A 70,564-nucleotide genomic window follows, 5' to 3' on the forward strand; every position below is an offset into this window, starting at 1 on the left:
TGGAGACCCTGTACATCTCTAAGGATAATTTGTTTAACTACTATATATTGTAATCTTTTAGTTATGATGACACTTAGAGACATTTACATCTCTAAATAATTTTAGATTATAGTTTTTGTATCTGTGTTTTTTTTTCAATACTATTGTTATAGCATTTTTTGCAATTCGACATTTAGAGACTTTATACATCTCTATGTAATACTTTAGTTTGTTCTGATATTTGTGGCTTAGTTGTATTTTATAATTGTTGATGTGTTTTTTTTTTTGCTGTATGTAAATTCCATGTTGACGTGTAAAAGTGCCCTTGTGGCCTATTTGCTGAATAAATGTTGTTGTTTGATGATCATGTTTTACCTTGCGACATGAAGTAGGGTATCCGGAACTTGCCGGCCAGCACCACCGCCCGTAGTTCGTGCAGCGTACCGCCGTCGAACGGTAGCGCGCCGCACACCAGCACGTATAGGACCACACCCAACGACTATAACAACAGAACATTTAAGAAGGAAGTTTTTAGGGTTCCGTTGCCAAATGGCAAAACACGGAACCCTTACGGATTCGTCATGTCTGTCTGTCTGTCCGTCTGTCTGTCCGTCCGTATGTCACAGCCACTTTTTTCTGAAACTATAAGAACTATACTGTTGAAACTTGGTAAGTAGATGTATTCTGTGAACCGCATTAAGATTTTCACACAAAAATAGAAAAAAAAAACAATAAATTTTGGGGGTTCCCCATACTTAGATCTGAAACTCAAATTTTTTTTTCATTAAACTTATACGTGTGGGGTATCTATGGATAGGTCTTCAAAAATTATATTGAGGTTTCTAATATCATTTTCTTCTAAACTGAATAGTTTGCGCGAGAGACACTTCCAAAGTGGTAAAATGTGTGTCCCCCCCTGTAACTTCTAAAATAAGAGAATGATAAAACTAAAAAAAATATATGATGTACATTACCATGCAAACTTCCACCGAAAATTGGTTTGAACATGATCTAGTAAGTATTTTTGTTTTAGTACGTCATAAATCCCCGAAATACGGAACCCTTCATGGGCGAGTCCGACTCGCACTTGGCCGCTTTTTTTTTATAGGTCATATTAAGACTTCGTATACCAAAGTGAAATCGCATACTTTTTTCACTATGGGACCCCAACTCAACTATAATATTCATTTCGATACAGTTTAGTCAACTATAATGAAATTGACCAATCGAAAGCGCGGAGCAAGTACCAGGGCCTCATGAGTTACGAGAAGGTGTCGTTGAGCAACCGGCCGGGGGCGCGGGGCGCGGGGCCGGGTCGCGTACGAGTATTATGAAGGTATCGCGGCTGCTCGCGCATCTTAGCTCTATACTTTTGGTTTTTTTACCTACATATATGATTCTTCTACTAGTTTTAAGTATTTTTTTGTTGACTCGTAGAAAAAGTATTGTATACAATAGTGATATAATCAAGCTTTTCCTTTTCCTTTTAGAAAAGCTCTCCATTATATCACGATTGCATAAAATACTATTTTAGGGTTCCGTATCTCAAAAGGAAAAAAACTTTACCTATAGATGACAGGAAAACGGAGGAGTCGGGCTTAATGTAAGGAACCCTTCACACACTAACACACACTTCACACGTACAGTCATCATCAGATATATCGAAGCAGCCAAGGTCTTCACAAATATCTGAGCAGTCCCTGTATTTTCTACACTTTAAAGTGGTATATTCCCATTTGTTCCCGCCTCACGTGACCTCCCGGCGGGGAAAATGGGAATGATTTATATGCTGCGCCTATTCCGATCTGTACCCGACGGTGACAAATGGGTATACATCGTTAAAGTGCAGGTTCTTTAGATATATCGGTGATTGTACTATACCATAGAGAAATATAGTAATTCGAGTGCTCACTCCATACGTCAGCTTTGGTACCAAAAAGACTTATTTTCGTAGTCGACATCTAGCATCGAATAGGGGAATTATCAGTACCGCTACTTGACACTAGATGTCTAGTGAGTCGCGACTAACGAAAATTGTATTGAACAACAATTGACAACTAATATTAAATCAGAAGGAATTGAAAATAGAGTTCCGGCTAATCCGGTTATATTATTCGCTGAAAATTGTTGAGCATTAGACTTTTTGGTCGGTGCAACATCTATTGTCAACTAGCCATGAATCTAGTATAACTGGATTGGCCATGAGTGGTGGGGATAACTGACAGAACGGGATAGACTTATGTATCTTTCAGTAGGAGTAGCAGAGAAAACGCTATTATTGTTTGTCCTTGTCACAGTCTCACATCTTGTTTTATTCCCCACCATAAATTGACCACCGTGATTGGTCGAATTCATTTGTTGCCCACCATAACAAATAAATTCGACCAATCATAGCGTCGCACGAATTTATATGTTTTGTCCCTCACGGAGGCACGCGTAGACCACTTCTATAGGATGCTACCTTCTATGCAACTAGCAGTACTGATAAATTCCGCCACTTGACGCTAGATGTCGACTACGAAATAAGTCGCGTTTTGATAAGAAAACTGATGTATATGGAGTTACCACTCTTTCTTTACTTATATTTCTCTATACTATGGTATAAACTGACCCATATATCTGCTTTCGGACCGTCGTATCTCCGCCCCTCGAAGAGTTCAGGCGCGGCGTACGGCGGACTATACCTTGAGCTGCCCACTGTCCCATATATGGGACATACTCACCCATATATCTGCTTTAGGCCCGTCGTATCTCCGCCCCTCGAAGAGTTCAGGCGCGGCGTACGGCGGACTATACCTTGAGCTGCCCACTGTCCCATATATGGGACATACTCACCCATATATCTGCTTTAGGCCCGTCGTATCTCCGCCCCTCGAAGAGTTCAGGCGCGGCGTACGGCGGACTATACTTGAGCTGCCCACTGTCCCATATATGGGACATACTCACCCATATATCTGCTTTAGGCCCGTCGTATCTCCGCCCCTCGAAGAGTTCAGGCGCGGCGTACGGCGGACTATACCTTGAGCTGCCCACTGTCCCATATATGGGACATACTCACCCATATATCTGCTTTAGGCCCGTCGTATCTCCGCCCCTCGAAGAGTTCAGGCGCGGCGTACGGCGGACTATACCTTGAGCTGCCCACTGTCCCATATATGGGACATACTCACCCATATATCTGCTTTAGGCCCGTCGTATCTCCGCCCCTCGAAGAGTTCAGGCGCGGCGTACGGCGGACTATACTTGAGCTGCCCACTGTCCCATATATGGGACATACTCACCCATATATCTGCTTTAGGCCCGTCGTATCTCCGCCCCTCGAAGAGTTCAGGCGCGGCGTACGGCGGACTATACCTTGAGCTGCCCACTGTCCCATACATGGGACATACTCACCCATATATCTGCTTTAGGCCCGTCGTATCTCCGCCCCTCGAAGAGTTCAGGCGCGGCGTACGGCAGACTATACCTTGAGCTGCCTACTGTCCCATATATGGGACATACTCACCCATATATCTGCTTTAGGCCCGTCGTATCTCCGCCCCTCGAAGAGTTCAGGCGCGGCGTACGGCGGACTATACCTTGAGCTGCCCACTGTCCCATATATGGGACATACTCACCCATATATCTGCTTTAGGCCCGTCGTATCTCCGCCCCTCGAAGAGTTCAGGCGCGGCGTACGGCGGACTATACCTTGAGCTGCCCACTGTCCCATATATGGGACATACTCACCCATATATCTGCTTTAGGCCCGTCGTATCTCCGCCCCTCGAAGAGTTCAGGCGCGGCGTACGGCGGACTATACCTTGAGCTGCCCACTGTCCCATATATGGGACATACTCACCCATATATCTGCTTTAGGCCCGTCGTATCTCCGCCCCTCGAAGAGTTCAGGCGCGGCGTACGGCGGACTATACCTTGAGCTGCCCACTGTCCCATACATGGGACATACTCACCCATATATCTGCTTTAGGCCCGTCGTATCTCCGCCCCTCGAAGAGTTCAGGCGCGGCGTACGGCAGACTATACCTTGAGCTGCCTACTGTCCCATATATGGGACATACTCACCCATATATCTGCTTTAGGCCCGTCGTATCTCCGCCCCTCGAAGAGTTCAGGCGCGGCGTACGGCGGACTATACCTTGAGCTGCCCACTGTCCCATATATGGGACATACTCACCCATATATCTGCTTTAGGCCCGTCGTATCTCCGCCCCTCGAAGAGTTCAGGCGCGGCGTACGGCGGACTATACCTTGAGCTGCCCACTGTCCCATATATGGGACATACTCACCCATATATCTGCTTTAGGCCCGTCGTATCTCCGCCCCTCGAAGAGTTCAGGCGCGGCGTACGGCGGACTCCCGCACCAGGTGGCCAGCGCGGCCCCGCGCACGTACTCGTTGCTGAATCCGAAGTCTGCCAACTGAAATACGACGTACACTATTAAAAGACAGTCCTAATAAAGACATAATACTTAGTTTATGTGACTGATACAGAATGAAAGGCACACACGAGACACACACGAAACACGAGTATGGGTTCACAAGAGCAGGGTTCTAAAGGATAATTATCAATTTGATAATAAACTAATAAAATTTATAAAAATAGCAAAAAACGTCCAATTATTTTTTTACTATCAAAGAAAATAAATAAAGCACCATCCATACCTGGGATAGTTATCAAAGACTATAATTATCTGGATGATTTCGAACCCTGCACAAGAGTGTTTTAATGCCTACTTATGTACAGTTATAAACACTACTTTATCTACACATATATTATAAGATATAAGATTTATAAGCGTATGATGCATTCAGGAACGGAATGTTACGACCGCCATTGCGGCATTTGATTACACACAATAAAACGTCATTTCGACGGATACTATAAATGCTGTCCCACTCTACTCTATAGCTGTCTCACGTACCTTGATGTTCATGTGTGTGTCCAGCAGGAGGTTCTCTGCCTTGAGGTCTCTGTGCACGACCCCTCGGGCATGGCAGTACCCTACCGCAGACACCATTTGTGTAAACAGCCGCGCTGCTTGCGGCTCCGGCATACGCCCTTTTGATACTAGGTGATCTGGAAGGGTAATACATTTTTGGCAAAAACTTCATTTTTGTTACACGCTTTTATCGCTGACTGTACTTTTCTTACGACAGACAACTAATACTCATCGAGACAATTCTAAAAACCCCTAACACAATTAGGTTGCGTTGTTTCATCACAGAGTTCCTATGGCCACCTCCTGTCTCCATCATCAGATCAGCTCGATGGTACCATAATATTGCATTGTCACCCGACTTACACGTGTATGCAAAATTTCAGCTCAATCGGAAACCGGGAAGTGGATCAAATTTAACTTGCAAGATTCCATTACAATTTAGTTACATACAGGTCGACCTAATAAAAGCGTGTTAAAAATCAGTAACTATTACTTATGAAAGCAAAATAATGTAAATAATCGTATATGATTTACAATTGTTACATATTTGCCGTGACTTATTTATCAAAAGTGTTTTTCAATAAAAAGGCACGTCCAGATTGTTTACCTTTTTTCTAATGCTAAAAAAACGAACTATAGAACAGCGACATCTAGTTGCAAGTTGTTAGTTGATTGGGCAACTATAAAACTAAACATTACTACATTTTGAAATGAAATGAAATGACAATTGGTTTATTGCCATAAAAAGTACAAAAATATAAACTATATCAATTTAAACTCACTATTCTAATAATATTATCAATCAAGCAATTCGTCCATTCTTGGGATTAGTTGTCAAGCGGACCCCAGGCTCCCATGAGCCGTGGCAAAATTCCGGGATAACACGAGGAATAAGAGAGAGAGAGAGAGATTCTAATAATATTAAATATACCTTGTAAGTTATAAGTACTTATAAGTTATTTGTCACTAACTTACCGAATATTTCCCCGTTCGGAGCGTATTCTGTCACTAGGTATATTGTGTGTGTGCTTTCCATCACCTACAACAACAAAATAGCGTTTAAATTACATTTTTGAATGTTTTAATACGAAATAAATGTCATATACTAAGGAAAAGTGCCTAAGGTCGAACAAGCACTCTCTGCTGCCGTTATCGCGACCCAGTACCATAGAGAAAAAAATACATAGATTGCTCACTCCATACATCAGTTATACTCGTAGTACCAAAAATACTATTAGCATCTAGCATCGAGTAGCTACTATCAGTACTGCTATTTGACAATAGATGTAGACACTGAAGTTAATAGTCTAACTGATGTATGGAGTGAGCACTCTTGTCTTACTATATTTCTCTAGTGTGGGTGTCGCAGTCTCTTCATAATTGCTATTTAAACGTCTTCTTCAGGTTATCTTACAGTCTGGCCTGTTACAAGGTCACCCCGACCCGGTACTGGGTATCTTACCTGGTATAATCGGACTGTGTGTGGGTGCCGCATTCTCTTCATAATTGCTAATTAACGTCTTCTTCGGGTTATCTTACAGTCTGGCCTGATACAGGGTCATTCCGACCCGGTACTGGGTATTTTACCTGGTATAATCGCACTATGTGTGGGTGCCGCAGTCTCTTCATAATTGCTATTTAAACGTTTTCTTCTGGTTATCTTACAGTCTGGCCTGTTACAGGGTCACCCCGACCCGGTACTGGGTATCTTACCTGGTATAATCGCATTATGTGTGGGTGTCGCAGTCTCTTCATAATTGCTATTTAAACGTCTTCTTCAGGTTATCTTACAGTCTGGCCTGATACAGGGTCATTCCGACCCGGTACTGGGTATCTTACCTGGTATAATCGCATTATGTGTGGGTGTCGCAGTCTCTTCATAATTGCTATTTAAACGTCTTCTTCGGGTTATCTTACAGTCTGGCCTGCTACAGGGTCATTCCGACCCGGTACTGGGTATTTTACCTGGTATAATCGCACTATGTGTGGGTGCCGCATTCTCTTCATAATTGCTATTTAAACGTTTTCTTCTGGTTATCTTACAGTCTGGCCTGTTACAAGGTCACCCCGACCCGGTACTGGGTATCTTACCTGGTATAATCGGACTGTGTGTGGGTGTCGCATTCTCTTCATAATTGCTAATTAACGTCTTCTTCGGGTTATCTTACAGTCTGGCCTGATACAGGGTCATTCCGACCCGGTACTGGGTATTTTACCTGGTATAATCGCACTATGTGTGGGTGTCGCAGTCTCTTCATAATTGCTATTTCTCTAAAAGTCTTCTTTAGGTTGTCTTCGTCCAGTCGGCTTTTGTCTATTATTTTTATCGCGACCTGGAATTTAAACAGAAAAAAAATTGAACTTTATTTCATTTCTGAGACCTTTATTGACCGAGCGTTAGCGAAGGTCTCCGTTTCAGCTTGGGCAAAAATGATGATTTATTACGTAATACCTACTTTAAATAAAGACTATGTTTTGTATGATTTAATTAGTAATTACAAATGCATAGGTTTCAGATTTTCCCCTATAGATATTTGTAGTAAAAAACGTTTTTACTTGCCAAATTTCATAGTTCTAAGGTCAGCGGAAAGTATCCTATAAATTTTGATTTTGAAGTATCGAAATATACGTCTTTTGCGACATAAGCAGCCGTATCTTTTCTTTACAGAATCAAGGGACCGTAGGCAAAACCATACACTGTAGACCTGAGTATATGGTCTATACTCAGGTTTACACTGTAGACCGGAGTATATGGTTTAAACTATGGTCCCATGAACCTGTAAAAAAAATCAAACTTCTAAAGCTAATCTCAAATCGATATCTCCACGCGTTCCCGAGATAAAGGGTTTTGACAGACAGACGGAGGGACGGGCGGACACACAGACGGATCAGTGATCCTATACTATATGGGTTCCGTTTTTTTCTTTTTGAGGTACGGAACCCTAAAATTCATAACTGGAATGTTTCGTTGCAACGAAACGCACCCCTTGGCACGATAAACCTTGACCCGTCCTGTTCGAGGTCAATCGAAGACCTTACAGAACCAGACATGGCATAATAAACACGTCACTACAGTTCCACCGTTTAACTGAGCCGGTTGGTAAGAATAAGAACTTTAAGAAGTTGCATGTGATCTGTGTAAGGCCTGAGTGGGCGCTCGAGTTGGGCGTGCAGCGGGGCGGGGCGTGCGGTGTGCATGTTAAACAAATGCAAGCGTATAGGAGCGGCCTTAGTGCACGCTGCTCACATCACGCGTGAGCCCGATGCCACGCTGCACGCCCCGCCGAACGCTCCGCTTCGAGCGTCCACTCAGACCTTACACTAAGACATTTCTTGCTTTACTGCAGTATGCTGCACTAGCGACCCGCCCCGGCTTCGCACGGGTTAACAAATTACAAAATACATAAACCTTCCTCCTGAATCACTCTATTTATTAAAAAAAACCGCATCAAAACCGGTTGCATAGTTTTAAAGATCTAAGCATACATACAGACAGACAGACAGCGGGAAGCGACTTTGTTTTATACTATGTAGTGATGTACATAGTACATACTTCAGGTAGTACAGCCAGCAGCAATAATTGCTAAGCGGGCGAACAACTTCTGCTGCTGACTGTATAATGTACATAAGTAGGTATACTATAAGTTGATCGAAAACATACTAAGGGCCCGTACACAAATGTTTCAATTGGTATTCGACCCTCTGTAGACACGCCCTAACACGAAAGCTCGGCAAGGCCAGGTTGGGAGCTTCCGCGGCACAGACGTACACACAGGTCAAGGCGAGCGGGCGAGGCCGACTGGAAGACATCCCTTGATGGGTTAAGGCCGACTTTAAATTATACTGTAGGTTTTGTACTTAATAAATGAGGCTAAAAAAATGGTTGCAACTATCATGAACCCAAAAGCTTTGTTTTTTTAATACCACGTCGGTGGCAAACAAGCATACGGCGCGCCTGATGGTAAGCAGTCACCGTATCCTATGGACGCCTACAACTCAAGCGCGTTGCCGACCCGTTAAAGACCTGTACACTCCTTTTTTGAACACCCCTGCTGCATACTGTAGCCCCTCGAGAAAACCCCTTCTTTAGATTGGCACAGGTACCTGGGGCCCGTTTCTCAAAGGCTTGTAACTTGTAATACAAGTGGAAGTCCCTTTCTAACAAAAGCTGTCAAAAAATGACATCAGCTTGTATTACACAACAACATAACATGACACATAACATTGTATTGTATTGTACAAGTTACAAGCTTTTGAGAAACGTGCCCGTGATGACATGTGCCTTCTGCATGTTTATTGTATATATGTATGTATATACTTTATTGTACAGTGGCCATCGGATATATCTGAGCGTCCAAGGTGCTCACAAATATCTGAAAATGCCTTTATTTGCCTAGCCTTGCTTGCATGCGTTGGAAGGTAGATGGTATTGAGAGTGTTTTTTAGGGTTCCGTACCCAAAGGGTAAAAACGGGACCCTATTACTAAGACTCCGCTGTCCGTCCGTCCGTCCGTCCGTCTGTCACCAGGCTGTATCTCACGAACTGTGATAGCTAGACAGTTGAAATTTTCACAGATGATGTATTTCTGTTGCCGCTATAACAACAAATGCTAAAAACAGAATAAAATAAAGATTAAGTGGGGCTCTCATACAACAAACGTGATTTTTGACCGAAGTTAAGCAACGTCGGGAGGGGTCAGTACTTGGATGGGTGACCGTTTTTTTGCTTGTTTTGCTCTATTTTTTGTTTATGGTGCGGAACCCTCCGTGCGCGAGTCCGACTCGCACTTGGCCGGTTTTTATTTATTTTTGACAATAGAGGCGTGTTCAGATATTTGCGAGCGCCTTAGCCGCTCCGATATATCTGATGGCGACTTGCAATCCGGAGGTCGCGGGTTTAAACCCCGGCTCGTACCAATGAGTTTTTCGGAACTAATGTACGAAATATCATTTGATATTTACCAGTCGGTTAGTCGGTTGGAAGGTCAGATGGCAGTCGCATTCGTAAAAGCTAGTGCTCATGCCAATTACTGGGATTAGTTGCCAAGCGGACCCCAGGCTCCCATGAGCCGTGGCAAAATGCCGTGAGAGTCAGAATGGCGGGTGTATGTAAATAAAAATGAACAAAAAGCATACCATATTTTAGTACCTAATTTGTACTATTTGGTACCTCATATAAAAAAATTAGTACCTCACGGTATTTAAAGTTATTACCAAAAAACGTTACACCCGCCAACCTGACAGTCAGAATGGCGGGTGTATTTTATTACGCTATGATCCCGCGATTATTGATAAATTCTATAAAAGCCAAATTTTAGTACCTTTTTAATACTTTAATATTCAATTATAAATTGAACCATTTTATTTGTGGTTTCCGAGTTTTACTAATTTTACACATTGCATTGCTATTAAAAAAAATCAGGCGCTTTAATTTTTCACCGTATCGATATCGTTTTTAAGAAAAAACGCTACGCTACAACTATTTTTATTACGCCAGGATTTAGTACCTTTCATGTTTAATCTGTTACCCTTTCACGGTTAATCTGTTAGGTTCAATTAACTATGAAAATTACGTCTTACAAATGGCCAGGAGCAGCCATGTCAAGGGATGCTTCCTAAGAAGAAATTCCGCTCTTCATTGTGCATGTAATTGTGCACCTAATACCTATTCTTAAGTACATGGTGATTAATCAAATAAAACTTGCAAATTATGTCTGTTTGTCCGTATATTAGTGTGATGAATATACTTCTTTGTGGGATTCCGTTGATGTCCTTGTTTTGCTAAGAAATGCTAAGTACCACATACTATATTCTACTGTGAATACGATTGAAATACATACCTTTTACAAACAATATTTTCATTTAACTATTCTTACATGAGGTTTTTCTATCGTCTCGGTTAGTTTCTTAACTTATACATAACTAACAAAATACCACACCCGGTAGTATTTTCATGTTTAATATCCAAAAGGTGGATACAGGGTGGATTTTCTTTTTGAGTCAGTGAGGGCAGCTACCAGATCCCGTGCTGCTACGAGAAAACGGTCTTAGAAGACCTTCCCTCGATTTCAAATTAATAAAGATTGGCTTTTACAGATTTTGAAAAAAATATACAGGGTGCGAGAAAAAGGTCATTTTTGCAAACTTGTTGAAGTGAAAACTTCTTTGGCGGCGCTGGGCACTTTTTGAGGTGGGGAAAAAATGATAAACTCGAGACAGCGTAAGGCGATCACGTGACCGTAAGGGGCGTAAGGCGATCACGTGGCATTTAAATGAATAAAGAAAAACTCAATGTTATTTGACATTTATGTTGCGGACTCCTTTTCAAGACTCTTTACCTATGTTCAAATAATTTGACGTTGTCATGGCAGTATGTAAATAAACATGTCAATGAAAAAGTGTGATCTTATTTGAGAATGATAATAATATATAATAAATAAATAGAATACCTCCGCTAAACGTATGTATCGTGTTACAGGGCGTCGGTAACATAGTGTGGTGAGTTTTCACTTCTATCGGCACTCCCGGAGTGCAACCGTTGTTGCTTGTTTTTTGATGCCAATCGATCCCATTCCTATTGAGCATCAAAAGCTTGTATGGAACCAAAAAAAACATCCGGCTAGAAAAGCCACAAATCGGGGAAAACTTTTCCCATACTCTTTGTATGAAAAGGAAACTTTTATTTTTCACATGCTATTTTTGTATGCCAATCGATTTCCTTCCTATTCAGTATCAATAGTTTCCTTGGGGTCAACTTACGGTAATGTACTAAAAAGTCAACAAATAAAAAAAAACTTTTTCCATACATTTACTATGGAGAAAACGTGAAATTTAATTCACATTCTTCTATCTGCCCAATCAGTCCTGTTCCTGTTACATTTAAAGATCATAATACTGTATGAAGACATCATACTGCTGTAAGACTGATGGGCGAGATAGAAAATTGGATAGGAATGGAATCGATTTTCATACAAAAATAGCATGTGAAAAATAAAAGTTTTCATTTTCATACAAATTGTATGGGAAAAGTTTTCCTCGATTTGTGGCTTTTTTAGTCGGATTTTCTTTTGGTTCTTTTGATCCTCAATAGGAATGAGATCGATTGGCATCAAAAAAAAGTTTGCAAAAATGACCTTTTTCTCGCACCCTGTATTTTTTTTTTCAAAATCTGTAAAAGCCAATCTTTATTAATTTGAAATCGAGGGAAGGTCTTCTAAGACCGTTTTCTCGTAGCAGCACGGGATCTGGTAGCTGCCCTCACTGACTCAAAAAGAAAATCCACCCTGTATAGAACCTTTTGGATATTAAACATGAAAATACTACCGGGTGTGGTATTTTGTTAGTTATGTATAAGTTAAGAAACTAACCAAGACGATAGAAAAACCTCATGTAAGAATAGTTAAATGAAAATATTGCTTGTAAAAGGTATGTAGTATAGAGTCGAGTTCGATTATCAATGGGGTAAAAATATAGTATGTAGTACTTAGCATATCTTAGCAAAACAAGGACATCAACGGGATCCCACAAAGAAGTATATTCATCACACTAATATAGGGACAAACAGACATAATTTGCAAGTTTTATTTGATTAATCACCATGTACTTAAGAGTAGGTATTAGGTGCACAATTACATGCACAATGAAGAGCGGAATTTCTTCTTAGGAAGCATCCTTTGACATGGCGCCTGGCCATTTGTAAGACGTAATTTTCATAGTTAATTGAACCTAACAGATTAACCGTGAAAGGGTAACAAATTAAACATGAAAGGTACTAAATCCTGGCGTAATAAAAATAGTTGTAGCGTAGCGTTTTTTCTTAAAAACGATATAGATACGGTGAAAAATTAAAGCGCCTGAAATTTTTTAATAGCAATGCAATGTGTAAAATTAGTAAAACTCGGAAACCACAAATAAAATGGCTCAATTTATAATTGAATATTAAAGTACTAAAAAGGTACTAAAATTTGGCTTTTATAGAATTTATCAATAATCGCGGGATCATAGCGTAATAAAATACACCCGCCATTCTGACTGTCAGGTTGGCGGGTGTAACGTGTTTTGGTAATAACTTTAAATTCCGTGAGGTACTAATTTTTTTATATGAGGTACCAAATAGTACAAATTAGGTACTAAAATATGGTATGCTTTTTGTTTATTTTTGTTTACATACACCCGCCATTCTGACTCTCACAAAATGCCGGGACAACGCGAGGAAGATGTTGATGTGTATGTATGTATATACTTTATTGTACATTCGCCATCAGATAAATCGGAGCGGCTAAAGGCGCTCACAAATATCTGAACACGCCCCTATTGTCAAAAATGAAAAAAAAAACTCTCAATACCATCTACCCTCCAAGGCATGCAAGCGAGGCAAGGCAATAAAGGCATGTTCAGATATTTGTGAGCGCCTTAGCCGCTCCGATATATCTGATGGCGACTGTGCCAACCAATAAAAAAGCAACAACGGTTGCACTCCGGAAGTGCCGATAGAAGTGAAAACTCACCTCACTATGTTACCGACGCCCGGTAACACGATACATACGTTTAGCGGAGGTATTCTATTTATTTATTATATATTATTATCATTCTCAAATAAGATCACACTTTTTCATTGACATGTTTATTTACATACTGCCATGACAACGTCAAATTATTTGAACATAGGTAAAGTCTTGAAAAGGAGTCCGCAACATAAATGTCAAATAACATTGAGTTTTTCTTTATAGATTTAAATGCCATTTAAATTATGAGTGGCCACCTTACGGGGCTTACGGTCACGTGATCGCCTTACGCTGTCTCGAGTTTATCATTATTTCCCCACCTCAAAAAGTGCCCAGCGCCGCTAAAGAAGTTTTCACTTCAATAAAACAACGCTCGCTCACAAAGCATGCCGTTCAAAACTTTCGTAACAAACAAATCGTTTGCAGAGTTTCACTTTAAAGTTAACTTTCAAGGGTTTCCTTTAGAATTACGCTCAGAATGTTTTAGGTGCTCTGTTGTGAAGGAACGTAAGTGCAGCCGGCTGCAAAAATATCTACACTAGTAGCTCTGTGAGCTGTAGACCTCGCGATAACTTTAAATATTGTAATGAAAAAATTTTCGTGGAATAGGGAGTATTACTGCAACGTTCTGCCGCCAGAGTGCAGCACTAGCGCCTTACGTAAACCATGTTTCGGGCCCTTCGGGGGTCCTTCCTCAGGCTCGAGTGCTCGCGGCGACTGCAACTCGCAACTGAGTGCACGAGTTGCAGTCGCCGCGAGTGTCGCCAATGCGACTAAAAATTCAAGTGAGTGAAACCGTTGTCGTCTAAACAGTTTATCAGACATTGTCGTTTTTCAATATTACATTCAAAATAGCCAGGGAGGCTCGCGGGCCGCAAGTGACAGGTTCGCGGGCCGCAGGTTGCCGACCGCTGATATAGACGAAGCTCTTACATATAGTGCTGGCAAATTACTAATTGTGGGAGACTTTGCCCAGCAGTGGGACACCAAAGTAGGCTAGAGAAAAAAAAAACTTCAACACCAAAATAGGATCCCCAAGAAATGAAGAGACAGAGACGTAATTTCGGCTGTGGCAGGCGTGTCTCACTCCGCGATTTCGTCGCTTTGCTACAGGTAGCTAAAAGTACATCCGTTCGGCCCCAATTTTGGGGAAAGCCATAAGCCGCGCGTGGCGCTGTCGCCACCTAGCGGCCATATCTGTGCTGATCATAACAGACGCGTTTTGTTAGAGTGAGTCTTCTGTACTTAGTACTATTATTTATTCGGTGGCTGTGGTAAGCGCAATGAGAGAGGCGCCAGACTTAAGGCTATGCCATGGAATAGTTATTTGTTTTACAAGGGGGCAAAGTTGTTGTTTAACCGCTCGTGCTAAATTGATACCCGAGCAAGCGAAAGATTCCAAAATTGAACCACGAGCGAAGCGAGTGGTTCGAAAAATGGAATCTTGAGCGTTGCGAGGGTTTCAAAGCACGAGGGTTAAACAAAATTTGCCCCCGTGTGAAACACAAGATTTTTCACCACACCAACCCGAAGCCAATATTAAATGTAAAATATCAAACAAAATCAAACCAAATCAAATCCAAATTAATGTTATTAAATATTTATCATCCAAAATCATCATTTAAAAGTCAATTCTACCAGCAAACATAAGAAAACAACTCAAAATTTGCATTTGATTACTTTGCCTCACATGTGAATAAAATGCAACTTTGCTATCAGTTTTTGAAGTGCAAAGTAAGCCTTTCCGAGCTGGTGTGGTGAAAAATAAATTAAACATCATTATCACCTTCTAGTCCGTTTTCTATTGGGAAACAGTATGACATTTTGGGGTAGAGCAATGCCATTTGGTACGAATGTTATATACGTCCACCTAAGCCCAAAACGCCCGAGAGCCAGTTTGAACTCCGTGTCCGAAGGGGGAGTTAAAGTACAGAGCTCCCGGCGCTCAGAAAAAAAAACCTGGCTACCGGGCGTTTTGGACTCAGTTGAACGTGTATAATACCCCTACCAAATGGCATTGCTGTACTCAAAAATGTATAGGTACCTCTCCCTCTCCATACAAGCATTCCCAATAGAAAACGGACCATTCGAAAAAATCGTAAGTGGACCGATCTCACCTAATGGTGCAGTCAGAAGCAGCAGTTGCTAAGCGGGCGAGTAGTTCAAAATTACCTCGACACACTCTTATTCTCTTAACAATAAAGTCGTGTCAAGATCATTTTGAACACCTGGCCCGCTTAGCAACTTCTGCTGCCACAGACAAGAGATCCTCCAGACTGAGCATTAGCAAGAGATCTAAGGTCCACCACCTTGCATTTTGGAGACAAAGCAAACCGCTTGGAACAGGTGTTCCTGGGGGTGATCTGAGCTGATTTACCCCGGTTGCCGAGAGGTCCCCCCCAGCAGGTGGGCAGGGGAGGGGGGGCAAAAGTGCCTCCGGCGCGCATCACTCTAAATTTTATATCTGCATACATCTAGCAACTATATCAAGTTTGGTGTCTTTTTCGTATAATTCGAGGATGGAGAATTCATTTCTGTGACTAAACTTTCACTCACCCATACAAAAAAATCGAGAAATTCAAAATTCAAAAAAAATCTTTACGCTTTTTTTTTTAAATCCTCTACAAAATTAAAACTACGAGGATTTGCTTTACAAAAAAAATACCTGTCAATAGCCTAGTTATCCTTATATATAGAATAGTAAACTTCTCAATCATTTTTCTTTTATAACTCTGTAAAAAAAAAATATTTATGTCGCGCGGCGTACCTGCATTGTAAGAGCAGTATGCAGCTTTTAGGATTTTTAAGTATGTTTTGATGGTTTCTTATAAGTTATTATGCTTCTTTTTGTAGATTACATTAATATATTACTTCTGGACGTGATATATATGCAAATATAAATGAAATATATAAATAATAATAATAATAAGTGGCAGCACAATTCCAACAAGCCCTCGAGCTTGGTTCTCTCCCACCTTCCTTAACAACTGGTGTCACCTTCCTGCTCTTCAAGTCCGGTAGTACCACGGAAGCAAAAAACTACAGACCCATCACATGCTTGCCTACACTCTACAAGCTCCTTACATCCATTTTGAGAGCAAAAATCAATGCGCACATTGTCGCAAACAATATTTTGGCTTCCGCTCAAAATGGATGTAGGGTTGGGTCCCGTGGTACTAAAGAGCTACTCCTCATAGACATGACCATATGCCAACAAATCCGGCGGAACAAGGGGGCCCTCTCAGCCGCTTGGATTGACTATAAGAAGGCCTATGATTCGGTGCCTCATTCATGGCTGGGGAGGGACTTAGAGCTGTATAAAGTTGATGCAACTTTGAGAGCCTTCCTAAGCGCGTGTATGAGGCAGTGGACCACAGTCCTTCGTCAACCAGGAGGCGGGGATGACCGCTCTGGCCCGCAGGATTTTATAAGGATTGAGCGAGGAATCTTTCAGGGTGATAGTCTGAGTCCCCTGTGGTTCTGCCTAGCTCTGAATCTCCTCATGAACCTCACCCTGCTGAAAGATTTGGGACTAGGTTGCCGGCTTCGGTGAGGGAATGAATGAAGGGTGAAGTCATTTCTCACCTTTTGTACATGGATGACCTCAAATTATTTGCACAAAATAGCCAAGACTTGTTGGACCTACTGAAAACTACCGAAGTCTTCAGTAGTGCCATCAACATGGAGTTAAGTGTCGATAAATGTGCGGTTATACGAGGGGCGTTCAAAATATTCTCGGTATTGATATCTTACGACCTCTTCTAAAATTTCTTTCGTTACTGGCCGCTAAGGTTTATTCATTGACATTAAAAAAAAGTATAATTCGAACCGAGATAGTCTTTTGTTTTTCTGCAATTGCTGAACAAACATGAACATCATGTGCGAATTGACAATGTTAACTAAATTAGAACATCGATGCGTGATAAAATTCTTGACAAAACAGGGTAAAAATCAAAAAACCATAAAAGAGGAAATGGATTGTGTTTACCGTGAGTCTGCTCCTTCTTTATCTACCATTCAAAAGTGGTCAAGCGAGTTTAAACGCGGAAGGGAGAGTATTGAAGATGACCCTAGACCTGGCCGGCCTGTAGTAGCTACTTCACAAGAAAATATTGATAAAGTGGAAAAACTTATATTGGAAGATGGTCGAGTGAAGGTAAAATCTATAGCACAAGTAACCAATCTCTCTATTGGTACCGTACATGATATTATACATGACCATCTTAATATGTCAAAAGTAAGTGCAAGATGGGTTCCGCGAATGCTGACTCGGCTTCAAAAAGACATGCGTGTAGCTTGTTGTTCCGATTTTATTGACCTGTGCGGTGAAAATCCTGATGAGGTGCTGCAAAGAATAGTTACTGGAGATGAAACCTGGGTGCATCATTATGACCCAGAGAGTAAACAAGAGTCCATGCAGTGGCACATTAAGGGTTCAGCTCATCCCAAGAAGTTCAAGGTCATCCCTTCAGCTGGCAAGGTCATGGCCACGATATTTTGGGATTGTGAAGGAGTATTACTAATCGATTATAAAGAAAAAGGTGTAAATATCACAGGACAGTACTACGCTAACATTCTACGTCAATGAAAGGATGTAATTAAAGAAAAGAGGCGAGGAAAGTTAACCAAAGGTATTCTGCTTCTGCATGACAACGCCCCCGTCCATACTGATCATATTGCCAAGGCAGCTATTGTTGAATGTGGGTTTAAAACTGTTACTCACCCACCGTATAGTCCGGACTTAGCCCCCAGCGACTTCTTTTTGCTCCCCAATCTTAAAAAGGATCTGCGTGGAAATAAATTTTCTGACGATGAAGCATTGAAGGCGGCAGTGGAGGAGCATTTTTACACGAAAGATAAAAAATATTTTTACGAGGGATTAAAAAAAATAATTGATCGATCTTTTAAGTGTATGAACATAGGGGGGGAGTATATTGAAAAATAAAAATATCAAACTTTTCGTACTTGTTTGTTTTCATTCTCATACCGAGAATATTTTGAACACCCCTCGTACATGTAGAGCGGGGGAGGGTTGTAGATTCAACAAATTTACAACTCTCTGAGACAATGGCTTTCAGATCTATCTCTGAATCAGAAACCTATAAATACCTTGGTATGTCACAGTTTCTGGGTATTGAGGACGAGGGTATTAGACGGTCGGTGAAGGAACGCTTTTTCAGTCGGCTCACAAAAGTCCTTAACAGTCTTTTGTCAGGAGGCAACAAAGTGCGTGCCTTCAACGCCTGGGTAATGCCCCTACTCACATACTCCTTTAGCATACTAAGGTGGACTCAGACCGAACTGGACGCCCTAGATCGGAGGGTCCGATCACTGTTCACCATGCATCGCATGCTACACCCACGCTCGTCAGTTATGAGATTGTACATCCCACGGAAGTGTGGAGGCCGAGGCTTCCTAAACGCTAAGGATCTCCACAACCGCCAGGTGTACAATCTCAGGAATTATTTCCTTAACAACGAGTGTGGGATGCATCGTGTTGTGGTGGCAGTAGACAGGAACCTCACGCCGCTCTCCTTGGCAAACGAGAACTGGCGCAAACCTGTGGTACTAAGTACTGCGGATCGCAAGGCGGCATGGGAGAGTAAGGTGCTACACGGGCGGTTCTACAAGGCCCTCACGGGACCCGATGTGGACCTGCTCGGGTCGGTGAACTGGTTACGATTCGGGGATCTCTTCGGAGAAACCGAGGGTTTTGCCTGTGCAATTGCGGACGAAGTAATGATGACGAACAACTATCGGAAATATATCCTGAAGGACGGTACGGTCGACATTTGTGGGGCATGCCGCCGTCCCGGAGAGTCACTCAGGCATATAATTTCCGGTTGTTCTCATCTTGCTAACGGGGATACTTGCACAGACATAATCTGTGCAAGCTCGTAGCCAGGATTATTCACCAGCAACTTGCTCTTCTATATGGTCTTGTGGACCGCGAAGTACCGTACTACAAGTATTTACCTGCGCCTGTTGTCGAGAATGGTCGTGCCACGCTCTATTGGGATCGATCTATCATCACTGACAGGACTATTGTAGCCAATAAGCCTGACATTGTGATAATAGATCGATCGCAATGTCGGGCCGTGCTCGTTGACATCACCATCCCCCATGATGAGAATCTCGTGAAGGCCGAGAAGGACAAGTCCAGTAAGTACTTGGCTCACGAGATAACCGTCATGTGGGATGTTGATTCGACGATCATTGTCCCGATAGTCGTTTCAGTGAACGGTCTAATAGCGAAGAGTCTCGACCAACATCTTGAGAGACTCTCGCTAGGTGGTTGGATCAAGGGCCAGAAGGCGCCAGATGCAGAAGGCGGTGATCTTGGAAACGGCGCGGATAGTCCGCCAGTTCCTCTCTCTGCGGCCCTGACCACCGGCAGCTTGGGCCTTGCCCCGCTGCTGGCGGCACCCTAGGTTAGGTTTTTTATAATGTGTTTATATGTATTTTTTATTGTTTTGTAAGTGTTTTTATATTTTACTTTTATATTCATATTATAAAAAACCTAACTTAAGATGAAAGATAAATAAAGTGAATAATAATAAAATGCTTTATTGCACACTACAAAAGAAATGTTACAAAAGTATGAACAGGTACAAAAATGTAGGTAACAGGCGGACTTATCGCTAAATAGCGATCTCTTCCAGACAACCTTCAGATAGTGAGACGGCGGAAAAGATTCAAGTTAACGGAAGTTAAATAAAGATGTTGGGAACTAATACCAACGGTCCCTGAGCGCGAGCGCCGCTGCACTGCACCGCATTCACCTCCGTTTAGATACCTACACTACACGCAAATTTAGTATAATTTTTATGTATACATAGATAAGTATCTCAAAAGACGTAGAAGATAAAAGGTCACAATAACTAAATAAAAAATTGATCTGTCGTGAAACTATCCAGTAGGTAGACAACTCATTCTGCATAGGATAATCCAATATTCAGTTATATCGTACTTATTGTAAATTCCTTTATTGTTTTAAATATTTACTTTCTGTACCTACTTGCGTTATGCTGAATAATGTTTTGAAGTAAATGCGTGTCTAAACTAAATACGTGTAGGTATACCTACTTCAGCACGGTCCGCCGTGCGACACAAAACATTTTTTTAAATACAATTATTAGTTAAAAATGGTTGATAAGTTTATTATTCTATATAGTAGAATAACTGGGCTATTCACATGTATTTTTTTTAGAGCAGATCCTCATAGTTTTAATTATGTAGAGGATTTTCAAAAAAAAAAGTGTAAAGATTTTTTTTGAATTTTGAATTTCTCGATTTTTTTGTATGGGTGAGTGAAAGTTTAGTCACAGAAATGAATTCTCCATCCTCAAATTATACGAAAAAGACACCAAACTTGATATAGTTGCTAGATGTATGCAGATATAAAATTTAGAGTGAGGCGCGCCGGAGGCACTTTTCCCCCCCTCCCCTGCCCACCTGCTGGGGGGGACCTCTCGGCAACCGGGCGAAATTAGCTCAGATCACCCCCAGGAACACCTGTTCCAAGCGGTTTGCTTTGTCTCCAAAATGCAAGGTCCCCTTAGAAAACGGGATCTTAGATCTAGTACTACATGTAGCGCTACGCCCTCTGCCACAAATATACGGTAGTTTTACTCCATTTTCGTGTCAAAGTGTCTTTGTGTGACGTCCGTGTCTTTGAACGGACCAATCACGGCACGGGACTCGCTCACCTCGTCCCCCGCACCCCAGTATTTTTGGCAGCATCGGTTTCATGAAATAATTGCTCTAAACTCCTTCTAGAGGATTCCTAGTCTATGTCTGTTGCCGACTGTACTATCGAAAACGAAATACGAGGGCTGTTTGATAAATACCCGTTTTCCAAATGTATTAATATCACGGAACCGAAAATATCTATACAATCGTTTTAAGCCATTTTTCAGAGGTGGGATTTTTTTTTTTAAAACAGCATTCTTTTGTTTTTTTCTCATTTGACAGCGATTCAGTGAAAGCGTGAACTTAAAATTGTGAAAATGGAGAAAGAGCAGTATCGGTCTGTAATTAGATTCTTGTTTTTGGAAGGAAAAACATGTGATGAAATAAAAGTAAGAATGCAAGTTGTTTACCATGAATGTGCTCCTTCTATGACAACCGTCAGATACTGGTTTAACGAGTAAAAGCGGGGGAGAACAACCGTCTTTGATGAGGATCGCCCAGGCCGCCCAATTGAGGTGACTACAGACGATATGGTTAAGAAAATTGAAAATATCGTTTTAGCCGACCGCCGAACTTCGAGAAATCGTTGATGCTGTAAATGTTCCAATCGAGCGGGTACAAAACATATTAGAAGAAAAATTGGGTATGAAGACAGTATCGGCGAGGTGGGTGCCGCGTTTACTCACGGAGGAGCAAAAACGGAACCGACTGACTACTTCGGAGCAGTGTTTGGCCGTGTTCAAACGTAACCCGAAGGAGTTTCTGCGTCGTTTCGTGACCGTAGACGAAACGTGGGTCACCACTACACCCCGGAAATGAAAGGGCAGTCGAAGCAGTGGATTTTACCGGGTGAACCTGCTCGAAAGATAGCAAAAATCGTCCCAACGGCTGGAAAGGTCATGGCGACCGTTTTTTGGGATTCGCAGGGTATTATACATATTGAGTTCTTAGAAAAGGGGAAAACGATAACAGGGCAGTACTATGCCAATTTATTGGATGAATTTTACGCTGTGTTGAAGGACAAACGACCCCATTTAAAAAATAAAAAAGTACTGTTTCATCACGACAACGCACCAGCTCATTCGTCTAGAGTTGTGATGGCTAAATTAACACAATTACGCTATGCCCTATTGCCTCACCCCCCGTATTCTCCAGATTTGACCCCATGCGATTTATTTTTGTTTCCCAACCTGAAAAAATGGCTCGGTGGTAAGTGATTTGGATCAAATGATGAAATGACGAAGTCATTGCCGTCACAGAGGCCTATTTTAATGACTTTCCGAAATCATACTTTTTGGATGGTTTATTGAAGCTTGAATATAGGTGGAACAAGTGTATAGAGCTAAAAGGAGACTATGAAGAAAAATAAATGCATATAAACCAAAACAACTGATAATTTTTTTCATAAACGGGTACTTATCAAACAGCCCTCGTAAGACTGATTTTTTTTGCCGCGTTTTTGCGTAATGGTACGGAACACTTCGTGCGCGAGTCCGACTCGCACGTGGCCGGTTTTTATATTAATATTAATCAAATGCAGCTTTGAAGTATGAGATAATATAAATAATAATAAACAAATATTGGTTTTGAAACCATTTATATTGACATTGGCCGAGCCAGCTGTTTTATTTTCTTTGGGCCATGGAGGCCGAGCCATTTTATCATTACTAATATTATAAATGCTATGTATCTGTCTGTCTGTCACCTCATGCTTAAACCGCTGAACCAATTTAGATGAAATTTGGTATGGCAATCAATTATGAAAGTAACGGAAGCGAAAGAGGTATGTCAGGATCGTAGCAAGTGGAAATCCGTGGTCTCTGCCTATCCCTCCGGGAAATAGGCCTGATTATATGTATGAATGTAATAAATTGAGGCCCGTGGAAGGAAATATGATAGTTTTTATCAATCATTATCATTCCATATCATGTCTGCTTGATCCATGTCACCATAATAATGTCATATAGAGTCTGTGCGGAAAGAGTTGTGGAATGTATGGGGCCCAATACATTCTACGACTTATGTTCCCCGCCAAGCGCATGGCCTCGCGCAGTTTTAATCGCATAGGTGCCGTAATTTGAGAACACCATCTAGTAGGAGGAGAGGCCTGAGGTCTCGAGCCTTCAACTTTGCCCGTCATTATCACTCTTTCCAGGCTATCAGGAGAGCGACGTGAGAGGTGTCCGAAGTATGCAAGCATTTGGTCCTGGCATATCTTGACAACCGGCGTTTAATGCGTAGCTCCTCCAGTATGGAGTGATTGGTACGTATTGTTAAAAAACATCACCGGTTTGCCAATACCTGAAGCTATCAAGACCGCCGAGGACAGGAACACTTGGAGCACCATGGCATCGCACAGGAAACGCTTCAAACTAGACTTCAGCAATGAAGAAACCGACAAAGAAGATGGAAACAAAAAGCCATCAGCGGAATTCGATACCAACAAGTGGTTGAAATACCCTGCCTGCAAAGTTAGAAGTCCCAGGCAGGGATCGGATACCGGTATTTTTTGTATGGGAACGGAAACTGTATTTTTTCGTTCTTTGCTAATTACTTCATTTCTAATTGGGCACCCTAATAATACGAAGTCGTAACCTAAAAACACAACTGAGTCCTACATTTCGAGTAGAAAATAATTAAAAAATATGGTTATTTCTAAGTTTTTGCAAAAAACTGGTTCCGATCCCTGGTTTATTTCGTGCTCTACCTGTTTTAAAAGTTTTCTGTTCTTTATATCCTGCTACCCCAAGGTTGTCTGGAAGAGATCGCTTACAGCGATAAGACAGCCAGTTGCTACCTTTATTTACATTGTAAATCTGTTATTGTGTATCTGTTGTGGTGCAAAGTAAGTAAAGTGTATTTACTTTACTTACTTACATATACAACTAAACTATAAAACTTAAAACCTAAATCAAAAAATAAATAATACTAATCTTAAAATAAAATACTAAAAAATATCACCCTTCAGCCTGGTGCCGTAGATGCTGGCAGCATTTCCTTGCTGTATTGCAAGACTAATTGTTTGAGCGAGGAAGCTGCCACCTCTGTGGTCACCTGTGACCTCTGTTAACCTTTTGGAATGTTCCTTAATAAGCTTAAGGGCGCTTGTACCCCACAGGCCAAGGGTCTCAACGCCAAAAGGTATGAAATTGTATTTGGCACTGAGACCCCTATATCTGGTCTTTTAAGTATTAACTTAATTTTCCAGTCACAAAACTATCCATTTTATAATATACACATTATATAAATAGTAGTATTACTAAGGAAAACATTAAAGTAAATTAAATCTCAGACAAACAATGATGATTTGCAGGTTATATTCTTTGACATCCCAATAACAATCTTATTAGAAAAAAAAACAAGGAGTTTGTTATTCTGATTTTTTCTTTATCAACCATAGATAAATGTAAAAGTGGTACACAATGCTGGCATACTCAGTAGAATAATTGGCTAAGGACATTGAAGTAGTCAATTGACAATAATTGAGATCGTTTGCGAGGTCAAATAAGAAAAAAACTGAGTGTATTTCCCACACTTTTTTTGAAGACAACACTTTTACAGATTAGAAATTGCACTGTTTCAGTGTTAAACAACCATGTCGGAAAGGTGCTGCGAAGCAAAATTAAAAAGTAAACAAGGGTCTAGCAAAACGAGTTGCGTAGTTTTTTTTAGCAACAAAAACTACGGTTCGATGTATAAAAGACAGTGTTTTGGATGGAAACCTGTTCCGTTGTCAAACCTGACGAAGTTTTCTTGATGGAAAAAAACCAAGCGCACGACACTTTACACTAAACTTCACATCGCACAAATGTATAGCAACAGCAGCTGAAACAGCGTAATAACACTAATTTAAACACTAAAAGATCACTATGAGACGATACGCACCTTACATTTCGTTATTACATGTGTAGCTAGTTTAACCACCGCAAAATTCCCCGTTCCTATTGTCTTTTCTAGATTGTAATTGCCGACTCGGACTAGTTGATCTATCGGGAAATGCTTTGATTTGGCCATCGGTTCGAAACTGTTGGCCATTTTCGTGGAAAATTAAGAAAATCGCTCGGTGTCGCGACGTACCGAGCGATTCTGTAGCTACTGTCGTTTAGTTCAGAGCTTCTGCCACCGCGGCAGCACTGCCGCTCACGTCACCCGCCGAGGGAAGCTCAAGTGCGTAACAACACATTTCATTAATAAAAACATTAATTTATTGTACAAACTTTGCTTTAAGCCACATTATCACAACTGGATGACATTTTCACACCATAAACACTTCTCGACAGCATCAACGACGTTAACTTTATTCAACACTTAGCCCTTATCAGCTTGTTTGTTATCATTTCAATGGGTTGTACTTGAACGTCACTCAGTTACGAAAAAAATAACTCGATTCACAACATTTACGCGCTACAGTGATCTCTTTCGCGCCCATTCATTTTTCATGCGCTAGAAGGAGCAGGGCGATTGCTGCCCAGTCTGTGACGTCACGCGTCTCTGCTTACGTCATACGCGCCAATTTTCAAATGGTCGTACGTCAAAGAAAATATCGATTTTTAGTACGAAACGAACTGCACATTTTAAAGTTCAAAGCTCATGAGTGTTTTTCTTTCTATCTGTTAATTATCAGTGTTATCTATAGTGCTGTAAGAAAAAATAATAGAAATACACAAGTGTTTTCAAACTTTTATAATATGAACTATAACTAAACTTTTATAAAAGGTGTTCATTTAGTACAGGTACTAGTATGTATATCTTTAAATTTGATATTTATAAAATTATTAACTAAACTACCTTAGGTACTTACTCTCTCTCTCTCTCTCTCTCTTTAGCCCTTTTCTACCCTTCGGGTGTAGGCCTCCTTCATTCTTCTCCATTCGTCACGGTTCTGTGCAACCTGGAGCCATCTCATCCCCGCAGCCCTTTTGATGTCGTCTTCCCAACGCATATTGGGTCTACTTGGAGGACGTTCTTCTCCCCATGGTCGCCACTCGAGTATTCTTTTACTCCACGAGTCGGTCTTTCGTGCCATATGACCAGCCCATTCCCACTTCAAACTGGCTACGCGTTTTACAACATCCGTGACCTTGCTCTGCTGTCTCAGCCACTCATTCGTTTTACGGTCTCTCAATGTGATCCCCACCAGTTTTCTCTCTAGCGCCCGCTGGACAACGCTTAGTTTACGTAATATGCCTTTGGTGAAAACCCAGGTTTCAGCTCCATAAGGTACTTACTATAAATTCCTAAGCCATCGGTTTTAAAATCATAATTATACTAAAAGGGGTTTATAAATACTATAACGTGCATTCGTTACATTTGTTTTAATTCGGATTCGAGAGCTATATTTTTTAGAAATTATTGTATTACCGACCGTTTTTATTTTTACAGTACTCTACAGCAAAAATAGTGCATTGAAAATTAAAATTAAATAATGAATTTTGTAAACAGTGCCATCTTTGAATATTTCCTAAAAATACTAAGTCAAATCACATAACTTTGCAGTTTCATAAACTTAAACTACACAGTTTCAATATGGTAAATGGTAATTCTACTCCGAGTCCGTGGTAATCGTAATCATGGTCATGTGTACTCCGTAGTTAAACTACTCGCCGTCAGATGGCATTATACTCAATTATTGCATGCGTTTAAAATCAAAATCTTAAGGCCAGTCCAGACGGGATGATCAAATCGATCGATTTGATCAGAAAAGACATTAGCGTCAATCTCATCCACTGTCCACACCACACGTACACAATGTAATCACCTTTTTTATGTTTTAAATGTCTTTAAAAAAATAATGTCCTCAAACATGCCTCAAACGATTTGCGTTTGCGGTCATAGTCCACACTTTGGTTCACACCACTTGATTTGATTTTAAAGTCATAACACACTACGGCACCGCACCAAGGTCACGGTGCGCCGCGCCTATAAGTGAGAGCGACAAACATCTTTTTCTCGCTCTCACTTATAGATGCGGCGCACCGTGACCTTGGTGCGGTGCGGTAGTGAGCTATGGCTTTTATCAATTTTATCATCCCGTCTGGACGGACTTTTACGTTGCGCATGCACAGATCAAGAAAGGCAGTACCTTAGTCTAGTCTTATAAAAAAACTAAATATACATTTGACATATAATAACCAATAATGATATCATTTTTAGGGTTCCGTAGTTCTTTGGTGTTGTTTTGAGGCTAACGACAATTTTAAATAATTTTTATTTGATTTTGTTTTGCTTGCTTCAGTTCATCTTTCGTTGACAAGCGGTTTCGATGGCTACCGCTAATCGTGGTAGAGGTCGAAGAGCCCCTAGAAAAAGGAATCACGAAGATAGCTTCGAAAATGGAGTGGTCCAGGAAAACCCAGCACTTGCAGATCTCGCTAAGGCAATGTTGCCGCAGCTGATTAAATTGCCCATCACGACAAGAGGAATAGGAATGAGTGTTTGCAGTCTCGTAATGGGTTCATCAATATATTTTCCGACGGATGATTCAACTGATTCATCTGACGAAGATGTTATTACAATTCCAGTGCCTGATATCTATGCATTGTATAGATTGTTCCTCGGCTTACTTGAATACAAACTGGATAGCACTTGTAGTAGCTCGGCTGACACTTACCAGTATGTAATACAAGCAGGCTGGTGTAAGGTTGCCGAGTCCATCCGAGTCCCCAAACAAATACAACGTATAATAAATGCAGTCGGTATTTTCAAACACAATGATATAACCTACGTTCCTGTAGTTGCCAAGGATGTAGACACAGTCCCTCGACCAGAAAACTTGCTGCTCAGCAATTTACGAAGAGCGGTTGAACTATTATCAATTCCGGAGACATTAGTAGAACACAGGAAGTATTTCTACGACCATAACCCCATTCCTGGTGCTAAGTGGAATAAAGAAGAATATCTGCTATTAAATGCAGATGAAATTATAAAAGCAGATTACAATGATGACTATGCAAGTGATTTCTATAATGATTGGTGTGCAGTTCGAATTTACCTCGATTGCCTTCATGAAAATTCTAAAAAAAAGCCAGAGTTTGCATGTGAACGTATAAACTTAACATCAGATGGAGATAAATCTCTGCTTGTATCCAGTAAAATGGGAACACTTAGAATGCCTGATAGAGGGAGTGAAGAATTAAGCACTTACTACAAGAGATGCTCTCCGGAAGGCTACATACAGTTAGAGGATTATTACACTTTATTAAGGCTGACGGTTACATCTCACGACATATTAAGGCTGCTTGGAGAGTGTTCAGAACTGACTTGTAATGATCCACTGTACAAATTAAGAAGGGAAACTGTAAATGGATTTGCTGTGAATGGTGGCGGTCTATACATGTCATGTATGACATACTCTACAACTCCTTCAACCATGTCGCTTCATTCACCAATAGCACTTACGCTTTCTGTCACCACTAAAGGAATAGGTATGAATATTTGCCATCTTGCTTTCACATCATCAAAGTACGATGCTATTCCAACGCCTGACATCTATGCATTGTATAGAATGTCTCTTGGCTTGCTTGAAGTCAAACTGTCACAGTATATGTACACTCCAGCTTCTGTAACTGACACATACCGGTATCAACGAAATGCAGATTTAAAAGATATAGCCCAAGATATCTGGATCCCTAAACAAATACTAAATCTGATAAATGCTGTGGGCAAATTTCAACATGCAGGCGTTACCTATGTCCCTGCAGTTGCCAAGGATGTAACCGATCATGCAGGCGCAGTTCCTCGGCCAGAAAACTTGCTGCTCAGCAATTTACGAAGAGCTGTTGAACTATTATCAAATCCGGCAACACTAGAACAACACAGAAAGTATTTTTACGAACATAACCCAATCCCTGGTGTTAAGTGGGATAATGAAAAATATCTGCTATTAAATGCAGATCAGATAATACCAGCAGATTACAATACCAACCTTGTAAGTAACTTTCAAAGAGATTGCGACGTAATTCAGCCGTACCTTAAGAGCCTTCATATTCATAGGTACTCCATACCAGCGCCTGGATTTGCTTGCGAGCGTGTAGACCTAAAATCGAATGGAAAGAAGTTTCTGCTTATGTCCAATCAAATTGGAAAAGGACGGTGGTCCCGCCAAGATGGAAAACTAAAAGTGCCAGACAGAGGGGCCGATGAAGACTTAGGCACTTACTGCAAAAAGTGCCTCCCAGAAGATGACATAGACAACTATTATGCTGTATCCAAGCTGTCGGGATATGAAGTGCTTCTGGGGATAACCAGCCTGCTCGGAGAACGTCCAGAGCGCCCCTTCAATACTGATCCAGTATACGATTTGCGAAGTGAAGCTATAGCCAGTTTCAGATCCTTCTCTCTTTCCTATAAACAAGTCAGTAACCTGATAGGCAGGTATATCTAAGGGGGTTACATCTATCCTTTTCAGGATGCTTTCTGCAGAAAGGGATAACATGTTGTTTCCCTGTCCCCATCACAGATCTAATAAGCAAGAAATAAGATCTTTAGTTATTAAGGAATATTAACATAAGAATAATAGTTGGAGTCTACCTTCAGCGGGCATTAGAATAAAATGATTATGATATTGATACTGTATATCCTTCTTTTGTTGTATTTTTGGAATTAAGTAGGTAAAGGTATGTTTAATTTGTAGTTTTTGTGAATTTTTTGGGTAAGAAATAAATGATTGAAATTTAAGTTTTTCATACAAAAGTTGTTTATAAGTTGGAGCTATACAATATACATGGATCTATTCATTACAGGCAAAGATATACCTCGTATCATTGTATGTGCAAAGTTTCATTATAATCTAACACGTAATCTATCTATCTAATCTAATCCCTTTAAACGAGCAATTCTTGTTTATTTATTTATCTTCTTCTTCTTCCTTGCCACTTCCCATCATTTGGGGTCGGCTCTCCTCGTTCTAAGGCGCCAGGACGGTCTGTCCTGGGTTGTCGCACCTGTAAGTTGGGCTCGCTCCAAGTCGCGGGTTATAGTAGCCAGCCACGTGGTTTTGGGTCTTCCTTTGCCTTTTCTGGTGCCTGGCATTGCCAGCGCCTTCCTGACCACGTGATCTTCGGGACGCCTCATTATGTGGCCATACCATCTGAGTCGGCTTTCGGTGATCTTTTCTGTGATGGGCGCAACTTTGTAACTCCCTCTGATATACTCGTTCCGTATTTTATCGAGTCTTGTTACGCCTGCTGCCCATCTCAACATCTTCATCTCTGCAACATGGACTTTGTTTTCGTGCACTTTTTTTATAGCCCAGCATTCGGCCCCGTACATTAATGCAGGTCTTACAGCAGATTTATAAACCTTCCCTTTTACCCGGATCGGCATTCTAGCGTCACAAAGAACTCCCGTAAGGGACCTCCACCTTTGCCAGGCAGCATTCACTCTATGGGTTACGTCAGCTTCGATATTAGCATCAGCTGTCAGCATCGCTCCTAAGTACTTAAACTGAGATACTTTGGGTAGTGGCTCTCCTTCGATGTAGATCGTACTGGGAGTTGTGGTGTCACCGCTGAAATTGCATTCAAGGTGTTCAGTTTTAGTTCTGCTAATACGAAGGCCGCTGGTTTCGAGGACGTGCCGCCAGCGTTCGAGAGTGATTTGTAGCTGTTGTGCACTATTATTAATTAGGACAATATCATCTGCATATAGCATGCAGCTGGGCGAGGGGGACTGGATATCTCTGGTAAGAAAGTCCATAACCATGTTAAAAAGTAGAGGGCTCAGGGCGGAACCTTGATGTACGCCGACTTTGACCTCGAAGGTTTTGCTTTCTCCTGCCAAGCTTCTTACTTTCGTACTACTCCGAATGTACATGTCCTGGACAAGAGCTACGTAATGTTCCGGTATTCCTTGTGCCCTCATTGCTTTCCAGACTAGGTCTCTTGGAACCCGGTCAAAAGCCTTTTCAAGGTCAATAAAAACCATGTGTACGTTTTCGTGGTTTGACCGGTATTTTTCCATAACGATACGGATGGCTTGAATGGCATCGATAGTAGACTTCGAAGGAGTAAAGCCGTACTGGTTTTCGGATATTGACACATATTTAAGGAAGCGGTGGTTCAATATTCTCTCCCATATTTTGAGGGTATGAGAGGTAAGTTTTATTCCTCTGTAATTTCCACAGGCGCTGACGTCACCCTTGTTTTTAAAGAAAGGCACTATGTAACTTTGACGCCATGCGCCCGGGATCTTATTTGAGATAAGGATAGCATTGAATAACCTTGCAAGCCACATAGATCCTACTGGTCCCATCTGTTTCCACATGTCGGACGGAATTTCATCAGGACCAACAGCTTTATGGTTTTTCATTCTTGAAAGCGCGGCTTTCACCTCGGCGACGTCGATTTCTTGAATTGGACCCGCCGTTGGATGTGGTGGTGGTATTTCTTGCCTTGGAAATTCTTCATTTAGGAGGTCTTTATAATATTGGTACCATCTAATATTTATTTCTTCATTACTGGTCATCAGCCGACCACTTTCGTCTTTTATGTATTTGTTTACCTTTATGTCTAGGGTCGATTTATGTCGTTGTTTTGCAATTTTAAACACTTCTGCTTCATTCTTTGCATCTTCCAGCCTGTTGTAGAAAAGTTCATTTGATTGTGCTTTGCTTTGTGCCACTTTGCGCTTGACTAGTTTCTTTGCATGTTTGTATGCCATGAGATCTTCCTCGAGCTGCGTAGTTTGCCATCGTTTGAAGAGATCCCTTTTGGCATTGACCTCGTCCTTAATTTCGTCATTCCACCATCTAGGGTCTTTGTCAATTTTCAATTTTCCCTTTGAGATACCCAGGATTTTTGACGATTGAGATCTACAGGTCTTTTCGAAATTAGACCACATGTGTTCCGCATTATTATCGTAGTCAGTGCGCAGATCCTCTTCCAAGTACTTCCTTAAACAGTCTGTCAGTTCCTCTCCTTTGGGCGTGTATAGCTGCCCCCATTTAATTTTTGGCGTTTTATCTGCTAAGGTTTTTCTAATCGAATTTGGTAATTTTAAGCAAGCTACTAGGATTCTATGTTGTGTTGCAAGTGCCTCTCCAGGTATTACTTTACAATCATTAAAATTCCTTAACAATTTTCTGTCTGCTAGAATGTAATCTATTTGGGTTTCATGGCCTGCACTTTTATAGGTTACTAAATGTTCTGGTTTCTTTTGGAAGAAGGTATTGACTATGACAAGGTCATGTCTCGCTCCGAAATCTAGAATTTCTTGCCCTTGTTTATTAATTGTTCCATAGCCCTGGCCCCCATGTACTCGTCGATGAAAGGGGTTAAAGGTCCCTACATGTCCATTTAGATCCCCCCCAATGTATTTTGTTTCTGTCAGTGGTATCTGATTGACGAGATCATCGAAGTCTTCCCAAAACTGTGATTTTTCTATTTCTGAACAGCCACATTGAGGAGCATATGCCGAAATAAGGTTTAGGGGTGCTTGGCTGTCCATGGCCAATTTCACAGCTATAAGACGGTCACTTTTCCTTACAACCTGGATAATTCTTTGCTTGAGGTGTATGTCTAATGCAATAGCGACTCCATTGCGCTTGTTACATAAGCCATGGTAGATCAGTTGGTAACCGAAACCTATATCCCTCGACTTGGAACCCTTCCATCTGGTCTCTTGAATGAAGCATGCATTTATATTCCTTTTGTCCAGGATCTTACTAAGTTCTTGGGTTCTACTGGTTAGCGTGCCCAAATTCCACGTAGCTATTCTTATGGCTCTACTATTTATTTGCGAACGCGAATGCGTGTTTCTGTCATTTTCTTCGTCGCTTCGGGGGTACGCCCTAGTATTTATATCGCTCTTTTTCACATTCACGTCGCTTGCGGGGGACGCCCTAGTATTAGCCTTAATTCCTTTTTTTATTACTTTTCATTTGAACGAGGAGAAATTGTTTTGGCAATGGATTTTACGGCCGGTTGCCACCTGACGCCAAGACTGTCGTCCTCCTTAGGACGTGAGCGCTGCCGTTGGCCCCTTTGGGCTCATCCGCCACCATCTCTTCTGGGTGCTCCAGTCCAAACATCCAGCACTGTTGCCGACCTCGCCTCTGAGGATGTCAAAGAAGCCCGACACAGGGGTTTGTTAACGGAGTAACCTTCTCCGGCCTGTTGGTCCGCGGGAGCTATTTTATTTCACTCCTACCCTCCTGGAGCTCCAGGCGGGCGTTCCACTATCCGCCGCCTGTGGACGCGTTCTCTAGGGGTGAGGCTCCCCTTGTTTATTTATTTATATATATATATATTTCGGGGATCTCGGAAACGGCTCTAACGATTTTGATGAAATTTACTAAGTATATGTGGGTTTTCGGGGCCGAAAAATCGAACTATGTTATGTTATCTCTGGGAAAACGCGCATTTTTGAGTTTTTATGTTTTCCGAGCAAAGCTCGGTCTCCCAGATATTGATTATTCTTTAATTCTCTTTGATATGACACCGTGAGATTGTGAACCCGTTGTACAATCTAACGTAGGTTAGGTTAATAGTTTATAATCTCCCTACCGTATGTTTATAATTTAACTAGCGAGATTATAAACTGACGAGTGTTTATAATTTTACGGTGACATAATTATAAGCAGTTCATCACACTCAGAAACGGAAATAAGTACCGTCAGCAGCAATAGTTGCTAAGCGGGCGAGGTGTTTAAAATGATCTTGACGCGACTTTATTGTTGAGAGAATAAGAGCGCGTCAAGGTAATTTTGAACAGGGATGTTGCGGATGCAGATTTTTTGACATCCACGGATGCGGATATTTAAAGGCTCACATCCGCGGATGCGGATGTCAAGATTAGATAGGTACTTAGAGAACCTCAAATATTAAATTTTTTGGATTTTTTTTATTAAATAAGGAAACTTTTAGTATTTGAGCAAGAATATAGGTGCGTTATATTTAATAAACAGTAACTTCGCCGACTTTTCTAGATCTACTACACGATTTCGTTATGTAATGACGAAATTACCTAGCACTTACGCCGCCGCTAAGACGTTCCTGTACCGACTTGTTCCACATCCGCATCCGCATAAGCTCCGCATCGATTTTATGCGGATGCAGATGGGGATGTTGAAAATAATGCGGAAGTTCCGCGGTTGCGGATGCGGATGTTCGCACATCCCTGATTTTGAACACCTCGCTCGCTTAGCAACTATTGCTGCTGACTGTACTTTTTTCTACACTAGTAAATTAAGTACCCAAAAGAAAAGGATCAGTATAGTTTTTTTTATTCTTATTTACTCACAAATTGGTTTGACCGACTATACTATATCAATACTTAAGTGGAGTCCAGATGAGATAATTTTTCGCCAATCTGATGAAATTGTACGATCGAATCGCAATCGCCAATTTGATTCCCCGATCAAATCAGCAGGTGCGGACACAAAAATGCCAATATTCGAAGTTAGTATCTATGGAATGCAAATTGGTGATTAAATTGTGTACGTGTGGACGCTAGATGTGATTGGCGCCAATTATTTTCCTGATCAAACGGGTGGATTTGCCCAGCTCGTCTGGATACAACTTTACTCTCCCTACTGTCTACTGTCAGTCATGAAAAAAAAAATGGCTTCAGGTAAAAAAATCTTCAACTGCCAACCTTTTTAAAATTGGACAAATGTCACGTCACGAAACGGAAGTGTCAACCTCTTTTGTGTTTAAACTTTAAACGTTGCGTCGGCGGGTCTCGTTCCATAATATCGGTCGTATAGAGACGGCAGACGTCAAATTAGGAACTTCCGCGAGCATGCAAAAAATGCAGGCGCGCGCAACCGTCGGTTGGCGTGATGTTTGGCATTATAGTATGAGGTATGAGTATGGATGGGTAATACCATAAAGAAGTATAAGTAAAGAGTGGTATAGCTGGTTAAGCAGATCTTGCCAGTAATAAAAGGCGCGAAATTCAAATTTTCTATGGGACGATATCGCTTCGTGCCTACATTTTTCAAATTTGCCGCCTTTTTCTACTGACAAGATCTGCTTGACCAATAGTATAACTCCATACATCAGTTTTCTTACAAAAATGCGAGTTATTTCGTAGTCGATACCTCTTAAGCTATTCCTATTAATAATTGTATTTTATTAGAAAGTTGTAGAGGTAAAAGTAACTTAATATACACTTTCTTGTAATAGTTATTTTATTTGTTCTACAAGGGGACAAAGTGGTTGTTTAATCGCTCGTGCTAATATTAATACCTGAGCAAGCGAAAGATTCCAAAATTGAAAGACGTTCACCACTCCAACCCGAAGAAAATTTTAACTGTAAGATATCAAACAAAAACAAATCAAATACAAATGAATGTTATTAAATATTTAACATTCAAAATCATCATTTAAAAGTCAATTCAACCAGCAAACATAAGAAAACAACTCAAAATTAGCATTTGATTACTTTGCCTTACATGTGAATAAAATGCAACTATGCTATCAGTTTTTGAAGTGCAACTGCAAAGTAAGCCTTTCCGAGCTGGTGTGGTGTAAAAGGTTTTGTAGCCCTGACTTTTTTAAAGTGCACGCGGCGTGTAAGCTGCGTTTAGCTTTTTTATCCCATCTCGTGCTAATAGTACCTTGCTAAGCTAGTATAGACTTTAGTGCCAAACAGTAGGGTGTAAATTTAAATAGAAGCCCTACCACAAAAAATAAAAATCGAAATTTCATTATCTGCCTCTCCATCGCTCTTCCATATTCGTGCGATAGAGAAATTTCGGTTTTTGTTTTCAGCAGAAATTGAGATTACATATTACATACATCTCGTTTGTAAAATTAACCGTAATACATTCTGTAACGTTCAAATGAAATTCAGTCGTATGACAACGTTTTAAAGTGCAATTTGCAATAAAATTGTAAAGAATTTGTCATACTACGTACGTTTTTTTCGCAACTTTTGTGATCTTTCCTTGACATGCTATTTTATATTCTAACCACGTCATAATAGAGTTGAAATTGGTTTAGTATTTTAGCGCTTAGAAGTTTTTTTTCCGTCATCCCTTAAATACATCGTTAGGGCGTTTTTTGGGTGTTATTTGCTAATTATGTTGGTATTTCCTGCGGATGGCATCCTGTTGGAGAGTCGACCGGAAATGTGTCGGTAGTTTGACACTTTTGACGTGTAAGCGGTAACGGCGCGAACGCGAGGCTAACTGAATGATTTATCAGGTTTGTGCTAATTTGAAACATGTGACAGTTAACACTGATTTAAACTTTCACGATTTTTACACATTATTAAATTATACAACGGGACTTAATAAGCGATTAAGTCCCGTTGTATAATTTAATAATGTGACAGTTAATCAAACAGGCTTTTACCTTTGAGTATATAGGCTATATACTCAAAGGGCTTTTACATACATTTTATTTTTGATACAAGCTTTTATCACAGTCTGTACTTATCTTTAATCATGCAACTAATACTAATCGAGCCATTTCTACCCAAACACTTTGCATGTCTATCATGTACTTCTTGAGATATTTCTAAATGTTAAGTTTCGTTCAGCCGGTAAGCATGCTTGTTTGCCACCGTCGTGGAAAAAGCTTCGCCGGAAATCTATCTGTCTTTCTGTCTGTTTGTTACCTCTTCACGCTTAAACCGCTGAACGGATTGAGATTAAATTTGGCATATAGATAGTTTGAGTCCCGGGGAAGGACATAGGATAGTTTTTATGTCGGAAGTCATCCCTAAAGAGGGCGAAAAGCGGGTTGAAATAAGAAAATTAATTAAACGCCTGTTAATTCGTGTAAGCAATTAAGCATACATTTCCAAAGTAGTTTTATTTAGGCGCTATACTTACTCTAACTGCTGGAACTAATTCCACGCAGACGAAGTCGCGGGCAAAAGCTAGTATCAATATAAATTCGGGCGAAAAGAAAATTAATAATTACTTTAGGTATGCATTGAAGGGATATGTGCGTGTCCGGGAAACGGCGCATGAACGTATTATACAATAAGGAGGACGTCCGTGTCTGTCGGAGAAAGGGAGGACGATTCAAACTTCATCATCGTGTTATGAAACGGTTATGGACAACTAGAGACTCGCCCCGGCTTCGCAAGTGTTAACAAATTATACATAAACCCTCCTCTTGAATCACTCTATCTATTAAAAAAAAGCGTCCAAGTGCGAGTCGGACTCGCCCATGAAGGGTTCCGTAGGTATTTAGGGGATTTATGACGTATTAAAAAAAACTATTTGCTAGATCTCGTTCAAACCAATTTTCGGTAGAAGTTTGCACGGTAATGTACATCATATATTTTTTTAGTTTTATCATTCTCTTATTTTAAAAATTACAGGGGGGACACACATTTTACCACTTTGGAAGAGTCTCTCGCGCAAACTCATAGAATTAGAATAGACAAGAACAACTGTCAATCTTCAAAAGTGCGACCAAAAATGAAATGCAACTGTGTGCGTAAATTGTCTATGTGAGATCAAAAATAGTGATGTCATGTTACAACATATTAATAATCTGTCGGTGTTTGATTACTTTATCGACTACTTTTTCAAATGTGTTATTTTAAATGTTAAAATTCTACGACATTATGATGTATAAAATAACACCTGCACTGCGTGTGCTATCAAAATCGTTACAGCCTTATCTTAGTCTAACTCTTACTGTGTTGGAAAGTGAAGTTTAAATTTACTGCTAAACATCTGCACCTTCAAAAAGGGTATAACAATCGTTATTATTTGAAGTTGGTTATAAAGGTTAATATCTTAATTGTGTCTTGTGAAGAAATTATTACATAGCTATTAATATACCGACAAGTTATCGATACTGTCATCTGAACATTTTGTCAAGCCCTAGCGTAAAGTAACAGTTTATGTTTTTACACAAAATATTCTAAATTATTGAGTAATGTGATAAAATATTAGCACACAAAGGAAGAAAAACTTATAATCAACTGTATAAACCGGCTTCTTACACTTTTTAGGGTTCCGTAGCCAAATGGCAAAAAACGGAACCCTTATAGATTCGTCATGTCTGTCTGTCCGTCTGTCCGTCTGTCCGTCCGTATGTCACAGCCACTTTTCTCCGAAACTATAAGAACTATACTGTTGAAACTTGGTAAGTAGATGTATTCTGTGAACCGCATTAAGATTTTCACACAAAAATAGAAAAAAAACAATAAATTTTTGGGGTTCCCCATACTTCGAACTGAAACTCAAAAATTTTTTTTTCATCAAACCCATACGTGTGGGGTATCTATGGATAGGTCTTCAAAAATGATATTGAGGTTTCTAATATCATTTTTTTCTAAACTGAATAGTTTGCGCGAGAGACACTTCCAAAGTGGTAAAATGTGTGTCCCCCCCCCTGTAACTTCTAAAATAAGAGAATGATAAAACTAAAAAAAATATATGATGTACATTACCATGTAAACTTCCACCGAAAATTGGTTTGAACGAGATCTAGTAAGTAGTTTTTTTTTTTATACGTCATAAATCGCCTAAATACGGAACCCTTCATGGGCGAGTCCGACTCGCACTTGGCCGCTTTTATGCTCTTAATTTGACAAAATATCGTTAAGAAAATTTCGCTCGGAATATCATTATTCCTCTGAAATGAGTATTTGCTAGGTTTATTTGGCCCCGTGACACTGAAATCCGGTACACTACAAGACACTATCTTCATTGTATTACTTTATCAAATAGTTTTCTTCCGAATTTGTGTATATTTTTCAAATTGAAAATTAAGGTGATACGCTCTTGGCCGTCCGCGGCCGTCGTCAAACTCAAAAATGGTCACGTTTTCTCATTTGTAGTCTGACTCTTTCGCACTCATGCGATGTTCATATACGTGATGGCTTCCCTTTCGCACACTTCAGCTGTCTGTCAAGCGCGAGCGCGAAAATGACAAGTCTGTGCGCAAACTATTCAGTTTAGAATAAAATAATGAAACCTCAATATCATTTTTGACGACCTATTCATAGGTTTGATGAAAAAAAAATTTTTGAGTTTCAGTTATAACTTATAACAGTAAATTTTGGGGGTTCCCGATACTTATAACTTATAAGTATGGGGAACCCCCAAAATTTATTGTTTTTTTTTTCTATTTTCGTGTGAAAATCTTAATGCGGTTCACAGAATACATCTACTTACTAAGTTTCAATATGATAGTTCTTATAGTTTCGGAAAAAAGTGGCTGTGACATACGGACGGACAGACAGACAGACAGACAGACATGACGAATCCGTAAGGGTTCCGGTTTTTTCCATTTGGCTACGGAACCCTAAAAAGCGCATCAAAGTCCGTAACGTAGTTTTAAAGATCTAAGCGACTTTGTTTTAAACTAGTATAAAACAAAGTCGCTTAGATGTAGTGTCACCTAGGTGTAGTGATAATTTATATACATATACATAATATATATTATGTTTGCGTAAACCTAATTCAGCCACCAAGCTATAAAATCGCGGTAACATTTTATTGCGTACGTTGAATAAGTATAAACTTTTGTTATTTCCTTTCTATTGTCAAAAAGCAAATAATGTTTACAAGTTTTAAGTTTACTTTTTATGTATTTATTATGTTAAACTTCTTCACTGGTTCAATGATGGAGGATGCTGATGGTGATGAAGACATTGCAACCAAGAAGTATGTTTTGACGAACATATTGTGACGTTATCTATGAAAAGGGACCTTATTGTCGATGGCGCTTACGCCATTATTAACGATGCTCCGATATAAATATAATGCCGCGCGACGCTGTGCGGCGTAAGCGCCATCGACAATAAGGTCCCTTTTCATAGATAATGCCCCATATTTTTTTATAGCTGTTGCATTAAAGTGCTCACTCCATACATCAGTTTTGGTATCAAAAAGACTATTATTTTCGTAGTCGACATCTAGCATCGAATAGCGGAATTATCACTATTATCAGTACCGCTACTTGATACTAGATGTCTAGTGAGTCGCGACTCACGAAAATTGTATTGAACAACGATTTACAATTAATATTAAAAAGCATAGCCTCGTTTTTGGGACTGCCTCGTTTTTGCAGCGCGTCCGGTATGTTCGCGGAGGCGCACACTGACAGCTTCGGTGCGATAATACGCAAAAGAACTGCCTCATTGATGCGTCGCGTGCGTGACAGTTCTAACAGCCTCTTGCGCCTAGTGTTAGAGTCACCTGCTTGCGTCTTCTGGAAGCACTGGGACGTGCATATGGATTCCAGAGGCGTAGTATATAAGTTGTTATAATTTAGTATTTGTTAATTTTGTTATAATTTAGTATAGTTTTAAGTAATTAACATAATATTAAGGGAATGTATACTAACACTATGGACATGGTCTGAATTAAATAAAATTGAATTGAATTGAATAGCCATAAAAAAGTAGGAGACCTAAAGCGTCTCTGCTTTAGGTCTCCCGCTTTTTAGGGTTCCGTAGGTACCCAAAGTGTAAAAACGGGACCCTATTACTAAGACTCCACTCAGTGATGGGTCAAACCGCTAAATTTTCAAACCGGACAAGTCGACTCCGATTTAGACCCAAACCGGTTTGCAAACCGGTTTGGCCAAATCGAATTTACTTCTATAGTTTTTAAGTATCATTAGTTCAAACCGCACCGTGTATGGCGTGTAGTCACTAAAGTCGCTTGGTTTTGAGTCGACCAAATCGATTTGTCAATTTTACGGTTTGTTCGTGTTCGATCCTTAGTTAGGGTGGACAATCAGAACTTAAAATTTTTTGGTTAATGCTATTCCATTATCGTTATGAAAAGGAGATTTAAAAGCGAATGGTACCTACAAGTTTTTTTTAATGGTCCGTATAGTCTGGAAAACCAGTTTGTTTGTCAGTAAAAAATGGCGAGAAACCTAAGTCGCGCCTAGAATTTCTAAATTGCCAAGTGCCCTTCTATACAGACAATTATACGAAAAAGCACATCTTTTACAGGACAACAAAAACTTTGACTCAAAATAATTCTTAGAAACATTGGTACCTAATAATTTAGTTGCGTTGCGCGGTAGATCACAACTTCATTCATTGCTAAAGCTAAAACGGGAAAGCAGTATAAGAGCAAGCAAGAAAGAGCGTGAGGTCTCGTGCGGTTCTGTCAGTTATCGGCGCGAATTCGTACATTTCCGTAAGCCGCGCGCAAAGCGACGCGGCGCGAAACCGCCAAACCGAACCGAAGTTTACCGCCAAGTCGATCTCTTTAATTAAGCCCATGCGAAAGTGAACCTTAAAACTCATGTAATAAGTCTCATTTTACTTTACCTGTTCATACCAAGTTTTGACTTAACTCTATGAGAGTTTAGACTCGACTCAATAATGGCGGCAATGTGCATGGCAACATTTTTCTTAGGGGTTTGGAATTGATTCGCGTTAGTACAATACAAACATCTCTTTCCTCAATATGTCAAACGAAAGTGACGCAGCAACAAATCGAAAAGTCGACTTACGCTACACTCACGTCGGTTTAGTCGACTTCAGGCCTAACTCGGTTTGAACCGGTTTGTGAAGTCGAACCGTACATCGCTAACTCCACTGTCCGTATGCCAACAGGTTGTATCTCATGAACTGTGATAGCTAGACAGTTGACATTTTCATAGATGATGTATTTCTGTTGTCGCTATAACATGCTATAACAACAAATACTAAAAACAGAATAAAATTAATATATAAGTGGGGCTTTCATACACAACAAACGTGTATTTTTATTTTTTGCCGTCTTTTTCGTAATGGTACGGAACCCTTCGTGCGCGAGACCGACTCACACTTGCACAAAATGCAAAAAAGGTAAGATGTAGGTATTTATTATTGTTTCAGATTTAATGAAGCGTATGGTATTGCAGTTTACGTACTAAATGATTTCTTCGCTTCATTTGGGGACTGTGTAAGGTCGACAATGAATGATCAAAAGTAAGTAACTTTCTAGTTTTTGGGTATCTATAGGTATCCATTCTACAGGGTGTAACTAAAATAGTAAGGATCCCAAAAATTTCCCCAAAAGGTTGTTTCCCAAAAAGTTTTAAGTCATAATGTAATTGTTTGCCCGCATTTTCGTTAGTCATAATTTATTTGGTTCAGAAATGCGTTACTTTTCAGGATTGCCATAATAGTATTTTATGCAACCGTTGATTAAGAGAGGTCAAAAAAGGCGAGTGGCGTGAGTACGCCACGAGTATTTTTTGACTCAGTTAAACAACGTTGCATACAATACTTTTTCTACGACCAAGCACTTACTTTGAAATAAAATTGTAAATTTAACAAATATTTTTAATTCAAGAAGTAGCAAAAATGGAGGGCACGGGCGGGAAAAGAATGAATGAATGAATGAAATAAAAAAAAAGCATGTCTATGGATCACATATTTGTCAGAGATGACATTTAAAATAAGGTTGGCAACACTGTATTTCATTCAATATTTTTAAGTGGTCATTACACGAAGTATCGTAAAATCGCCATAAAGATACTGCGTGTATGGACAAATTCTTTTTTGGGGCATAGACTAAAGACTTGTCTTGACAACTATAAGGTAGGGGCATAGAGAAATAAGTAAGATAAAAGTACGAGAGTAGAAAAAAATACATAAAATTGTGTTAAAGTATTTTCAATAATATATGTTAATATCCAGAGTGGAGAGAAAAATGGGGAAGGCGCGGTTTCGGGGCGGTTTCCCGTCTAAAAAAGTTTCAACTATAACTAAGTCGACCTTATTTATATTTCGTTTTTTTAGCATTAGAAATTTGGTAAACAATCTTGATGTGTCTTTTACTTGAAAAACACATTTTAAAAATAAGTTACGGTAAATATGTAACAATTATGAATCTAATATGATCTTTTATAGTCTTCTGCTTTCATAAGTAATAGTTATTGATTTTAAAAAGTGTTTTTCATTTAAAAGACATGTCAAAATCGCTTATCTTCTTTCAAGTTCTTTCTAATGCTAAAAAAATGAACTAAACCAATTTTAATTTCCACATTATATTTCTTACAGTTTAATAATAGATGACATACAAAGTTACGTATTTCACCCAGCGAAAACGACCGTGGGCTACGCTCCAAAATTCACCAACAACCGCCGGTTTTTTGCCAATCTGATAGGCAGGCCTGAGTTCCATCATATGTTGAACAACGACCTGGCGAAATTGAGGGAAAACTTTGCGGAAAAACTTAGGTTATGTGATTCTATCGTGATGGACGACCACATGCTGAATGATATGCTGGACCGAGCGCACGAGACTGCAATGCTTCTGTGAAATATGTTTAAGTAAATAAAGTTATAATGCTGTGTGCTGTATTTTTATACCTTACCAGTCCACAACTCCACACTCTTCAGTAACCACTTTCCTTATTTCCAGTCATATATATGAGGGCTTTTTCTAAAATAAATATTGACTAGTAGTTCGCCCCGAACTGAGAACTCGCGGTTCGTCAAAAAGATCAATTGAATGCAGTGCTACTTAATTCCACGATTACTTGAAATTACTTTTTAATCTGATTACCGATTCCCAGATTAGGTACTTTGTAATGTAACAATACCGAATTACTAAGTACAATTCCATTTGAGGAATCAGGAATCAATTTCTCGAATATTACAATTACTAGTAATTGGAATCAATGTCGATTCCTCATTACAGGAATGCATTACTTGATTCCTTTCAGATTACATTTCGTACTACTACTATCAAAAGTACATTTCGATAGTAGATATAGATGTTGTTGACTTACTAAGATGCATCTATATCTTATTTGAAACAGGTGCGCAGATTTTGAAAATGATGACCATGACCTATAAAACGATACCCATGACGACTTTTATGACATACTGCATGGCCGCCATCTTGCAATCTAAAATAGTCATCATTTTCGAAATTTGCGCGCCCTAAAACCTATAAAACGACATCCATGACGACTTTTATGACATAGTGCATGGCCGCCATCTTGGATTCCAAAATAGTCATCATTTTCGAAAACTGCGCCCCCTAAAACCTATAAAACGACATCCATGACGACTTTTATGACATAGTGCATGGCCGCCATCTTGGAATCCAAAATGGTCATCTATTTCGAAATCTGCGCCCCCTAAAACCTATAAAACGACATCCATGACGACTTTTATAAAATACTGCATGGCCGCCATCTTGGAATCCAAAATGGTCATCATTTTCGAAATCTGCGCCCCCTAAAACCTATAAAACGACATCCATGACGACTTTTATGACATACTGCATGGCCGCCATCTTGGAATCCAAAATGGTCATCATTTTCGAAATCTGCGCCCCCTAAAACCTATAAAACGACATCCATGACGACTTTTATGACATACTGCATGGCCGTCATTTTGGATTCCAAAATGGTCATCATTTTCGAAATCGGGGCCCCCTAAAACCTATAAAACGACATCCATAACGACTTTTATGTCATAGTGCAAGTACGCCATTTTGGAATCCAAAATGGTCATCATTTTCGAAATCTGCGCCCCCTAAAACCTATAAAACGACATCCATGACGACTTTTATGACATACTGCATGGCCGCCATCTTGGAATCCAAAATGGTCATCATTTTCGAAATCTGCGCCCCCTAAAACCTATAAAACGACATCCATGACGACTTTTATGACATACTGCATAGCCGTCATTTTGGATTCCAAAATGGTCATCATTTTCGAAATCGGGGCCCCCTAAAACCTATAAAACGACATCCATGACGACTTTTATGTCATAGTGCAAGTCCGCCATTTTGGAATCCAAAATGGTCATCATTTTCAAAATCTGCGCCCCCTAAAACCTATAAAACGACATCCATGACGACTTTTATGTCATAGTGCAAGTCCGCCATTTTGGAATCCAAAATGGTCACCATTTTCGAAATCTGCGCCCCCTAAAACCTATAAAACGACATCCATGACGACTTTTATGACATAGTGCATGGCCGCCATCTTGGAATCTAAAATGGTCATCATTTTCGAAATCTGTGCCCCCTAAAACATATAAAACGACATCCATGACGACTGTTTATGACATAGTGCATGACCGCCATTTTGGAATCCAAAATGGTCATCATTTTCGAAATCTGCGCCCCTCAAAACCTATAAAACGACATCCATGACGACTTTAATGACATATTGCATGGCCGCCATTTTGGAATCCAAAATGGTCATCATTTTCGGAATCTGCGCCCCCTAATACCTATAAAACGACATCCATGACGACTTTTATGACATACTGGATGGCCGCCATCTTGGAATCCAAAATGGTCATCATTTTCGAAATCTGCGCCTCCTAAAACCTATAAAACGATATCCATGACGACTTTTATGACATACTGCATGGAGTGCATGGCCGCCATTTTGGAATCCAAAATGATCATCATTTTCGAAATCTGCGCCCCCTAAAACCTATAAAATGATATCCATTACGATTTAATGACAGTGCATGGCCGCCATCTTGTATTCCAAAATTGTCATAATTAAAAAAAAAATCTTTAAAAAACAATATTATAAATGTGTAAACCGAGCACTTTCATTTGATACCAAACTCGACCATACTTGCAATTGAAATGACCAGAATAGCAAGACCCCTCACAAATGGCTTTTTAGCATTTTAAGCTCTTCTAGCTCAATAACCTCTTGTTCAAGCCAGCTCAAAATTTAATGACTAAAATATAATGCCCTCGACTATACGTTTACCCAATTTCATTTAAATTAGAACAAATTTACTTAAGTTATTGAGTATCAAACTATCCTCTGAAAGTTTATCTTAAAAACATTGAAATGCCGGGACGTGCCCCTAGCCAGCCGTGTGTTCAAAGTCGAATGTAAGAACTTCGCTTCGCTTCGCTCGCTCGTTCGATAAATCATTTTACATATTTACTAGTAGTTCGCCCTGAACTGAGAACTCGCGGTTCGCCAAAAATATCAATTGAATGCAGTCGTCAAAGGATCGAAAACCGCGTACGATTTATTGCAAGGTCTGTGGAGCCCTTAACTGATACTGTATCTGTGGTAAGCCGAAATATTTCCTGTCAAATGTCAAATGTCCGATATATTAGGTTTATTTTATTTTATTTTTATCTTGCTAATTATTTTAAAATGGTAAATTTAAAAACGATATCATAAAAGTGTAAGCCGAGCACTTTCATTTGATACCAAATTCGACCATACTTTCTTGCAAATAATATGACCAGAATAGCAAGACACCTCACAAACAGCTTTTTGGCCTTCTAAGCTCTTCTAGCTCAATAACCCCTTGATCGAGCCTGCTCATAATTTAATGACTAAAATATAATGCCCTCGACTACACGTTTACCCAATTTCATTTAAATTAGAACAAATTTACTTAAGTTATTGTGTATCAAACTATCTTTTGACAGTTCAGCTTAAAAACATCGAAATGCCGGGACGTGCCGCTAGCCAGCCACGTGTTCAAAGTCGAATGTAAGAACTTCGCTTCGCTTCGCTCGCTCGTTCGAAAACCCGATTCTCACAGATCCTGGTGTTTTTGGGTTCTTTCAACTCAGAATCACTAGCATATTCAATCCTGATGATAAAAGAACTTGTCCCAAAAATTTGTATGAAAATTGTACATTCTACTACGTCGCGTCCATACAAGTGAAAAATTTTCTCATAATAAAACGTGACGTAATGGAATGGACATTTTGGGACAACTTTTTTTAATGGACGGATGGAGAGTGCTGTCGATTCTGAGTAGAATGAGCCCAAGAATGTCCAGATTTGAAAGAATCAGGTTTTCGATATTTATTTTAGAAAAAGCCCATGAGGCATTATCTATGAAAAGGGACCTTATTGTCGATGGCGCTTACGCCGCACAGCGTCGCGCGGCATTGTATTTATATCGGAGCATCGACAATAAGGTCCCTTTTCATAGATAACGTCACATATTTCTCGATTTGTAATGCAAGTCTCAAAACTGATTTTTTCAAACCACAAAATTACTGTTTTTGGGTACTTACAACTCTTTTTTGGCTACCTTGCGCAAACGGAGATCGGTGGATTCAAAATTATGTTCTTAAAACTGAGTTAAAAGCCCGTAGGTATACAAAACGGGGGTAGGCTGTATCAGGGGTACAATACAGCCTACTGGGCATCTTCCATAGAGACATCCCATACCCTCGCTGAGTAACAGACTAGTAATGGGCGGGCGCGCGGCCATATTTTTGTATCGCTCGTACCTAGGTCCATCTATTCATCATTATCATCATCATATTAGCCTCCTGTCTCCCCCCCCATAGGCCCCTCTCCGTGTACGCCATCTATCCCGGTCCTGGGGTATTAGTCTCATCCAGAAATGCCCGACGATCGATCTTCCAAATTTCGTCAGCAACGAGTTAACAGACGCCATCAGGCGCTTCTTTCATCGGATAGCGTATATGTATGTCTCGCCTATTGTATAAATATTATTACTCGCAAACTATAAAACTTTATAAAAAATTAACTTGAAAAGTACCTCCAACGTTTCGCCAGCGTTTGCGGCCTTCGATGTGTAACATATTATTGCAGGTGACTATATATACTTGGTCAACGATCTTGACTGTAGAAAAAGGCGGCAAATTTGAAAAATGTAGGCGCGAAGGGATATCGTCCCATAGAAAATTTGAATTTCGCGCCTTTTTTTACTGACAAGATTTGGTTGACCAGCTATACCACACATTTTTTAGGACGGCAGGTATCTAATTTTAGATAGGTACATGAAAATTACGGATGGCTGGCCACTGATCGCTAATATTGGCTCACAGATAACACCAAGCACCAAAACTAAGCCGGATCCGAAAAAACCCAATACCCATACGTGACATCGCAACTAACAAAATCACGTTTTATTTTTTACAAAAAGGCGACCTCAGATGAGCGGAAGCTGGACAATATGCCGGACATCGTGTGTACACATCTTACATCTTAATATCGTGGATTTATAACATTTATAACACAAATACCACCTTGTGTGCTCTGTACCTGCCTTTGGCGTATTCGTATTTCGAAAATATATGATAATGATTTGATTGGACCAATCAATTCAATATCATATTTTTCTCGACCAAAATGCTTATTCAAACTTACATTGTGTGACAGACATCAAAACCAAATCAATTCAATAATCATTTATTTTGAACAAAGTCCATTAGTACCTACTAGGTACTTATTTTTAAGTACCTACAGTCGCCATCAGATATATCGGAGCGGCCAAGGTGCTCATAAATATCTGAACACGCACTCTAACGCCTTGACATTGACAATTGTGATAGAGGTGTGTTCAGATATTTGGAGCGCCTCGGGCGTTCCAATATATCTGCTGGCGACTGTACAAACATAACAACAAAATTTTCACCACACCAGCTCGGAAAGGCTTACTTTGCACTTCAAAAACTGATAGCAAAGTTGCATTTTATTCACATGTGAGGCAAAGTAATCAAATGCCAATTTTTAAGTTGTTTTCTTATGTTTGCTGGTAGAATTGACTTTTAAAGGATGATTTTGGATGATAAATATTTAATAACATTCATTTGGATTTGATTTTGTTTGATATTTTACATTTAATATTTGCTTCGGGTTGGTGTGGTGAAAAATTTTGTGTTTCACTCGGGGGCAAATTTTGTTTAACCCTCGTGCTCTGAAACCCTCGCAACGCTCAAGATTCCATTTTTCGAACCACTCGCTACGCTCGTGGTGCAATTTTGGAATCTTTCGCTTGCTCGGGTATCAATATTAGCACGACCGGTTAAACCAGGGCTCTCCAAACCCCGGCCCGCGGGCCAAATCCGGCCCGCGAAGCGTTTCAATCCGGCCCGCCGACAGCGTTCCAATCCGGCCCGCGGGAGCCAGGCTCTAGATGTTCAGCCCTAGATACACCCCCCACAGCAGCAACCAGATCCCCCCCCCCCCACCCCCCTCGACGCGGACGGTGGCCCGCGCGAAAATTCTGAGGCGCAATATGGCCCTCAGGTAAAAAAGTTTGGAGACCCCTGGGTTAAACAACAACTTTGCCCCCTTGTAAAACAAATAACTATTTACATAGTGGGGCATGTCAACCACCGGTCGACTAAATTAATAACCGTCATCACTCATCACAATATTGATGCTGTATTCAATAGAGGAAGCAATAAAAAACAATATTCCTAAAAACAAAACAGTGATTCATTGATCGGTTAAACTCGCACATGTAAAGAAACAAAACGCAGGAAGAGGCAAAGGATGTTACTTTTAACAGCCAGGATCTTTATACAATCTTTCTTTACAAACCTCTTCCGTTTGTACAATAAAGCGGACCATAGACATCTATTCTATTATGCCATTATTTTTTTAAACGGCGTCCGCCCGTCTGGGGAAGTCAAATTTGGTGTTTTTGTCCTACTTCCGGTCTGCGGTATTGTAGGGTGCTTCCGGTTGGACTTGGCTTCGTCAATAGAGGATTGTTACGTGGATTTAGGTATTTTGACCGACTTTTGAAGAGAATAATGAGCTGTTCGGGACAGGATGAAGGTTTTAGCTTTTATTTTGTAGGTAGGCACATAATTTTTTTTTTTATAAATACATACTAAATATATTTAATTTTATTTAGTTTGTTGTTTTTTACTTCCTACATGCACCTGGGTGTCTTATTAAGGTAATTCAGTAACTGCACGGTAGAGATATCTGCATCTCCCTTCTACGTGTTGCTGCGTCCCTGTCGTGCGTCAGTTACTGAATTAATTACGTTGGTTGTGTGAAGAGCTTTAAGGCCTGTCCAGACGAGGCCAATTTTTCGCCAATCTGATTAAATTGTCAATCAAATCAGGTGGTGCGGATGCAAACGCAATTTGGCCACTTTCATTTAAAAATAATCTAATTTTCTAAATGACTGCGAAAAAGAAAGAGTCAATTTCGTAATTTCCGTGTCACCCGCCATTTTAAAAATACATTTGCGCGGGAAACCGAAATAGCGCAGGAAACAACGTCCTTAATTATTTTCAACGGGGACTAACAACGTAAATTGCAAATTAAATACGATTAAAATTAACCCCTATAAATAAAACGCTAAGACTCAAATTCTAAACGATTTCTAACGCAAATACGTCGTTTTTGAAAAACGAAATCATCCGGAAACGATTAGTTTTAGAGCCACACGCTGACAGACAGGATGTAAGAATTCATTATCCGCTTCTTAAAAACAATTCTACATCTCCCTCACACTCCAAAAAATTCTCTATAGAGTGACAGAGCCAGAGCATCCCGCATCCGGCAGACGCTCGCAAATCCTTTTCTTTTGCAATAACGTCCTATTATACTACAACGGTCAACATTATTATGAACCTTCTTATCTTGTATTAGGGTTTATTTTTGAATGTATAGAGTACAAACTTATAGCGTTATAGAATTATAAAATCGCTACTTTCATTGAATTTTGTGTTTGAATGATCGTAACGTAGAATGAAATATCATTCCAGTCTTGAATGGGCGTGAGTGAGGACGTGACGCCATTTTGAGAAAATAGTTCGTAAATAATTATTTCATTCTGTTAGAGTTATTTAAGATTTATTATAAAACTGTGTTGAAACTGAAATTAAAGTGAAGTGTGTGTTGAAAGGATTTTCCGGTGTCATTTTATTTGAATGGTGAGTAGAACTGAATTAATTTAATTTATACCTATTCCGTTACAGCCGAGTTAAATAACGATACAAGTATGAAAAGTAGGTTTAATTTACCTATTACGTTATACCTATTTATTTAATTTAAGAGTTAAAAACGATACAAGTGTGAAAAGTAGGAAATTTGCAACGAGTGCCGATAAATTGAAACACAACCGAAGGGAGTGTTTTAAATGGAATCGATACATAAATAATACGGATTTTCCGGAAAATTACCAATTTGGATTTTTTCAACTATTTTTTTTTCTATTATTTCAAGACAACCTATATTTTATGCATAATTTTAATTTTGATTTTCACATGTTTTGTCAAATTTAGAATGCTTTCATTTAATACCCAACACGTGTCTGTGCAATGCATAGTTTGGGTCCAATGTGCAGTAGGTATTCGCAAAAAGGCGGGAGCCATTTTCATGATGACATTACGCTGTATGCTGAAGTAGATGGCCTGCCACACTGTCTCCCGGTAGTCCCGGTCCCAATACTGAAAATTGGCAGCGGTGACCTGACAACCTCTGAACTGAACAATCTATTCGACCGTTTTTATATGTAAAGTAAAATATGTACAAGCTAGCAGAAGTAGCAGATATATAGGTAGTTTTCGTCTACTTGACGAAACTTGAATATAAAATATAAACCTACATTAGTGCACAAATTTGTACGTATTGCAATCCTTAATGTCAAAATTAACAATATATCTGTCTACATAAAACTGATATTTCGCAAGTAGAATTAAAAATCAAATATATTATTTGCGAATCTGTCAAGTGGACGAAAACTAGATCATGGACGGAAACTAGCGCAGTGACCCTATAATGTGTAGGTACAACATACTTAATATACTTAGGCTTAGGCAAAAAAAACGGGTCAAAATCAGCAATGGGAATAACCATTATTTTAAGTGGAGTCCAGGCGAGACAATTTTTCCCCAATCTGATGAAATTGTCCGATCAAATCAGCAGGTGCGGACACAAATATTGGTGAATAAATTTGTGTACGTGTGGACACTAGATGAGATTGGCGCCTATTATTTTCCTGATCAAATCGGTCGATTTGCCCAGCTCGTCTGGACTCTACTTAAACCCACTGAATTTTCACACACGTTACTAAGAACGAGGAACAGAAGTTTCCCACTCATCGACACACTTGTATTGTCTCTGGCCGGACGTAGGTAGAAAGCGCGGGAAAGATGGCGGGAAAATAGCAACACAATGGCCGAGCTCACGATTGCACGTCGAGAAAATCACGCGATGCTAATAGAAGCTAACTTAGTAAAAGTTTAGAGTTAGCCACAGGATAGGACCTTTCCTATCCTTGCCCTGTAGCCTTGAGCGCCTCTAAAAAAACAATTCTGTGTTCAGTTATTGACTAATTTTCAGGGTTCCGTACCTCAAGAGGAAAAAATGGAGCCCTTATAGGATCACTCGTGCGTCTGGCTGTCCGTCTGTCACAGCCTATTTCCTCCGAAACTACTGGCTTAATTTTTTTAGGGTTCCGTAGCCAAATGGCAAAAAACGGAACCCTTATAGATTCGTCATGTCCGTCTGTCTGTCTGTCTGTCTGTCTGTCCGTCCGTATGTCACAGCCACTTTTCTCCGAAACTATAAGAACTATACTGTTGAAACTTGGTAAGTAGATGTATTCTGTGAACCGTATTAAGATTTTCACACAAAAATAGAAAAAAAAATTTTTGGGGGTTCCCCATACTTAGAACTGAAACACGAAATTTTTTTTTTATCAAACCCATACGTGTGGTGTATCTATGGATAGGTCTTCAAAAATGATATTGAGGTTTCTAATATCATTTTTTTCTAAACTGAATAGTTTGCGCGAGAGACACTTCCAAAGTGGTAAAATGTGTGTCCCCCCCCCCTGTAACTTCTAAAATAAGAGAATGATAAAACTAAAAAAAATATATGATGTACATTGCCATGTAAACTTCCACCGATAATTGGTTTGAACGAGATCTAGTAAGTAGTTTTTTTTTAATATTACGATTCATAAATCGTCTAAATACGGAACCCTTCATGGGCGAGTCCGACTCGCACTTGGCCGCTTTTTGAAATTTGGGACACGTTTGTACATTTTATTTGTATTTTGTGCAATAAAGTTTATTTAATTTATTTTTTTATAATTTTAGGATAAACAGAAGTAATTCAATATATACTGGGTCAACCAAATCTTGTCAGTAAATAGGACCCACATAGGACCAAAAAAACTATAAGTACTCATCCTTTTCTTTTGGGTGCTAATAGTACTAGTGTAAGACCAAGATAGTATGATTCTCTCTGTCTATGTTTGAAATCAAACAGGCCTTTGACACACTATTATTTGCAAAAAATTACCATTCCCCCCTCTTTAAGTGGTATCCAGACAAGACAATTTTTCGCCAATCTGATGAAATTCTCCGATCGAATCAGCAGGTGCGGACACATTAATGCCAATTTTCATAGTAATTATCTATGGACTGCAAATTTCCTGATCAAATCGACTGATTTGACCAGTCCCGTCTGGATACCACTTTATCTCCGAAACTACTGGGTTTAAAATTATGAAAAAAATAAACAAAATAGTTCTTTACCTATTAGATGACAGGAAAACCTATTAGAACTGTGTAGTCAAGCGTGAGTCGGACTTAATTAGTTTGTGATATTGTTAAAAATTGTGTAATGTACGGAACCCTTGGAACGCGAGTTCGACTCGCACTTGGCCGGTTTTTTTTTATATTGATTCGTGATTCGTGAATAATTTAGCCGACGAAGGACCTGCCCTTAAACAGTTCCATCCGCAACTTAATGACGTAAATAATTAATGCAGCCATATTTAATAAACAATGCTCAGGACTCAGGACGCTCGTAAAACGCTCCTTTCCCGAACGGAAGTCGGCCGGACAACATGGCGCTCACGGAAATCCGGAGTCTGCGTTTTTGACGTTTGAAATTGAATGAAAGGGCGCAACTATGGCAATACCAACCCCCCGATTTTTGTGGTGATTATTAAAACGCAGTGATTATATTCTCTTTGCATCAGTAGCCTAATAGAGTATAGAGTTAGACCAAGATAACTTGGTCCGTGGAACGATCTAGACAGCACCATATAGCCGATTTATTAAGCGTTGAATTTTAAATCTTGACAAATAAAATAAAAAAACGATATTAAATTTTGTGAAACACACCCAACTTGTCAGTAGAAAAGGCGCGAAATTCGTATACCTACATATATGGGAAGTCAACTCTTCGCGCCTACTTTTTTTTAATTTTCCGCCGTTTTCTAAGGTCGCTATTCTAGAGTCTGTGCGGAAAGAGAAGAGTCGTGGAATGTACGGGGCCCAATACATTCCACGACTCTTCTCTTTCCGAACAGACTCTATCAATTATTTTTGAACAACAGAAAGTAGTTAGCAACTCGCGCCAACAGTTCCATATTCAAATAGTTGAATTGGAAAGGAAACGGCAACAAAAATCGGGAAGCGACACAACGGACCGGATCCGGAAGCTGGCGGCGCTGTATTATGACTATTATGTAATTATACTGATGGTATTTATGGCATTACTGGTACTGGCCACTGGCCTTGCCCAGCGCCACAGAATAAATAAAATAGTACTAAGTACAGAAGACTCACTCTCTAACAAAACGCGTCTGTTACTATCAGCACAGATATGGCCGCCAGGTGGCGACAGCGCCACGCGCGGCTTATGGCTTTCCCCAAAATTGGGGTCGAACGGATGTACTTTTAGCTACCTGTAGCAAAGCGACGAAATCGCGGAGTGAGCCACGCCTGCCAGCGCGTGCTAACACTCAGTAGGTATTTATTAAATACACGGATACCTATATAATGGCTACTTTCCTACTAGTCGAATCTTCTTTTTTATAACTGTCAAAACGATTTGCTAACGTAATATGGAATTTATATGAAATCGTGTCGTGTGTAGTGACGTCACAGTCAACTCACCTACTTTTTATATTTCAATCCAATTTATTAAATAGAAATAGTATTTAAAAATATCTAGCCTAGCCAAGGTGACAATTGCTTCGAAATTTCGATTCGACAAGGGCACTAGCCTAGCCACATATTCTCTATATCTGTCATAGAAAAGTAAGCGCGGGAATCTCCGTCCCGGTCTAACGTGAGTCATCCTTAACTCCTAATTGCAGAATATTTTTTAAATGTTGAATGTATCTGTGTTCCAGAGCTGTGCACCGACCGCCATCATGCCGTCGCAAGCGCGCTGCGACCGCGTCCCCCCCGCCGACGGCTCCCCCTGGGGCGCCCTCGACCTCAGCCTCCAGGATGACGACTTGCCTATCGGTTCGTGCCTCACAGTTCTCTACCTCTGCTCCTTATATCCTCTAAGGTCTATAACATATATGCTGTAGTCTACAAGCACGCCTTGGCGACACAAGCGCCCTGCGACCGCGTCCCCCCCGCCGACGGCTCCCCAAGGGGCGCCATCGACCTCAGCCTCCAGGATGACGACTTGCCTATCGGTTCGTACCTCACAGTTCTCCGCCTCTACTCCTTATATCCTCTAAGGTCTATAGCATGCTGTAGTCTACAAGCACGCCTTGGCGTCGCAAGCGCGCTGCGACCGCGTCCCCCCCGCCGACGGCTCCTCCTGGGGCGCCATCGACCTCAGCCTCCAGGATGACGACTTGCCTACCTCACAGTTCTCCGCCTTTACTCCTTATATCCTCTAAGGTCTATAGCATGCTGTAGTCTACAAGCACGCCTTGGCGACACAAGCGCGCTGCGACCGCGTCCCCCCCGCCGACGGTTCCCCCTGGGGCGCCCTCGACCTCAGCCTCCAGGACACAGACTTGTCATTTTCGCGCTCGCGCTTGACAGACAGCTGAAGTGTGCGAAAGGGAAGCCATCACGTATATGAACATCGCATGAGTGCGAAAGAGTCAGACTACAAATGAGAAAACGTGACCATTTTTGAGTTTGACGACGGCCGCGGACGGCCAAGAGCGTATCACCGTAATTTTCAATTTGAAAAATATACACAAATTCGGTAGAAAACTATTTGATAAAGTAATACAATGAAGATAGTGTCTTGTAGTGTACCGGATTTCAGTGTCACGGGGCCAAATAAACCTAGCAAATACTTATTTCAGAGGAATAATGATATTCCGAGCGAAATTTTCTTAACAATATTTTGTCAAATTAACAGCATAAAAAGTGTAAGAAGCCGGTTTATACAGTTGATTATAAGTTTTTTTTCCTTTGTGTGCTAATATTTTATCATATTACTCAATAATTTAAAATATTTTGTGTAAAAACATAAACTGTTACTTTACACTAGGGCTTGACAAAATGTTCAGATGACAGTATCGATAACTTGTCGGTATATTAATCAGGGATCGGATACCGGTATTTTTTGTATGGGAACGGAAACGGTATTTTTTCGTTCTTTGCTAATTACTTCATTTCTAATTGGGCAATCAAATAATACGAAGTCGTAACCTAAAAACACAACTGAGTCCTACATTTCGAGTATAAAATAATTCGAAAAATATGGTTATTTCTAAGTTTTTGAAAAAAACCGGTTCCGATCCCTGATATTAATAGCTATGTAATCATTTCTTCACAAGACATAATTAAGATATTAACCTTTATAACCGACTTCAAATAATAACGATTGTTATACCTTTTTGAAGGTGCAGATGTTTAGCAGTAAATTTAAACTTCACTTTCCAACACAGTAAGAGTTAGACTAAGATAAGGCTGTAACGATTTTGATAGCACACGCAGTGCAGGTGTTATTTTATACATCATAATGTCGTAGAATTTTAACGTTTAAAATAACACATTTGAAAAAGTAGTCGATAAAGCAATCAAACACCGACAGATTATTAATATGTTGTAACATGACATCACTATTTTTGATCTCACATAGACAATTTACGCACACATTTGCATTTCATTTTTGGTCGCACTTTTGAAGATTGACAGTTGTTCTTGTCTATTCTAATTCTATGCTCCAGGATGACGACTTGCCTATCGGTTCGTACCTCACAGTTCTCCGCCTCTACTCCTTATATCCTCTAAGGTCTATAGCATGCTGTAGTCTACAAGTACACCTTGGCGTCGCAAGCGCGCTGCGACCGCGTCCCCCCCGCCGACGGCTCCCCCTGGGGCGCCCTCGACCTCAGCCTCCAGGATGACTACTTGCCTATCGGTTCGTGCCTCACAGTTCTTCACCTCTGCTCCTTATATCCTCTAAGGTCTATAACATGCTGTAGTCTTTGTAGTCTTGGCGACGCAAGCGCATTGCGACCTCACAGTAGTGATGGGTAGGACATCAATTTAAAATGAGTTTGTATGAGTACCTCATTTTCTAAAATGAGGTGTTACAATGTCTTACTTCAAATGAGGTGAGGTACTAGCATATTTTCAGCATCGGCTATTCCATTAATTCCAACAGCGACAATTTTTCAGCGATATTCAAGTACGTCGCGTGTCTGTCTCACTCCCTCTTTGGGTATTTCTAATTCATTGTTTCATTTGGAAAGGATTTTTGAGGGGTTCATGTCACAGAGAGGCGGTGAGTGGTACAAACTCAACGCATTTCTCGGTGGACCTTATGTCGTTGCAATAAGGTTTGTAGTTCGGTAGTTGACAGTGTGAACCATTACTCGTTTCTTCATTTGAGACATTTGAGTTTTGAGTGTCGGCGAGCAGGCGAGCACCTAGCGCCTCGCGCGATCCAGTGACTCTCTTGCGAGTTGTACGAGTTTTGAGGATCGCGAGACTCGCGAGTGAATTTGAACGGATAAGAGTTTTTTGAAATTTGAAGTGTGTGAATGATTTGTGTGATGGTGGCAAGAGGTGTTTGTGATGCGCGCGAGTAAATGAGTGAAATGAATAGAGGAGTGAAGTAAGACATTTTTGCGGTACGAAGTACTGCGACAAATTAACAAAATGAGTGGTACAAATGAGGTGCCTCACGAGTGAGCGACTCAACACTACCTCACAGTTCTCCGCCTCAACTCTTTAGGCCTACGACGATGCCACGACAGATAAGATAACACATACCTATTAAAGATACCTACAAATCAAAACATTACAAAAATACACAAAAGGAATAATTAAGAAAAGACAAAACAAAAAAATATACTAGCTAATAGTGTCCGACCGAAGATTCGGTTTCGGTTTCGGCCGAAACTAGAGCCAGAGCCGAAACTTCGGTTTCGGCAAAAAAACATGTTTCGGTCGGTCACTAATACCATACATGTGTTTTCTATGGGCATAAATACCTATTATACTAATATCCATAATATTGAACCCACAGATCCCCGTTGCTGGAACCGTCAGCAGGTTGGCACGTGGGTGTCGCGCCGCGGCGGCCGCGCCGAGCGCTTCCCCATGAACGGCAAGGCGCTGTGCCTCATGACCCGGGACATGTTCCTGGCCAGGGTACCCGGGAAGGGACACGAACTATACCAGGTAACTTCTTGTCGCTTCACTCTTGACAATGAGGCCGCGCCGAGCGCTTCCCCATGAACGGCAAGGCGCTGTGCCTCATGACCCGGGACATGTTCCTGGCCAGGGTACCCGGGAAGGGACACGAACTATACCAGGTAACTTCTTGTCGCTTCACTCTTGACAGTGAGGCCGCGCCGAGCGCTTCCCCATGAACGGCAAGGCGCTGTGCCTCATGACCCGGGACATGTTCCTGGCCAGGGTACCCGGGAAGGGACACGAGCTATACCAGGTAACTTCTTGTCGCTTCACTCTTGACAGTGAGGCCGCGCCGAGCGCTTCCCCATGAACGGCAAGGCGCTGTGCCTCATGACCCGGGACATGTTCCTGGCCAGGGTACCCGGGAAGGGACACGAGCTATACCAGGTAACTTCTTGTCGCTTCACTCTTGACAGTGAGGCCGCGCCGAGCGCTTCCCCATGAACGGCAAGGCGCTGTGCCTCATGACCCGGGACATGTTCCTCGCCAGGGTACCCGGGAAGGGACACGAACTATACCAGGTAACTTCTTGTCGCTTCACTCTTGACAATGAGGCCGCGCCGAGCGCTTCCCCATGAACGGCAAGGCGCTGTGCCTCATGACCCGGGACATGTTCCTGGCCAGGGTACCCGGGAAGGGACACGAACTATACCAGGTAACTTCTTGTCGCTTCACTCTTGACAGTGAGGCCGCGCCGAGCGCTTCCCCATGAACGGCAAGGCGCTGTGCCTCATGACCCGGGACATGTTCCTGGCCAGGGTACCCGGGAAGGGACACGAGCTATACCAGGTAACTTCTTGTCGCTTCACTCTTGACAATGAGGCCGCGCCGAGCGCTTCCCCATGAACGGCAAGGCGCTGTGCCTCATGACCCGGGACATGTTCCTCGCCAGGGTACCCGGGAAGGGACACGAACTATACCAGGTAACTTCTTGTCGCTTCACTCTTGACAGTGAGGCCGCGCCGAGCGCTTCCCCATGAACGGCAAGGCGCTGTGCCTCATGACCCGGGACATGTTCCTCGCCAGGGTACCCGGGAAGGGACACGAGCTATACCAGGTAACTTCTTGTCGCTTCACTCTTGACAGTGAGGCCGCGCCGAGCGCTTCCCCATGAACGGCAAGGCGCTGTGCCTCATGACCCGGGACATGTTCCTCGCCAGGGTACCCGGGAAGGGACACGAACTATACCAGGTAACTTCTTGTCGCTTCACTCTTGACAATGAGGCCGCGCCGAGCGCTTCCCCATGAACGGCAAGGCGCTGTGCCTCATGACCCGGGACATGTTCCTGGCCAGGGTACCCGGGAAGGGACACGAACTATACCAGGTAACTTCTTGTCGCTTCACTCTTGACAGTGAGGCCGCGCCGAGCGCTTCCCCATGAACGGCAAGGCGCTGTGCCTCATGACCCGGGACATGTTCCTGGCCAGGGTACCCGGGAAGGGACACGAGCTATACCAGGTAACTTCTTGTCGCTTCACTCTTGACAATGAGGCCGCGCCGAGCGCTTCCCCATGAACGGCAAGGCGCTGTGCCTCATGACCCGGGACATGTTCCTCGCCAGGGTACCCGGGAAGGGACACGAACTATACCAGGTAACTTCTTGTCGCTTCACTCTTGACAGTGAGGCCGCGCCGAGCGCTTCCCCATGAACGGCAAGGCGCTGTGCCTCATGACCCGGGACATGTTCCTCGCCAGGGTACCCGGGAAGGGACACGAGCTATACCAGGTAACTTCTTGTCGCTTCACTCTTGACAGTGAGGCCGCGCCGAGCGCTTCCCCATGAACGGCAAGGCGCTGTGCCTCATGACCCGGGACATGTTCCTGGCCAGGGTACCCGGGAAGGGACACGAGCTATACCAGGTAACTTCTTGTCGCTTCACTCTTGACAATGAGGCCGCGCCGAGCGCTTCCCCATGAACGGCAAAGCGCTGTGCCTCATGACCCGGGACATGTTCCTCGCCAGGGTACCCGGGAAGGGACACGAGCTATACCAGGTAACTTATTTGTTCTTTGACTTTAACCCTAGAACCTATGCACTACGAGTGTTCTCAAAATAGCACTAAGGCCCACTTAATTGCACCATTTCACTAACGCGGGGTTAACCGGTTAAACCTGGACTTTACCATTGTTACCAGTACAAATTGACACTAGGTTAACGATTTAACCGCTTAACCCCGGGTTAGTGGGATGGTGCAAGTGGGCCTTAGATGTTCATTAAGATTATACCCACTCCCAAATATTAATTTTCTTTATTTCTTTGTTTCAGGACTTCAGAAGAAGGCTCGCTAAGGCTCTGGCGCTACAGGAATTGCTCGAAAAAATGTTGCCGAAATGAACAACTTCCGATGCGTTTGAGGATAGCATTTTTGGGTAAAAAAAACTTGCTTACCAAGCTAGCGGTAAAAACGTTTCGTCGAAATACGTTAGACCACTGGTTAGACCTCCTAGATAGATGTTTTGCCGCCAGAGTGCAGTACTAGCGACGTATGTATACCATAGACATAGAGAAAAAAATACATAGAGTGCTCACTCCATACATCAGTTTTAGTACCAAAAAGACTATTAGCATCTAGCATCGAGTAGCGGAACTATCAGTACTGCTACTTGACAATAGATGTAGCACCCACAGGAAAGTCTTATGCTGTTGAGATAAGACTTTCCGGTCGGTGCTACATCTATTGTCAAGTAGCAGTACTGATAGTTCCGCTACTCGATGCTAGATGTAGACACTGAAATTAATAGTCTGAACTGATGTATGGAGTGAGCACTCTTGTCTTTATTTCTCTATGACCATAGAGTAACTTATACAATATACTGTACCTTAAACTGTTTTTTGACAAGTTTTCACAGACAATCAAATATGACATTGATACATCAAGGTTTGTTTACAAAGGGCCTACCGGGAAACGCGAAATCGAAACTCAGCTATCTACCTCTTTATCGCTCGAATATGCAAGAGTGATAGATAGGTTAGATAACAAAATTTCGACTCTCTCGTTTGCGGTAGACCCTTAGATTGTGACATATTGTGGGAGTGGCGCCCCCTACGTAGACTTTCGCGTAATATTCCCTATTCTAATGTTTTTCATCAAAGAATCAAAGGGTAGTAGAAAAGTTGTAAAACCAAACAAAATAGTCCTTTAAATTTGACTGCTGAAGAAGATGGCCCTGTAGGGGCTGTAGGTATTTCAAAACTATCAAGTTCGGGTTATGAACCCTTACTTTATGCGCCATCTACTTCTGTCATTTCTGGCATGGGTTGTTCTTAGAGTTTACACTTTTCACTCTTTATTTTCACTACATAAGTATAGTTTTATATTTTTAAATGTGTTGTTGTGTTGTGATCACAGATAGGTGCATTTTGTGTGTCATTTTACGTTGTCGAAATTACATATATACTTAGGTTTCTGGCCATAACTTCTTACCGAATCCTCTCTTTTTTTTTAATAATTGGAACCCCACATCCGTTGGGAATAATTAAGTATTTGTTTTAGTTCCTATTAACAATATAGTTAAATGTTACTTAGTTTTAATTGTAAATAATTAATCACGCACTTTTGGAAGTTAAATAGTAAAGTTAAAATTGATACCATTATTTTTTGTAACTGTAGGTATATTATAACTTGTATTTTTTCCCTAGATACTGTAATGACAGTTTGATTCTTTAAATTTTAGTAATTACCTTCAATTTTAGTATTTTTATTACCTACCTTACAAAATAGCTACTTTTGACATAAACTGTCAAAAACCAACAAACAAAAACAATTGGCCGGTCGAAGTATTTTACAGATGGCGCCAGCAGCAGCATAGGTTTAGTCATACCTGTCAATCCCTAGAATTGTGTCAAATAGTTTTTTTGTTCTACGACCTGGATCCTTGGCCCTGGCCTTGGATCTGAGCCGCTTAAGCCGAATCTCATAAAAGACAACTAGAGACAGGTGAACCTATGCTGGCGCCATCTATATAAACCTTTACAGTTGCTAACCCTATAAGTCCAGTTTGAATGTAAGGTCCTTGGGTTTTACACAGTATTAATAATTGTAGTGATATGTATGAATATTTTGTATGGCATCTAGTCAAGGCTGTAATATATTACTTTCAGTACATTTGTGTTTCATTTTATCATGGTTCCAACACTTCCAAGTCTTCCAATCTGTAAATAAATAAGATTTTAATTAAAGGTATTTAATATTTAAATTAACACATTCACATCTACACAAAAAAGTACTCCAATAACCGCCCGATAGGCGGGTTGGCCACACAACGATTAACACGGTTGTGTGCGCCGAGCGCCCACTAGGCGGGCGCCAGGGCTGAGCCAAGTTTCAAATTCAAACATAAGTTCAAGAATCCAGCGAATCGGGAACTAACCTGAACCACAGAATAAATAATAGCACTAAGTACAGAAGACTCACTCTCTAACAAAACGCGTCTGTTACGATCAGCACAGATATGGCCGCTAGGTGGCGACAGCGCCACGCGCGGCTTATGGCTTTCCCCAAAATTGGGGCCGAACGGATGTACTTTTAGCTACCTGTAGCAAAGTGACGAAATCGCGGAGACGTCTGCCTGAATCCACTCAAGGGGTAATCTCACAGATGTATGCAAATTTTCTAAAACAATTAACATTGTTTAGCAGTCCGTTCCGATAGATGGAGCCACAGCGTTCGATCCCCGTGAGCATGTGGTCCGGCTGGCCGCTCGCCCAGCCCTCGAATCCGGCCTCCGCGAGCGACACACCTGCACAAGAGCATAGAAAAATATAAATAATAAGACAAGAGTGCTCACTCCATACATGTTAGACTATTAATTTCAGTGTCTACATCTAGCATCGAGTAGCGGAACTATCAGTACTGCTACTTGACAATAGATGTAGCACCGACCGGAAAGTCTTATCTCAACAGCATAAGACTTTCCGGTCGGTGCTACATCTATTATTTGCAAGTAGCAGTACTGATAGTTCCGCTACTCGATGCTAGATGCTAATAGTCTTTTTGGTACTAAAACTGATGTATGGAGTGAGCAATCTATGTATTTTTTTCTCTATGACCAGGGTTAATATTAAAATAAACCTATAAGGCTTAATCCTCACCATGTATAGTGGTCCAAGTGCCGTGTCCATAGCTATCAGCAAAGCCTACCAAGGCGTAATCTCTCGCGTCAAAAAACGTGTCAGTCCCCGTGATCGTGTAAGACGGGTTCTTCTTGAAAATGGCCGCCAGCACCTCGGACTCAGTGTCGCTGTTGAGGACGGCGAGCTGGGCGCCCTCGGCGCGGCAGGTGGCCAGCGCGGCGTCCCAGGGCTGCGCGGCGCGGTGGAACTTGTAGCAGCTGCCCGTGCGCGGCTCCCATGCGTACCCTGGATATGTAACATTGTCAGAAGACAAACTTAGAGGACGCCGTGTAGCCAACATGCCAAACGCTTGCATGTACCGATCTTGCATAGAGCGAGAAATACAAGTAAAGAAAGAGTGGTAACTCCATACGACAGTTTTCTTACAAAAACGCGAGTTATTTCGTAGTCGACATCTAACGTCAAGTAGTGGAACTATCAGTACCGCTACTTGACACCAGATGTCACAAGTGTCGCTACTGACGAAAAATGTACTACTAAAACAGTTTACAACTAATATTTTAAGCAGAAGAAGTTGAAAATATAGTTCCGTTGTATCCGGTTATAATATTAGCTGAAAATTGTTGAACATTAGATTTTTGTTTGCTGCTACATCTATTGTCAACTAGAAGAACTGGTAATGTCCGCTACTTGATACCACTTGACACTAGATGTCGACTACGAAATAACTCGCATTTTGGTAAGAAAACTGATGTATGGAGTTACCACTCTCTCTTTATAAGTAAAGAGAGAGTGGTAACTCCATACATCATCCCTTGATGACCCTCCAGACCATAGAGAAATATAAGTATTTCTCTATGGTCTGGAGGGTCATCAACAACTCCGAATAGAAAGTGCTTGTTCCTATAGACCTACTTAAAAAATGATACATTGAACCAATAATCATCGAATGGGAGAGGATACACCTGCTACGCGTGTGGCCGAGGGATCCTCTCTCGTATAGGGCTTTACATTACAGCCACGAAAACAAGTGTCGTAACCGGGATGCTGCTTTTTAAACATCTGACACAGATGCCAAAGGCCTATTATATATATAATCATCGAATAAATACCGTTGTCTAAGGGGCACAGCACGCGACAGAAGGACGGCAGACGGACGTCGCAGCTGACGTCTGCGAGCTCGCCCGCGGCGCTCATCGCCACGCAGTACTCGTCGCCGGTCGCGTTGTTCGGTTGCCCGGCGGCCCAGTCCAGCGGGACCGACGATGGCGGCACTCCTGACAAATAGAGAATGTGGAGGGGGCAATAAAGAATACTCTCTCCTGCCGGACTAGCACAGGAGAACATTAAACATCAACATTTGTGACGTAGTCCCACGGCAAAAGGTACCTGATGGCGGTTGGCGCTTACGCTATTATTAACGCCGCTCCAATATTATTGCGGCGCTATGCGACGTAAGCGCCAGCCGCCATAAGGTACCTTTTGCCGTGGGACGTGACATTTATTCAGCAAATAGGCCATAAGGGCACTTTTACACGTCAACATGGAATTTACATACAAGCAAAAAAATCACATCAGCAATTATAAAATACATCTAAGTCGCAAATATCAAATCAAACTAAAGTATTATATAGATATGTATAAAGTCTCTAAATGTCGAATTACAAAAAATAACTATCCCATCAAAAACATTACATGTAAAAAGGTGCAAGTCTACTACTACAAAAAAGTTTTGAGATGTTAATGTGAAACCAAGTCGGTTATTTTAATCAGTGCAATCAGTGTTAAAACCGTATCAATAAGATATCTTTAATTTGTAATACGTATAGTGATCGAAATGTACAAATTATTTGAGAAATGCTCATATCACACCCACAATCACACCAAAGACAGAGCTCTATAAATTGCACACCTTCAATTGATTTTACAACCCCTTTGTTGTCCAACCACTGTCACACCCACCGCTGAACAGCTGCCAGGCGCCCGGATTAATTAATAATGATAGTATGGCACACTAACTAGAGGGATTTCGTTGCTCTATAAATTGCATACCTATTTCCGTAGCTAGCTCTCCGGCTAATCTGTCTTTTTCTAGCTGTACCGTCTGTATCAATTAGGTGGGCAAGCGTATAGTCTATGTTGCGGGTGAGAGACTGTCGCGCCACTCCTGTGCTAGGCCTGTAGGCGAGTGTTATCCTGCCTGGGGACCGAAGTCCAATGAGAGTTGGTTAGGAGTTGAATATTTGCAACGGCGCTTCATAGAAGGTAGCACTTTCAGTATCTGTGAGAATCTTGTGGCGCGACGTTGATAGTAACAGATGTGACGCCACAATTCGGCAAGCTAACTTTTGCAAATTTAAAATACCTGCGAATGATAAATGTACCAAATAAATGTTGTTTTCACGACTTTTTTCTACTGATAAAGTAGGCTTGCCAGAGTATAGCATCATGGACGAGACAAGCATACAAAATCGCAATTCGCTACCATGTACCGCCATCTATTGAATAAATACTTGTACTAAAACTTTTTGAGTAAAGTGTCATTCTATAGAAATTCCTAACTATGTAAATAAACCGCCATATTGAAACTGTCAACAAATATGAATTTACTAGTGACTTTTGTTTACATAGTTCGCTAGTTCCATAGATTGACACTTTAGTAAACGTTTCTGTTTGATGGCCAGGGACATAGGGCTCTCAGATTTCCATTTTTCGCGGTCCAGCGCGGCCTCCTCCAGCTCCGCCCAGCCGAGGCCGACTGGTGCAGCCTTTTTTTCCACTATGTACCTTCAGGTGGTAAGTGGGCAACCTTACCCCCTTTTTCCGGGAATTTTCCAAGTCAGCACTTGCTTGGATAGGCGTCTCTGCTTAGTACAAAATTAAATTGAAAACTAACCTTCAATGGACGTGAATTTGCCTCTGTCCAGGATGCAGTTGATCCCGGTGAAGACGGCGCTGGCCTGGTGGTCGGCCATCTTGCCCAGCATCAGCTGCGCCTCGGCGCTGGTGGTCGGCGAGGCCAACACGCCATCTGCAACACAAAAATTATGTACAATTTCCTCTTATAAAAGATGTGTGTGGTTTGATTTGCATGGGCGTACCTAGAATTACCCAGAATTTGTTAAGGGGTGGGGCAGAAATACTTATATAAACTTATAAATCTTGGTCCAATTTTAATAGTACATTATTGTCGAGGTTCGGAAGTAGCTACTTGCTGGCTGAGGATTCGTTTTAAACGGACGACCTTGGGAGTCCGTTTAATTGAATCCGAAGCCAGCAAGTAGCCTTCCAGCCGAGTCGTATATAGTGCTTTTCTCAAAAATGGTGCAAGAAATAGAAATATTTTACAGAACTTACAGAAGCAACGTTCTAATTTTCACAGAAAAATACAACCATTAAAAAAATTTGCTTGCCGCCTTTAAAAAAAAAAAGAAGTGTATTTTTCTGCTGAAAATACGCCAACCTATTTGAGACACCTAAATAGTCGCGGTACCAACATTTAGCCTGTAACAGACGATCGCACCGCACCGCGACCTTGGAGCGTCGCACCCATAAGTGAGAGCGAGAAACAGATATCTTTCTCCCTCTCACTTATGGGTGAAACAGATATCTCTTTCTCGCTCTCACTTATGGGTGAAACAGATATCTCTTTCTCGCTCTCACTTATGGGTGCGACGCTCCAAGGTCGCGGTGCGGTGCGATAGTCTGTTATAGGCTTTATAATAAGTGCTGATCATCTGTTTGGCTGTTTAAGGGACCTATGCCTTCATTTGATATGGCCATTTAAAGTTTTAAAAAGTTTGGAACTCGTTAAATAATGGAATTTGTATGCGACATTGCAGTCCCGAAATCGAGACTGCAATGTTTTTAACTTTTTAATTTTTTGAATGACCATAAACTACGCACTTCGCGACCTATTTTTTAACCGGCAACGTCGACTTTGCCGTCCATTTTTGAGAAAAAATTCTTAACTCCGGGTCAGAGAGCAGGGTGGGGTAACTGCCCCACCTTGCCCCACCGTGCGTACGCCCATGTTGATTTGTGATGTTTATCTGTAGCTTTTTCATAATGTGGTCCCCCTTTATTTCGTGTGGGTACCTACAGTAAGTACATATTATTTAGTTTTTATTTTACCAGTTCGTCAGCATGATTGATTTATATAATTACACGGAGCAAAGCCGGACGGCAGGTGAAACTATTAAGGGTTCCTAATTGACAACGGATCCTTAAAAGTAACCGTAACCGTATTATATACCTTTGTCTGTACAGAGATCGTTGGCGTGGGCCCAGGTGGCGGGCGCCGCGTGCAGTACGAGCGCGCCTGCTGCATACTGCGCACCTGAAGAAGATCCTCGAAATGGAGCGAAATATTTTTTTGACTGAGTGACAGCGAGGCGCAATTTTCAAGCGATTCTCGTGAAACATGATGATTAGGTTAGTGTTTGACCAAACTAAGATGGCAGCGATTTAGATAGCCTAGACTCATCATCTTCCTCGCGTTGTCCCGGCATTTTGCCACGGCTCATGGGAGCCTGGGGTCCGCTTGGCAACTAATCCCAGTAATTGGCGTGGGCATTAGTTTTTACGAAAGCGACTGCCATCTGACTTTTCAACACAGAGGGTAAACTAGGCCCGTATTGGGATTAGTCCGGTTTCCTCACGATGTTTTCCTTCACCGAAAAGCGACTGGTAAATATCAAATGATATTTCGTACATAAGTTCCGAAAAACTCATTAGTACGAGCCGGGGTTCGAATCCGCGACCTCCGGATTGCAAGTCGCACGTTCTTACCGCTAGGCCACCAGCGCTTCTCGCCTAGACTAATGCAAACAAAATATATAGGTACCTAAACTAAATACTCTACTGGCAACTGTACCTTCTTGTAAAATTTCTAACGCTTTGCGTGTATTGTCGAATGTTCTGTACGACGTTTTTAATGAAAGATGATAATTATTGCAATTTATTTTAACATTATATTTATGGTAAAATTTTCTCAGTGTTTAAAAGAATAATACAATGTTTGCACTAGTTTTACATTATTTTAAGGAACAATGAGAAAAATACACTTACCCATGAATAAAAAAGGACACGCCAAGATAAACTGTATCATTTTTACACTTTTTGTTGTATTTTGAAAATATTTTAATAATATGTCCTCTAATCTAACGCGTCAACCGCCACGACACTACCAAAAGCAGATGTATACTTAACGACCGAATATAATTTGCTTAATAGGTACTAATTAACTAGTAAATATAAACACATAAACACAATCTTATCAACAGCAGATATTATGAATAAGTAAACACTTTCACGTACCTAAAGGACAATCACAAAGATGCTGGCAGCTGTTTAGCGGTGGGTGCGGGAGTGGATGGGCAACAAAGGGGTTGTAAAATCAATTGAAGGTGTGCAATTTATAGAGCTCTGATATTGGTGTGATATATTCAATTCATTTCAATTTATTTTGTCATGTAGGTATACAAGATACACTTATGTCCGTCAATAGCTAATTATGTATTTAATTCAAATATAAAAATGCCAGGCGTTTTAATTGGGGGAAAAGTAGTGCCAGGTGACGTACAATTAAGATTTCGCGATAAAGTACCAAAATAGGTTTGCAATTTATGGAGCAACGAAATCTTTCTAGTTAGAGTAGTTAGTGTGCCATACTATCATTATTACCTGGCAGCCTGGGCGCCTGGCAGCTGTTCAGCGGTGGGTGTGACAGTGGTTGGGCAACAAAGGGGTTGTAAAATCAATTGAAGGTGTGCAAGTTATAGAGCTCTGTGTTTGGTGTGATATTATAGCTAATTATGTATTTAATTCAAATATAACAATGCCAGGCGTTTTATTTGGGGGAAAAGTAGTGCCATGTCCAAGATGCGCGAAAAAGTGCCAAGTCATCTCATTTACTGAGTCAAATTGTATCGTGTTTCGTTACTTGGGTGGAGTTGGGCTGATTTGAAAACGGGACTCTATTACTAATCGCACTTGGCCGGTTTTAAGAAACTTCACAACCCGGCATCGAACCCGTACTAATTACATGACATACGTGTGATCAGACGCGTATTATTTTACAAATAAGTTTCCTGACATATTTTCTCTGCATTTGAAAATCAATTGTACGTGATATTCGAATTAAATACATAATTAGCTATTATACCACATCAAACTTAGAGCTCTATAAATTGCACACCTTCAATTGATTTTACAACCCCTTTGTTGCCCATTCACTCCCGCACCCACCGCTGAACAGCTGCCAGGCGCCCGGATTAATTAATAATGATAGTATGGCACACTAACTAGAGGGATTTCGTTGCTCTATAAATTGCATACCTATTTACGTGGCTAGCTCTCCGGCAGCCGACCGATCAAATGACGCAATGTAATGAAACTAACTGAGTCCTAACTTTACTAATATAGCCACAGAAACTATGTAATAAAACAAACTCGTTGAGTAGGTATGAATTTGTTATAATCGTCTAGTATATGACTTGAAAGAAAAGGAGTCGGTAACGAAAAGTTTTTGCTCATTCGCTATCTTTTTTCTCAGCTAGCGATGCTTTGCTATCTGTTTTATGAGAAAGCGATGTTTCGCTATCTTTTTCCTCAGCTGGCGATGCCTCGCTATCTTTTTCCTCAGCTGGCGATGCCTCGCTATCTTTTTCCTCAGCTGGCGATGCCTCGCTATCTTTTTCCTCAGCTGGCGATGCCTCGCTATCTTTTTTCTCAGCTAGCGATGCTTTGCTATCTGTTTTATCAGATAGCGATGATTCACTATCTGTTGTGTCAGATAGCGACGCCGTGCTATCTTTTTTATCAGATAGCGACGCCTTGCTATCTTTTTTATCTCCATTTACATTAGAAAGGCTTTTAGCAGATTCAGTTAAGTTAGTTTCAGCATCTTGAGTAGTTTCAGTTTTTTCAGTATCATGACTTTCAGTAGTGCTTTCTACGTTTTCTTTCTCTGCTCCAGGGTAATTCTGTGCATTGGTGTTTGTTTCTAGTGTTGCCGGCGGCAGCTCTGCTGGTGCGGGGCCTCCTGAATGGCTGAAGTTTGCTGGTGGTGCGTAGCTTCCTGATTGGCTGAAGCTTGCTGGTGGTGCAGAGCTTCCTGAATGGCTGAAGATTGCTGGTGGTGCAGAGCCTCCGGGTCGGCCGAAGTGGAAGGCGTTACTAATGGCGTTGGAGATTAGGTTTGAGAGTTGTCCCGTCACACTACCTGGTTCAAAAACTTTAAGGTTATATATAATATATGTATGGTTGTGGAGATCATGAAATAAATGGACTTTGAAGCCTAATTTTCTTGTTCTTAAGAGGAAAATGTAA

At 41.0% G+C, this 70,564-nt stretch overlaps 3 protein-coding genes across 3 annotated transcripts in view; 1 reads left to right on the top strand and 2 right to left on the bottom strand.

Annotated features, from left to right (window-relative positions):
* LOC134660383 (serine/threonine-protein kinase par-1) overlaps window positions 1–25,588 on the bottom strand; it is a 67,668-nt gene extending 42,080 nt beyond the window's left edge. The window contains exons 1-6 of the mRNA XM_063516116.1: window positions 25,004–25,588; window positions 7,139–7,255; window positions 5,898–5,961; window positions 4,905–5,059; window positions 4,269–4,400; window positions 355–478 (exon numbers count right to left, since the gene is read on the bottom strand). Of these exons, the coding sequence (XP_063372186.1) occupies window positions 355–478; window positions 4,269–4,400; window positions 4,905–5,059; window positions 5,898–5,961; window positions 7,139–7,255; window positions 25,004–25,153 (742 nt within the window). The 5' untranslated portion in view covers window positions 25,154–25,588. The remainder of the gene's footprint in view (window positions 1–354; window positions 479–4,268; window positions 4,401–4,904; window positions 5,060–5,897; window positions 5,962–7,138; window positions 7,256–25,003) is intronic.
* A 25,000-nt stretch (window positions 25,589–50,588) lies between these two features.
* On the top strand, window positions 50,589–60,532 carry LOC134660543 (transcription factor ETV7). Its single transcript, XM_063516321.1, has 4 exons — window positions 50,589–50,660; window positions 54,884–55,001; window positions 57,988–58,142; window positions 60,425–60,532. The coding sequence occupies exons 1-4, from the start codon at window positions 50,658–50,660 to the stop codon at window positions 60,491–60,493; spliced, it is 345 nt and encodes a 114-aa protein (XP_063372391.1). The 5' UTR covers window positions 50,589–50,657; the 3' UTR covers window positions 60,494–60,532.
* Window positions 60,533–62,737: 2,205 nt separating this feature from the next.
* On the bottom strand, window positions 62,738–63,572 carry LOC134660558 (hemolymph lipopolysaccharide-binding protein-like). Its single transcript, XM_063516330.1, has 2 exons — window positions 63,251–63,572; window positions 62,738–62,898 (listed from the first exon to the last, which is right to left on the bottom strand). Exons 1-2 carry the CDS (start codon window positions 63,570–63,572, stop codon window positions 62,738–62,740), a joined length of 483 nt encoding a protein of 160 aa, XP_063372400.1.
* Window positions 63,573–70,564: the final 6,992 nt, after the last annotated feature.

Source organism: Cydia amplana, chromosome 27 (genome assembly GCF_948474715.1).
Source record: "Cydia amplana chromosome 27, ilCydAmpl1.1, whole genome shotgun sequence".
In the NCBI taxonomy this organism is placed as follows: Eukaryota; Metazoa; Arthropoda; class Insecta; order Lepidoptera; family Tortricidae; genus Cydia; species Cydia amplana.

What these genes read in the sequence shown, in the direction of transcription:
- LOC134660543 (XM_063516321.1), top strand. An exon ending in GGATGACGACTTGCCTATCG is followed by an intron (nt 55,002 to 57,987) that starts GTTCGTGCCTCA and finishes TTGAACCCACAG; the next exon opens with ATCCCCGTTGCTGGAACCGT. An exon ending in AGGGACACGAACTATACCAG is followed by an intron (nt 58,143 to 60,424) that starts GTAACTTCTTGT and finishes TCTTTGTTTCAG; the next exon opens with GACTTCAGAAGAAGGCTCGC.
- LOC134660558 (XM_063516330.1), bottom strand. Translation starts at nt 63,572, where the DNA reads ATGTTGGCTACACGGCGTCCTCTAAGTTTGTCTTCTGACAATGTTACA. An exon ending in CACTTGGACCACTATACATG is followed by an intron (nt 62,899 to 63,250) that starts GTGAGGATTAAG and finishes GCTCTTGTGCAG; the next exon opens with GTGTGTCGCTCGCGGAGGCC.